The sequence below is a fragment of the Telopea speciosissima genome, chromosome 1, assembly GCF_018873765.1.
Source record: "Telopea speciosissima isolate NSW1024214 ecotype Mountain lineage chromosome 1, Tspe_v1, whole genome shotgun sequence".
NCBI lineage: Eukaryota > Viridiplantae > Streptophyta > Magnoliopsida > Proteales > Proteaceae > Telopea > Telopea speciosissima.
The window spans coordinates 72,782,697-72,854,785 of NC_057916.1; the positions used below are offsets into that span (position 1 = coordinate 72,782,697).

A 72,089-nucleotide genomic window follows, 5' to 3' on the forward strand; every position below is an offset into this window, starting at 1 on the left:
TACCGTACTACCATTATGATATCGGTATTGATGACTGGTAAAACTGATACGTATCGTGAAATATCACCAAGCCGATTCACAATCAATGGAAAATTTGGGAGGATTGTAGGAGAAGGATTAGCAGGATCCATATCGTATATCGTTGAGAAGGAGAGAAGAAAATCAACGGAATTTAAAGAGGGGATTGGGATGGATGGATGATTGGATGGATACATATTACCATCGAAAGAGTAAAAAAAAAACCCTAAAAGCGGGAAGGTTATGATGGATCGTTTTCTGGATCGGCCGATCCGATTCGATATTTAGTATTTTTGGAGGTTTTAAAACCCATATTTTGCTTGATCCTGAGCCTTTGAAGATGTGAATCATACGTTTGGGGTTTCAAATCAGTGAGAAAAAAGGGGAAATCTTACCCTTTTTTACCATAATCGTTTAAGGGAATATTTCATTTCATTTATAGATTGATCTTCTTAAGGTAATTAGGGTATTATTTAGAGATTTAGTATGGGCGATACAATACCGATACGTATTGCCCAATATGGGCGATACGATACCGATACTTAGAACCATGCCTTAGACAGAACCTAAGAAAAGGCTATGACCATGATAAGCTTAAAACTTTTGGCCTATGATTGTACATAAATTCAGCCCAGTTGAACCAGTTGTGACATTAATTAATACGTAGCACGAGCACTTGCAACCCTACTTCTATAACTTGAGTACAAGTGATTTTTGGTTCAACCGGCAGAACTAATTGTGGCATTAATCCATAGTACGAACACTTTCCAAGCTTACTTTCCTTAAGTTGTATGAGGACAAGAGATTTTTGGTTCACCAAGTCCTCTCTCATGGTGGACAGAGGGGTCTTGCTGGGTCATATCTTCTCATGATAGATGGAATCAAATGGTCGCCATCTAGATTTGGGTTTAGGACTCATAAATTTCTCTTTTCTTTTCAAAAAGAGATTGGTTTCAAATGTAATTAGTCAAACCAATGGTTTGAGTAAGTGCCAAATTACTGATAAAACATATCTAGAAATAGTACCTCTCCAAAGTAAGGGTAATGCTGTGTACATTATGATCCTCCACAGACCCCGCAATGGCAGAAGCCTCGTGCATTGGGTATGTCTTTTTTTTTTTTTTTTTTTTTTTTTAAATTACTGATAAAACATACCTAATTGTGAAGTTTAAATAAATTTTAAATAGTTTTAAATAGTTTTATGGGTCAATCTTACTTTGGTTATTTTGATCATTTATCCTAAAACCTTTCATTGAGAGAGAGAGATGGGTCACCTCTCCCACCAAAAATAAAAAGGACCAAGTTTCCCTCCATGAATGTGATCTCATTCACTGCAGGGCAGGAATGGGTATCATGAGGGTACTGTTATTGGTGAAGCCTGATTTTGGTCCAGAATATGCGGCTGAGATCTTCGGAGAGCCATTTCAGCCTCGAAACATTTTTGGATTGTGGAAAAATGAAGTACATCCTTACCAAAGGCAGAGAGTTGTGTTGGGCTCATCGAGATCTTCAAAACGGTATATTGTGGGATACGTTATGTTTTGGTCCGACCCTGTTCGGTTTGGCAATTTTTGGGTCTAGAGATATTTTTGTACTTCTTTAGGTTAGGGCTTCTCTATATAATGTTCTTATCTCTGAGAGGACAGTAAGAGAGGTTTTTGTAACATTTCTAGAGAATAGTGAAATTCGTTCTATTGCTCGACCATGGATGTAGCTTCCATCTTGAGGGTGAACCACGTAAATCTTGTGTGTTTGTGTGTGCTTGTTCTTCTCTGTTTTTTGTATAGTCGGGCTATGTTTCCCTAGCGGCCGGCCAGTGGCGGCAGAAAATGAACTCTGGTGGGCTCCGCACGGTTCACGTTTTCTTGTGTTGAGAGCTTTTCATTCTCTTATAGAACCCTACGTCCATGCCGGGGACGGGTAAAGCCCAGAGAAGCAGCAAGGAGCACTGAGCAATGGGGGGGGGGAGCTGAGGTAATGAAATTCCAATGGGTTGGACCACACCACAGGCGGAAGTCCTCTTCTAAGCAGAAAGAAAGAAGATCCCCTCGCAGACCTACGAAGGGTCTTCGAGATACTTTGAAAGCACAACATGAGGCTCGATAGACCTCAAATTCTTTATGGGGGGTAGTAACTGGAAAGTTCTTGGGGTTTGTTATTACAAAAGATGGAATCTTCTTCTACAAATCACCATTCTGGGCGTTGTTTTCTTAACACATAAAAAACCCTAGGAACGGTTTGTGAATCCTAGGATGGTGAGTGAACCATCCTCGTAGAGGGAAACTTAGTCCAAATAAAAATATCCATTTCAACATTGCTGATAACTTCTCCAAAGTGACAAAATGTGGTGTCTACAACTTGGTATACAATCGAGCAACAGCCTCCTCCAAGCCCAAGCATCTCTCTCCCCATCATACCCACAAACAAATACCGTGAAACATGAGCATAGATCAAAGTGGCTATGAATTGCAAATGGTTTTAACAAATAATTAGCCTGATCTGCTAATGCAATTAATGAACTAAGCTCCTATGCTTTCTCCTTCCTCTTATCAAAGAGTTACTACACTTTACAGGTATGTTGTGGTTCTAAAGCATTTTTATGGCAACTTCTTTGCAGCGAGCTAGGTGTTTTCATTAGACTCTACTCCTTAGCAGCAAAAGCAAGGCAATTAGGAACCTCTGTTGATTGCTAGAAGCTTTAGTGAATGGTTCTTACTACTAAATTAAAGTAATGCCATGAAAACCATGTCATAAAAGAAAATGTACCATAAAACTAGTTTCATCAACTTCACCAAATACAGATCTCTCTTACCATATAAAATGAGCAGAAACATAGTATCAATCTGAAACATTACTGGTCTTAGAGGATCCTATTACTCAAACCCATAAAGAAAAAAAGGTTGGGAAGAACCAGGGGATATATATATTCATACTAAGCCAAGTTTGAGAAGTGTGTGTTTTGATCCCACAAGCAATCCAGCCAAACGAATGCTAATCATTCAGTGCAAAATACAAGAGTTATAAGTGTTAAATTCCTAGATATAGTACATATTAATGGATGAGCACTATGTTGGAACAGGAGTTGGCATGAATCTTCAAGGCGCGTTAGAGAGTTGCTTTCCTTAAGACGAAATTCCTCCCTACTTCCAGATGCAAATAGGTTGCTGACGAATTGTCTCCCAGGATACAATGAAGCTCAAACTTGTTGATTATCTTGGCTGCATATTGCACAAACGACGCCAAGATCGATGCCTGAAAGCCTTTTGAGAAACAGAAAAGCCAATAGCAGAGAGATCTGTTTCCTGCAGTAAAACAGATTCTCTGCAAGATCAACTTTGAGAATGAGAGAGGAGAAGAACATTTTTGGATATCTATCCAAATTTGAAATACCTCTGGATATTAATAAGCAACTTGGCATCTGTTTCCAACAAATGGATCCTTCCATCTTTGAATCTGGTCCGTTAGATCGTAATTGTACGATCTAAACCATCCAAACATATAACAGTCATAACTGTTGATCAACTTTGAATCTGGTCCGTTAGATCGTAACTATACGATCTAAACCGTCCAAAAATATAACAGTCATATCAGATCTCGCTCGAAACGTGCAAAGTGTTAAGTGCATGCGCCACTAACGCCTCTACAGCCCACTGCCCATGCCGCTTGTGCGCGGTCGAACGAAAGTCCCAGCACATAGACCGTAGAATTCACCGTATTTATTAATTTAGAAATTAAGTAGTGCTTTATTAAATATACCCAAGGAAACAACTTTATGTTTCTAATGTGGGACTATTCCCAATGCCATTATGTTGAAAAACCTCCAACACACTAAGTCTGAAAGTTGATCTTACGAAAAAAAAATAGAGAGTATAAAAATTAAAACCATGGAGCCCACTAAAATAATGCTTTATAATGTTACAAGAGCAAAGTTCAACTCAAAGAGAAGAAGACCGAAAAACTAGCCATTAAAGAAAGGGTGTCCATGTACCTATAAGTCCCACATGGGTTACTCACATCCCATATAAGAAGCACAAGTGCAAACTTAAGGGCTTTGTTTGATTGCAAGGGGAATTAATGGGAAGGGAAGTGAAATGTTTAAACTTAAAAAAGAAATTTTTGTAATCATTATCTCATGTGACTGTATCACTATCTCCAAATCATTCCTTATCTGGTTATTAAATTTCACTTTATATCCAATTCCCTTTAGTTTAAAAATCTTAACATGACACTTCATGACCATGTCATCTATATCCCTTAGTTGTAGAATCATATATTATATTGTGATTGTACATACCTTAATTTCTTGTATACACTAAAATAGGAAACCATTATTTTATATATATTACCCCTTTGGGGATTAATTCATTCAAGATAATACAATTGGAATTTACGATTTCTACACTTATCATGGTATTAGTCTAGGATTTGATCCTCTCTTACCTTTCTTATGGCTCTTCCTTCAGATTCCACGGTGGTGTCTCCCCTCCGGCCACCTTACCCGTTTCTTCCCCTCACTTTCTCCATTTGAACGACCAGCCGTGTTCTTCTCTTGTCACCCCTCTCTTTGTGTCTGTGTATCGAACTAAAACCGTATCAAATTCTCAATATTGAACCGATTGACCCCCTTAAAAGAAGCTAAGAAGAAGATGACTCGAAAGAGGAACTTTCCCCTTAATTTATTTATGCAGTACAATTTTTTTTTTAGATATGATTTTTATGGGTCAGCGTGACGCTTGTATCCAAATGCATGGGAGAGCAAAATGACTGTCTTGCCTCCCTTGAAATGCAAAATAACCGCCCCTATTAATGCTTCCGCTTACACTGGCCTTTGCAAGGGTTGGAGGAGCCATGCTCCTCATAGGAAACACTTTCCTTTTTCTTTATTATATTCCCCACTCTATAGCTTTGATCTAATAAGACAAAAATATTTGATGTCAATTAGTTTTAGATTGAAATTGAAATATAAAATTAAAAATATTAATTAGAATATTATAATAATTAAACCTAACGTTATGTTTTTATTGATAGTGATGTTATGGTTGCAATAAATGCATTCTCTTCTTCTTTTTAAAAAATAAAACAATTCTCTCAATCAAACCATCTCTTTATGGGGGATTATATTACAAAATGTGGGTGACATTTAAAGTTTATAATATATATATTATAACAATATACATTTTATAGTATAATTTATAACAGGGTCGGGTTGGATCGGATTGGGTCGGGCCGGGCCAAGCTTAGCCCGAGGCCTCCACCCTAACCCGACCCGACCCTAACTCAAGGCTAAAAATTTTCAACCCTAATCCGCCCTCAGGGTCAAATGTCTCAGTTCAGGCTCTGTTCGGGCTCAGGGCAGATTCGGACTGCCAGGGCCAAACTTGCACTCCTAGAAGACAAACTACTCCAGTGTGATGCTCTAAAGGGTTTGATTTAGCATATTCCATCAGTTCTGGAGCTTTTGGCATATTAACCAAGTATCTAACATTTGATATCAGATCCAATCACCAATTCCCAGGCAAAAACCCTAGAGTAGAGTAGAACCGCTTAGAAATAGATACCTACCGCCAAAGTGAAGCTGCCTAGAGTGAATGCAACCAAGAACAACGACTATGGAAGCATGGTGGTCTGTTATGTGCTTAATAAAGCCCACTCTAGTGTGTGAACGCTAAATTGGACCAACCTAGTACGTGATAGGTTAAAGGGTTTGAACTAACGTATTCCATCAACTCTAGAGCTTTTGACGTATCAATCAAACACCTAACACAATTCCTACACCATCTCAAAAGCTACTGAATTGTGATGTCCTGTTAATCCATCATTTCCATCATTTCTTCTGGGCAATTCTGACGCACAAAGCTTAATTGGTCACCCTGCCATGAAGCTTAAAATTATTATCCAATGGTGTGGAAAATCATTTATTTTGTGCATTCTTCTCTTTTCCTTTTGATACTCATTTTGTGCATTCACGTATCCTAAATGACCAAAGTGCTAACCTTACTGATGCTACAAGGCCACCTCATTTCTATGGTTTTAAATTCAGCACGATTTCCTAATCAATATGGCAGCCCTAGAACCATACTGAGTAAGATATTGAACTCTTAGTTTCCAGGTTTGATTCTTTTACTAACTGGGGATCTCCCCCACATTTTGTGATGTCTACAATAGCAATTCAAAATAACCAATATAGCAGCAGGGATATTAACAAAAGCAAGGCAGCAGAAAAATGTGAGAAACCAGTGACACTGGTGGCCCATGAAATTTCTAGCCCCTTCCCCCACCCCAAAAAAAGAAAAAAAGACTAAGCATACTCTCATTTGCAGCCAGTTCCCATCATATATTACATCATTTTGACCCTTTTACAATTTGAAGCAGCACCTCGCACCCCTTTGCCACAAATGGAATACGGTGCCGAAGCGGACCTTATTGAGGGTGACTTGTCAATGTATGCATATCTTTCATTCCCATTCCAGTACAGAATTATCCGATTGGTACAGGAATGAGACCAACTATCACCTGCACCAAGAAAACCAAGGAAAACATTTTCAGTGTCAAGCTAAGAGCAGTACTCCACTAGAGTGAAACAAGGAAAACAAGAGAGGAAGAATTGCTGGTTATATGAAGTGTACACTTACCTGAAATTGAACAAAGTCTATACAACAGGTAAAGAAACGATACTTTAATGACAGTGCGAGCAATGACTTTGTTCAGTTACTAGTGTACTAGGGATGGTGAGATACTACAACAGCGACATCTCAGAAGGTGTCTGACTTATTGAGGGAAGAAGGTTGGTTAAGCAAACTTTTAAGCTCTGTATTTTTCAAATGATAATAGGTACAAGTCAAAGGATCTGTTCGTTCTCTGCTCATCAAATATAGAAAGTTAGTTGATGAACAAGACTGGAAAGGGTAATGTTAAGTAGCATTTCCCAAAAGTTAGGGATAAAGCAGCAAGGAAAATCTTAGCAAGCTGCTTAGTACTAGTTAATGCATTCCCAAGTAAAATAAAATGTTAAAAAATAATTATTTCAACTGTAACGCAATAATTTATATCATTAGAAATACATTGAGTAAGGAAGTGAGGCACAGGATCATCCATAAACTCGTAAACAACATTAGGCATGATAAGGAATTGCCAAGATATAAGTACACTGAAGAGATATTGTCTTTCAGTACATAAATCAAACTAAATTTCATCTGAATAAAGCTTTTGCAGCAGGTGAAATTCTGATTCTCTGCAAGGTGGCATTAGTTGAAGTTATGAAGCTTCCATATGATAGAAGGTTAAAAAGTTTAAAAGGTCAGATACTACCCTCCGCATTCTGGTGAAACCTAAAAGTAAATGAAAAAAGAAAGCTAAATATGCACCTTCTTTTGACCAAGCCATAAGCAAGGCTACATATTATTACTCATGCAGTTGTATGTGGAAGAGTTTTTGGATTTTGGAGATCCGTAGTCTATTTTTAGGGAGGAATTGAATTCTTCCTTAGAATGAAAAGAACCGAAATGTAAAAAATTTAAAAACACAGAAAAAGAAAGGTGGCACTTGCAGATTTATTTTCCATCTGTTAAGAGATGTTAATAGAGGTGCTTGGAAAGGATGAAAACCCAAAACAGGGGTACTGCAGGTCCAATATGGAAAATAAGTATCCTTCAATCAGGAGCTACGATTGGCTCCAAATCTCAATTGAGTTGAGTACTATACCAGCGGATGAAAACCCCAAAAATTTCACACAAATCTGATGGACAGTTTGTGAGTAATTAAAAAAACAAAACTTCAGAAATCTTACCCTAAAACAGTGTACCACATGGAGTCTAGAGTGATATTGCAGTAACTGATTAGTGAGTCTGATCGACCTCAAATCATGAGTGCTGGGTAGCAGCCAATGAGCAATCGCAATAATCTTCAATAACTCAGAATTCCAGAGAATACCGCAAGCTATAACTTCAAAAATCTTGACTTCAATAGATCTTCACTCCAAGGGAAATCAAAACAGGAAATCGTGACCGTAGTTCTTCATCATTAATATCAACTAGAGTCTAATATAGCCAACCTGCAGCATAGGGTGCTGCAACCTTCAAACCGAGATCCTGAAAGCCTTCAAAACCAGAATCGATGAGCAGTAAATTACTGCCTGTGCTCTGATACCATGTAACTAAATATAACTTAAACCAACCAAATCAGAAACCACAACAGGAGAGAACAGAATAAGGAGAAACTGATCCAGCGATAGAATCAGTATATGGTTGCTGCTGCTGGACTCCAACCAATATATAGATAATGTAAGTTGTTGCAATCTAACAAGGGAACCAAATTAGAATAGGAAACTGCTAACTAGAACCACAAGACACAACAGGAAAGGAAACTAAACAACCTATCACAACTGGGACTCTCCCCCTGTCGTGAATACACCAAGCACTTCTATTAACATCACTTAACACCATCGAATCTCCTTGCTACATTTTAACAGGGATGGTTGGAGTCAACCAAAAAAAAACAAAAACTTTTAGGTTACCTTTCAAGGGAAACAACTCCCTTGCTACAATAGAAATTGCATGGGGATTTCAAATACTGTTGATTGTGCAAAGCTCAGACTCTGAGAGCATATATATTAGTAAAAAGTAGAAAAAGACATATGGTGACAAAGCCCATATGGTGGCAAAGGTAACATGAAAAGTCGAAATGAGGAGTGCATATATGCTACAGCAGTTCTATGACTAGCCAAATATTTATAGCAAGGAAATTATCAAGAAAAATATATTATGGAGTTCAAGAAAAAGTCAAATGCCTACTGAAAATGTAATTACCTAGAGCAAGAGCTAACTGAACTGAACCTTCACTGAACTTTGTGGTGACTTGGTTCAATATCACAACCTGGAGAAAGGGGTGGGGGTAGTAAGAAACTACAGACACAGTAGGTCAATTTCTCAATAAATGGAGATAATTTGAGTCTAAAAACCATTTCACATATATACATACTAGATCATAATAACTTCTGTGAGACTCAAGCAGGTTGTTTTAGGCCCATTAGGATTTTTCAAGTTCAACTTACGGAATTGAAATAAAGATAAAAAAGTAGAAGCAATTAAAATGAAAATAGTGAAATTTAAATTAAAAAATTTCAATATTGAACAATAGCACTACTGAATTAACCAATTTTGGCTTGCATTCTTATATACAAAACATAGACAATATGTTAACTCATACACATTGTCTGGGTCATGTCAAGTTCAGTTGACTGAGTGACCAACCAAAACCAAAACCAAAACCAAACCCAGTAAATGGTTTATCATTACCAACCACACATCAAAGAATACTCGATAAAAAAATAAAAGGAAAAAGAACTCTGTCCAGCAGTGTGGCCTACGCTAGCACTCTCATGAGTCTATCTTTCTCCTCCCCATATGAAAAGACACCTCTATCCCCTTGTTTTAAGGAGGAGAGAGATAGAGACATGGGAGTGCTGGCGTAGGCCACACTCCCGGACAGAAAACTGCTTCCCAAAAAAAAATTAGAGAGGGCCCTGTGTTAAGTGACGGAAGATCTCTTGTTTAGCTGGCTTAAGTTTCAGAATTCCAACAAGTTTTAAAATTGGAGAGAGACAGAAGAAAAGAATATTGGCAATAATAAGTTGTCCAGAAGACCCTTATGCAGCGTTTGTTTGTCTTAACTCCAGGGGTGCACACTAGATGAATCTATTGGGTCAAAGTCCCACCTATGCATGAACTATACAGATTATGTACACAGGCTTTGGAATAATACATGGGTCCAATGCATAGCAAGGTAACGGCAGAAAAACAAGTGCTTGAGATGGCCATGTATTACATAATTAGTGGAAGATAATGTCATATTTTCTATGACCAAAATTCAAAAGATACACAAATGAATTGTATTTTATCGGTCTGCAACAGGGAAAACAGATTCAACTAAACGCATCAAAGGGTTTTTCTAATTGCAGGTTAGACCATGTCCAACAGACACCCATGCAGAGGTTTGAAAAAATGGACGTGAAGTTACAGAGTAAAGAATATAGATGTGTACAATGTATTTCACTATCTTTCCCTCTTGAATTGACATAAAGGGATGCAACCTAGTGCAAGTCCTGATTTGCAGGGTTCCAGGAGAGGTGGACTGTAAACAGTCCTAATCTTAGGCCTTTTTACACAAAGCGACCACTCTCAAGACTTAGAATTGGCATCTTCAAGATGGCAGCCCAAGCTTTATACGATAGCACCAAGTAACATACTCTCTCTCAAATTGACAAGAAAAAGATTATTATGGATAACTAAAAAAAAAAAGAATTAGAAGGAAATAAGAAACGCAGACAAATCCATGAAGTTCAAATAAAAACTCTACATAGTTACAAATTTGGTTTACAATTCAATGTGTTTTATGCTTGTGTATGTGCGTGACTACATCAACATGGACCACATATTAATGCTTACCGCCAAACTAAAATTTTGAGCTAGTTTCATCAATTTCAGTGCCAATCCACCAAGTACTCGAGTCCGAAGAGCCAAGTCATCAAAATCTTGGCAGAAGTGAAAAGTAACACTATCGACAATTACAATTTTAATCTGTAAAAACAATAATTTGTTAAAATAATAGTACAAGAAGTAGCTAGTGAACAGACAGGGAATATACTAATCAAACAGTAAGACAACCATTAAGACTAAAATAGTTTTTGTACATAAAATGCTGCAAAGGAAAAGATGAAAATAATACGTTGGCCAATTGAGGCATTTGATGAGATTGGAATTCCATTTTCAGTTCAGAGACTGATAGCATGCAAAGAAAAGTGTATGCGTATGAACGCTCATTAGAATGCTTGGGAGTTCGAAGAAAGATAACAGCCTCTCTTACAGAACACAAAACACAGTTGGCACAATTTCTTTAATTTGAACAAAACCACAATTGAGGGCCTGTCCATTCAAATGGTGCTACTTTCTTCCCTGCAATTTGGACATCCCCCAAAATGAGCCCAAAAAAGTGCTTGCAGAAACTTGAACACACCGTTTCCAGGTCTATATCATTGAGCATGGCAATTTCACAAGAGATCATGAATATGGGGTTAAAGGTTCTATGGATGATGCAGACCCAAAAATTTCTGAGGTGTGGGAAATATGGAATTTCTGTGATCACAAAATGGAATCAAGAACTTTTATCAACGGAGTGCAAGTCTGTGTCCTGTATATCAATTCTAACAGAAAGAAAATAATTATAATAAAAAATATTAAATCAATAGCTACAAAAGCTCATTAACTTAAAATTCAAGGTCGAATATTGTGTAGTACACCTACTTCTTTATGCTCCAAAATGAACTTGTCTAAGTAGTTTATCAATGCAACTTGCTCAGTATAACTGCATATCCGGAAATAGAATATGTTTCCCAAGAAAGCATTCGGTTGTAATTTGTCTTGGCATGCTTGAAAATTCTTCTGTTGAAAAGGATAGTTTTCCACCATGTCCTTGATGCAGGCATCTGCAATTTGGAAAACGCACTCAGCCAGGAAGCTTCCTTCTGTATCTGATCACCATACAAATCTAGTGTTTGAGCAGACAGTTCCAAAAGGTGCATAAATCACTTACAAAGAAGTTCAGAGGCATGCCTACATAAATTGCTTTTCCTCCTAGGCCACCATAATCAACTGGAATCTGAACATTAACCGCAAGCTGAATGCTGCACATTCTGGATTGAGTTATTATTCAATCAGGTAGGCATTGAAAAACACAGCTTAGTTGAAATGTCGTGAAACCACACCCCAGTTGTGTTTTCCCAATGCCTGGTACTCCACCTGTAAAAGAGTACATACAAAAGGCAAAATGATCAAAAGTATTCTCTATCAAAGGATGTGTTCATTACATAAACAAAAAGAGAAACTGAACCAATTGACGCCCACAGTAGAATCACATCTCTCACAAAGAAACAACAAACCAATTTCAGTAACTTCTTTGCAACTTATTCCACCTCCCAAAATGTTATCTAGCTCTGTGCAGGATGTAGTAATTCGTGTGATGAAGTCTTCCTCATGAAGCATGTCCCAGGCAGTCTGTGCACCTGTGGTAAATAAAAATATAATACTCAATAACAAGTGTGGGTCTTTCTTACTGATCAACACATTATCAATTCCTATATTATTTCCTCAACTTAACACAATATGTTGCTGAGCCAGGCTACCAGAATTAAGTGAAGCACTTACTAGTGATTGAATTGGAATATTGGAGGGCAGTTCATAGAGGAATAATTTGGGCCTCTCAGTAAAAAATCTGGCTCTAAAAGCAGCAGGACACAATTTCACTTCAATGGGCAATAAGACCAAATGCAGCATTGAACTGAACTCACTGTGCCAATGATCTGAGTGACTTCAGATCCACCACAAAGGACAGTGGCTATTAGTAGGCTTTTCAGTCCGTTTAGTCCCTTATCAAACTCTTAAAAGGAAATTGAATCCAAAGGTACCAGAACCTACCCTATGATTCCAACTCCTATAAATTTCAGAAGTTGCAAAAATCAACTGGCCCCTTGTTTTCCATAGTGACTAGGACATAGCTGGGCCTGATAAGGACCTTGCATCCTTTCCATAGCTAATGCATTGTAATTTGACCTAAACTACCAAAAAAGCTACGTAGGATGAAGCATGCAATAGGAATTGATATTTCAATGGAAAACCCTTGAGAGAGAGAGAGAGAGAGAGAGTACCGACTACAATAGCTTTAGTTCCATCGAATGTTCTACTGCTTTGTGAAGCGACCACCTTTAGAATTTCAAGTGCTTCGTACTCAGAAATATTCAAGTCTGAAAACAAACGAGAGATGATGAATACATTTGCTTTCGTTCAAGAAATATAAGAGAAGTGTGAGAGAAAGAAAGGAGTAGTAGTACCGCGAACGAGGTGAGGGGGAGAGAGTGCAGACAGGGATGAAAGAGTAGTGTAGCCTGCCGATATTAGCTTCGCCCTCTGTGTAGGTGAGAGCGGTAGATTCCTTACTTCCGTCTCCGCCATCCCTTCCACCTCTACCTAGCTTGCCCTTTGAAAGGGCTCTCAACTCGGAGCGTTGGGATTTCTCTTTCTCAGTTTAACGAGTTGTGGAACCTTGGAAGCGCCCTTCTTCGCTCGTCTCGCGCGCCCCTAACCCCGATTTCCCGCCAGAGCCCCGAAGAAGTGTTGCATTGCTGAGCGAGTGGGCGTGGTAAACTCTGGCCAAATATCAAGTCCAAGCCCAGCCCATAAATACACGGAATTAGGCCCAAATCTAAACCATTTTATTATAAGCCCAATGTCACGGCTCGCCACCATAAGCCCACTGGTAAACTACAAAGCCTATGGATCTTGGCTTATGGGCTAAACAAGGTTTAGTATCTAGAATTTTCTACTCAATTGTAGGAAGGGCGGTTCGTCCGCCCTTATGTTTAGGCGTAGAGGCAGTGCACCATACGTGCCCAAGTAGCGTTCTCTTTGCATAATAGAAATATGGGAGAGGGTTGGGCATGCCAACAGCTTTCGGTAAGGTAACGACATACATCAATCACATGGCTCAACACAAGAGGGTAAGGGAGTCATTTTCAAAAGAGAAGGAGAAAGGATGACACATGCTAGGCACCCTGGCCCAGCCTTTTCCTTATACATATATATAATGGGTAACTTTTAAGAACGCGGACCTTCATAAGCTTATAAAGGGGCCCAAATTTTGCCTCATGGTGGATCAGATAAGAACCAAATTATGTGGACAGTTACACCCAAGGTCTTCTGTTTGCATATAAATTTCAACCCAAACAAAGTTTGCCTATAACAAAATAGAGGTCTAAACATTCAGGATGATGGGAGAGTGTACGGTAGTATTTAGAGACTCGGAGTACTCCAGGAATACATGAACCAGGTGGGGCACATTGGATATTTCCGGCCTCAAGTATTGGGCCTTTGGGCTTTCGCAAAGTCCATTAAATCTAGTGGTCATCTGATTGCATCATGTTGCCAACCCCATGTGTTGGCTTCTGGAGTCTTGGGCAACTCATGTCCATAAATGCAGGAATATTACAAAACCCTAAAATGTAGAAGCCTGGATGAAGTGGTTTTAGTGGTTTAAGTTATGTTGTTTAATTAAAAGGAAAAAGAACTCTGTCCATAAGTGTAGCCTACACCAGCACTGTCATGAGTTTATCTCTCTCCTCCCCATATGAAAAGACACCTCTGTCCCTTGTTTTGAGGAGGAGAGGCGTAGGCCACACTCTCGGACAGAAAACTGTTTCCCTTAATTAAATAGATGTGTATAATAGTGAGTCATCTACTAGATATTGGTGATGAAGCTGATGAACTTATGTAGATTGTTTAGGTTCTATAATAAATTAATAAGAAAGAGAATGCTACCGGGCACATGCCGTACGTTGCCCTTGCACTCAAATATAGAGTGGGTGAAATGACTATTGTGCCCTCAAGAAATTCTTCCTTTCCATAGGGTGTTATGTTCATTTCACCCACCCCTGTGTTTGATCACAAGGGCAATGTACCACACGTGCCCATGTAGCGTTATTTCTCCTTAAATTAAGAATGATAAAATTATGGTTTCACATATCATTTAATACATTTTTATTGGTAAGCAAATGGAATCAAACTTAACCATATAAATGAGTCAGTTGATACTTAAAATAGTACTATTAAGTTTAGACTGAAAGTTTCATGGTTGTGTATAAGAGGAATCTTTTACACTGGCTTTTAGTAACCGTCAGATTAAAGTGTTTTAATCTGAACCATCCAAGAATAAAGTAATTGTATATAACTTGGTTACCTTTCAATACCTTTTTAAATACTTGTAAAAGACTTTTGTATTTATCAATAATAATTAAAAAATACAACAATTACAAAAAAAAAAAAAATAATAAAACTTTGTTTCTTTCTCTGCAACTATTTTTTCAAATTTGTTCTCTCTTCAAACAACTTCCTTTTGTTTCTTCTGCAACTCAAGGAAACCTGTGGCACGAAGAGGGAGTATCAATGGGAAAGGATAAATCACAGAGAGTTATCTGATTCCGTCCATTAATTCAAAAATTCAAGAGATCTCTGGTTTACATTCTATACCCAGTTTTGTCGTCCATGCCTTTGCCCTTTGCCACAGAGAGTTGTAAAAAATATTATCTACTACAGTCCCATCTCCCCAACCCCCCTCCCGATTCCAACAGTAACAACCTAAGAATATCATCCCCTGCTGTAAACCTGTAACAACGAACAAACAAGTAAGCTAACAAAAACCCTTGACTTCCACAGCAAAACACTTCTCCTTTCGACTCTCATTCCCATCCAATTACTTGACCCCAGACCAGATAATCTGTTTAATTTTCATTGAAAATCACCCCACCCATTTGAGTTTTACAAAAAAAAAAAAGAAACCCACTGTCGATTCCCACCCTTTTTTTTTCCTCTGAAACTTCGATTAACGCCTTCTAGGGTACGACCTAGTGAAAAGAAAAAAAAAAGGAGAAAGAGAAGAGAAAGAGGTCGGATAATTTGCAGAAATCGTACAATGGTAAGACGAAAGGCCTCTTCAATTTTCATTGAAAATCACCCCACCCATTTGAGTTTTACAAAAAAAAAAAAAAAAAAACCACTGTCAATTCCGCACCCCCCACCCCTTTTTTTTCCTCTGAAACTTCGATTAACCCCTTCTAGGGTTCGACCCAGTGAAAAGAAACAAAAAAAAGGAGAAAAAGAAGAGAGAGATCGGATAATTTGCAGAAATCGCACAATGGGAAGACGAAAGGCCGAAGAGAAAGAGGAGAAAAAGAAGAGATCGAATTGTTTTCCCTTTTTTTCTCTAACCGTCCTTGTTTCTCTTTTTTTATTCATTATTCATAAATAAAAAGTCTTGTAGAGACCTATTTGAGAGGGTAATCGGAGAAATATATATCATTACTTTATTCTTGGACGATTCAGATTAAAACAATTCGATCTGATGGTTACTAAAATTCAGTGTAAAAGATTCCTCTTATACACGACAGTGCATAAAAACCGCCCCCAAAAAATAATAATAATAAATTTGCACTCTTTCCTGGGACTCATCCAAGAGCAAATGGGCACTTAGGGTATAAGATGGTACCAATTTTTTTTTTTAATTGATAGATCTCATTATCTCAATATCTTATGCTTATATACTAAATTGTTATGTAAATAGAGTTTGTCATGTGATAAAATAGAGTTTTGGAAAATACAGTATTATAGAAAAAAATGAAAAATAATAGATAAAACAACATAGACAATTAGGCATCCATAGACATATATGGTGGGTGTTTGATTGAATTTGAATCTGAAGTGTGACACATGGTTAATCTGATCCATACCATTTCTATTGTCAATTTGAACATAATTTGTCCATGTGGCAAAATGAGGGCAGGTTGGTTTTATATAAATGAGCTTTTTGTATAAATATGGAATTCATGCTTTTTAATTGGGAAATTGTTTCAATGCCAGCTCAAAAATGAAATTACACACCTCCCTTATATCGTTGTTCATGTGAGGGAGTCATATGTTATTAATGCTCCTGCTCCTTTTGTCAGATACCAATGGGGGTTATTTTATTTGCCCAAAACTGCAGTCAGACGTTGTAGGGAACCCTCCCCCTTTTTAAATTATGGAAAGCTCTACAAATTTTATAGTGTGATCGGGGCCTTGACATGCCCTCGCTCAATAATAAATCAGTAGGCTCTTAAATAATTGGATTGGGCTTCTCTCTTTGGAGGGCATTGCCAATGAGTGCCCAATGAGGTATCCAATGGCTGGACTATGTCGTACACATCTTGATGTTTGACTAGACACACGCCGAAATGTGTGTGGCACAACCCAGCTATCATTGGGCACTCATTGGGCAATGCCTTAGCCATCGGGATGTGTGCGGCACAGCCCAGCCGTTGGATGCCTCATTGGGCGATGCCCTCCAAGGAGGAATTTAGCTTGTCTCCAGGGAGGCATGCGCCCAAGGTGCCGCCAGGGGGCATCCAGCGATTGAGTTGTGCCGCACACATCCTAGCGCATGCCTAGGGATGTGTGCGGCAAAGCCCAATGGCTGGCAGCGCCCTAGGCGTTCCCTGCTGCCTGAAGATGATCCTGATCCTCCAAGGAGAGGAGCCAAAATACTATTTCAGGCTTGATAAGTATGCCTTTAATTTTTTATTATATTGGTAAGTATGGCTTAATAATACTATTTCAGGCTTGATAAGTATGGCTTAATAATAATTAAATTTATTAGTCAATTATTGCAGTTTGTCTGAATAGAATGAACTATTTTACAGCCTAATGCCATTGTGACTGATAATGGTTCAACTGATAAGAGGATATCGCACTCTTCTCATTTGTAAAATTTCGGCCCTAACCGTTAAATCTGTTTGGGCTGCTATTTGGATTCAAGCTCTCTCGGTGCCTTGGTTTTCTGTTGTTTGGGCTCCTTACCTTCAACCACAGCATTCAACATTTTCTTGGAGGATGATGCGGTTTCTAATAAAGGAATTCTGCTGGTTTCAAGATGTGAGTTGTGTTTGCACCGGTATGATAGTTTCAATCATATCATACTTTATTGTTCATTTTCTTTGAAGATATGGAGACTGTTTATGGAGGTTTCTAAACTTCCATGGCCTAATATATATATCAAGCATTGGTGTAAATGAAAAGCTTCAGTGTTGCACCTGAAATACCTTTGGATTGCTGGATTTGTGTTGGTTCCGATGCATATTTGGTATGAAAGGAACCTTCGAATGTTTGATGGGAAATATAGACATTCGAAATTTGTTATAGCAGCGATTTTGAATGACATCCGCGAGGCTGGACGAAATCTGAAATGATCCATCCATACGTTTGAGGACTTAACAATATCAAGGTATTTTGGAGTTCCAATTGAGTCAAATATAAAGAAATCAATCCTGGAAGTTATTTGGAGAAAACCTGGAAGGGGATGGCATAAGCTTATATTGATGGATGTTTGTTGGGAAATCTGAGTCATGCTTGTTTGGGTGGGATTCTTAGTAATTTTGAAGCTATGCAATTTTGTAGCTGAATTCTCCGCTTTGTTGATTGGGCTAAATATGGCAAGAGATAAAGGAATTTAGTATCTCCACATTGAAAGTGATTCTAGCGCACTAGTTTTATGCATGAGGAATCATTCTATTCCATGGATTTTTCAACAGGGTGGTCTAACTTCAATCATTATCTTTCTACAATTTCATGGCAGATATTTTTCATTGCCATAGGAAAGCACATTCAACGGTGGACTAATTAGCAAAGAAAGATGCTTGTGTTCAAACCTCATCTTTGTGGACTATATGTTGATGTAATCTAGTACTCGAAGAATAAGCCTAAATATATATTTGAATCTTGATGCTTTCTAGTTTTTTGATGTGTTTTCTTGCCTTGTAGTTTCATCTGATGGTAATGTCGAAGGTTTGTTTTGCGAGACAAGTAATTTGCTTTATGTTGGTTTGGCCTTAACCGTTTGTAAAGTGTCAAATCATTTTTGTTTGACCACTCACCCTTTCAGTAAAGTATGAAACTAATGTTCTATAGTTTCTCTAATGGCATTTTTATAAATATCTGCTGAAATTCTGAATTGAGTATGGTGGCACTTTCATTACTTCAGGGTAACATTTTAATGATGGGTACATGGTCCTGTAACACATAGACACATCATGAGTTGTTGATATTCATTTGGCATAGCACATGGTAGGATTCGTTTCTGCTATCAGTTTATTTTGTGGATTTGGTTCAATTAAACTGAAGATACCGGATGGAAGGCCATCAAATTTACTTGTGATCCATTTTTAGAACATCATCTTTGTTCTAACTGATGGTATCATTCCCCCATTTGAACAGTTGAAACGGTTTTCATCTCTGTCATATCCTACAAATATAGAGCTTTATCTGGCAATCTCGATGTGGGGATTGCAAGTAATGGGGTTGCTGCCTTTAAGACGATCCCAAACTTTTCAGAAAGATCAACCTCTGCAGCACCTTCCGGCAAACTCCAGTTGAATGAATGCAACAGTGAAGCGAGTGCGTACATCACTGTCCTCTCCGCCATTGCCGTCCCTGCACATATTCTTCTCCCAGACCCAAATGAAAAGTAGTTAAAATCATTGCCACTGTAATCCCATCTATCGTTGAGAAACCTCTCTGGCTCAAATGTGGAAGGGCTCTCCCATGTGGAAGCATCCCTGTGAATCGCCCACACGTTTACGAAGACCCTGGCACCCTTGGGAACAGTGTAACCCCCTATGTTGCAGGATGAGCTTGGGCAGTGAGGAACCAACAGAGGGAGCACTGGATGTAGACGGAGCACCTCTTTCATCACCGCCGCCAGGTAATGCAGTTTGGGAAGATGAGACTCTTCAACTATGCTTTCTCTTCCCACCACTCTGTCCAGCTCTTCTTGGACCTTTCTCATCGTCTCTTGTTTGTTCATCATCCCAGCCATGGCCCACTCCACTGTGTTTGAGGTCATATCGGTCCCACCCACTACCATGTCCTGGTTCATTTGTTAATTAATTAGCTATAGTCATTAATTTTAGGGAAAATTTCATGGACACCCCCTATAAGTATATCGAAGAATATATGAACACTTCAAACATTGTCAAAATATCACAAACACCTCTTACTCTGAATTTATTTCAACTTAGTTCACTCCGTTAGGTCTGTGAAATTGCTGTTAACTCTTTTATAATGGTGAAATTACCCTTATCACAAGGGTGAACATCCCATAATACCCTTAAGGTTAAAACCCCAAATTACCCCTCTCTCTTCATCGTCTTTGTTAGTCTAAGGTGGAAGAAGCAAGAACAGGGAAGGGGACCAAGCCTTCCCTCACAGTTAATCTTCTCGTCGATCTTCTTTTCAATTCACTGATTAGAGGTAATGTGAAAGTAGAATGTACTTATTCTATTTATTTCCTACGAGAGATTTTGCTCTCGTTCCTTAGATTTATCGCTTTCACATGAAGTTTTTCTTTTAGGGTTTCTTTTGTTATAATTTGAATGAATTTTGGTGTTTTAGGAGGGTGGCGAGTGTGTGTTTGTCCTATACGCTGTTTTTTTATTTGCCGTTGATCGATTGTGTTGTTTTATGTTGTGGAATTAGGGTTTTTTTCTAGTATCTCCTCCAGTCATGGATTACTCTGCTCTGTCTCTGCTACCACTTAAACCGATGATGTTTGTTCTTTGTGCTACCAGTGTTGTTTTTACTCAGTTTCTTCTTAGTAAGATCATGTAGTAAAGAATCATGTGGAATCAAAGCATCGAGTTGAGAGTTGGAGGGGAGGTTAACATTCGCTCTTGGCCTGGATTCTGTCGAATCAGAGACTCTGCAGTCTGCAAATGGTAACTGTTTCTCTTATGGTTCAAGGATCTCTCGGAGGAATTCGTTTCATCTTATAACCCAATCTTTGGTTTATGTGTTTGATTTCGTGTTTAAATAGTATGAAGCTCTGCTTTTCTTCAATCAGTGCGTATAATTCTCTGATTTTTTTGTTTTCTTGGGAGGGGAATTGAGGCTGTATGTTTGTTGAGTTCACTTGGGCTCCGTTTGGTTGCAAGGGAAATTAAAGGGAAAGGACCGAAATTTTAGTACTTAAAATTTTTTTTTTTGTAATTATTACTCCATGTGACACCATGTGATATTATCAATAACTCCAAATCATTCCATATATGGTTATTAAATTTTACTTTACTTTGCATTCAATTCCCTTTGGTTTAAAATATAAAATAAATATTATATGTAAAAAGTATCTTTATTATATATGGTAAAAAAATTAAGTAGTTTATGCAATCACATGGGATAATGATTACAAAAGTTTTTATTTTTTTGAAAAATTTCTTTCCCTTCCCTTTAATTCCCCTTGCAACAAAACAGAGCCTTGGTGTGGTTTTTGGTGACTTGCAGGGTATGATGAGGTTTTCTTGTAGTAGTTTTGGATTAATGGAAGTGGAAGACGGGATTTTTGTAGTGGATTTTGTTCTAATTTGAGCGCTAGGGTTTGATCTTGAGTTTGTTCGACTGAGTTCGTTGGTTAGTGAATTAGTGTGTTTCTGCAAACAACCGCTAGCTCGGTTGGTTGGTGGCATTGCAAGTTGGAATATGCCCCCCCAGGAGGTCAAGGGATCGATTCTCCTGGATTGCATATTGTGCAAAAAAAAAGGCACATTTCTCCCCTCCCCCCCCCCCCTTAGTTGTAGATTGTGGGCTTGTCTTAGCCTTCCCCTTAGCTTGTAGTTGGCCTATGGGCCCTTGAGTAGGATAGACCAAAAAATAAATAAATAAATAAATAAATAAAAAATAGTGTGTTTGAAGAGGATTTGTAATTATGAGTGGACTGTGTTGGGGTATTTTGGGGAAGAAATTCAAAGCTCTTGGTATGGTCTCGCTCAGTTTCAGCCTTTTAGGTGGGATCTCCATTGTTTCAAGCTTAAATCATTTGGTTTCATTGTTCGGTTTCTACTCAAATGTTGTTGCAGAGAACAAAAAATAATGGGAAAACTGTAATTTCTAGGTTTAATGTTTTCGTCTGAGTGGTTTGGGTTGATTTGGTCTCTGTAGAATTGGGTTTGCAAGAAAGGAAGAAGATAAACTGAGTCACATTTTTTTGTTATATAGACAATAAGGAAAAGGGAAGAAGATGGAAGATAAGAATAAGGAAAAAGAGGTTATTATTTAAATAACTAATGGGGTTAAAAATGGATATTTCAACTTTGGGTGCTAGTCTTGCTTAACATCAAGGGGAAGATTGATATTTTGACAATGTTTGGGGCGTCCATGATATTTGATATGTTTGTTGGGGGTGTCCATAAAATTTTCCCTTAACTTGATTGAAGGCTAGAGGACAGGATCTTTACCCCCACCAGTCCCTGCTTGACCCAATTCCCCCGTGCCTCCAATTACCACCCTACCCCTTCCTGGGTGGGGTCCACCCCCTTATTATAGGCACTGGAAATTGGCCGAGCAAGACATCCTCAATACTTAAGAGTTCTATTAGCATCATAGTTCTAAGTATCGGTATCGTATTGGGCGATATGTACCAATTTTACTAGTCACTGATACCGTACCGGTAGCATGGTACAAACAAGGGGTAAAGTGATCAAAAAACTCATTTCTTAAAGAAATTCAAGGGTAATTTTGTCTGAAACAGCCGATCTAGGCCGATACCAATATCGGTTTTGCTTGTTGTGGATATCCGTTTCCATGTTAGTGACTAATGGGAGGAAGAATTGAGCTCATGTGGAAGGGGATGGATTTGATCTCATGGTATACGGTAAATAGAGCAGAAATTAAGCTTACCATAAGCAAGGCCTTGAGGTGGAGCCTGGTGAAGGGTGTCTGAGAATCTGATTCGTCCTTGAGCTTCAGAAGAAAGTGCAGAAATCATGGCATTCCTTTATGCTCTGTTCGTCCATCTTCAGCTGATGATCGATGACCGAGTCGAAGATCTGATCCAACCGCAGGAACAGAGCCTTCATGTCTCTCTCCACACCCTGTAGATCAAAGCGGGCCAGACTGGGATAGAAATCCGAGACGTTGGGTTTACCCAGAAGCTCAGTCATCTCGCCGACGACTTGCCAAAACTCAACTCCAAGGCTACGTTGCTTCTCGTCTTTGATTGTGCCACCCCCCAACGAATTCGTGATAAGATTGAGCACAGTAAGGAACATCTGCTCACCCACGTTGACGGAAGATCCAGAATTGCTATAAATATAGCTGATGGTCCGACGGACTTCATGCCGGCGAAGGCTGTAAACTGCTTCGAGGGAGGCGTTGTCGAGCATCTCGCGCACGCACACCTTGCGCAGCAGCCTCCACTGCAGTCCGTACGGACTCCGTACGATGTCGATGCCGCCGCATGTGATGACACGTCCGACGATTGGCGGGTCACGGTTGGCGAAGGTGGTGTCCTTGTCCATGAGGACTTCCTTAGCCAAGGATGGCGAGCTCACTATGACGCCCACCTTGTTACCGAGCTGCAGCTTAAAGATGGGACCGTAGGTCCGAGCCAGTTTAGCAAAGTAGGTATGGAGCTCTGGGTCCAAGAAGGGGAGGTTCCCTACGAGTGGCAGTGGTCGTGGCCCTGGCGGCAATGGAGGGTTTTGGTTTCTTGATTTCCTGAGTGATGAGGCATAAAATACCCCACCTATCAGAGGCTGCCACATGGCCGACCTGACCTTAGTCCGAGAACCGAATTGGGCCGAGCAGGAAACCGGGCCGACCCCATCTCCGATAAGTCACCTGACAGAGCCAGACTCGCGCAAGCTAGCCGGTGGCTGAGGCCGAGCTCTGAGCCGAGCTCATACAGGTCAGCCATAGACTCCTGGCCGAGCTTACTGCCGAGACCAACCTCTCGGGCCGACCTCCCAGGCCGAGGTGAAGGCCAAGGCCGACCTACCATGCTGCCCTCCTAAGCCGACCTCCGAAGCCGAGCCCTCCTCTACTGAAGCTGCCATAGCGCCCCACCGGGGATCTCCGGGCCACGTCAGCGCATCCCGAGAATCACAGGATAAGGATCGAGCCACGATCCCAGCGCAACACGGAATCACACTCTACATGGACTCTTACCTTAATAAGAGCCCGACCCCGAAAATAGCTCTCCACTCCGCTTTACGCGAAAGAACCTTCCAAAAAAAGGACTCCTACCATACTAGGACTCTCCCAACCGCCTCATCTCATCTTCACTCTATAAATACCCAGGTATGGAGCATCATTCCGCATCCTGCTTTTCACTACGCAGTTACAGTGTTGCACTGGTGATCTAACTTTAACATCGGAGAGTCCTAGACCGGAGCCACACCGGCTCTCTTGTGCTCATCACTTGGTCTTCGCAGGCTCATCCGTGGGCGAACCAAGCATCGGAGATTTCCACACGCAACAGATTTAGCGCCGTCTGTGGGAACGACATCAGCAAGTCATCATCGTTTCTACCAACTTCAAGAGCAACAACAATGGTGCACACGAGATCAGGGCAGCATGGCTCAACTTCCCGTACGGACGAGCCATAGTCGTTGGGCAGATGAGGCGATCACTGCCCCCGAAGCCTCTCGACAGGGGATAAACAGAAGACCCCCTCGGGCAGGGGGTGCGCAGCCCATCACGGGCACCATGATCAGTCCCATTCCCCCACCGGAGGGTGGGAATGGGGGAGGTGTGCTAGTCACAGCTGCGGTTGACTGGGTATAGGCCGAGCCCAACTTGGGCGGGCTGGGCCTACCAGCGCCGCCGCCCTTACCAGAGAGTTTGGACCCCAAAGCCCCGGCAAATAATCGACAAGTTATGGACTTGCAGTTGCAGATGCTCCACACCAACGAGATGCTGCGCACCTTCATGAACCAGATGGCCCGAGGCGGGCTGATGGGCTGATGAGCACATTTATGTGTGAAATTTTAGGGCATAAATTATACATTTTACCACATTGGACAGAGTTACTCGGTGCTTTCTTGTGCTTTTCAGGGTTTAGGTGAATTCATGTGAAAATGAAGGAGATGATGCTAAGGAGATGCTTTTAAGCTTTTTATAAGTGTAAATGGATGCATAGCCCATCGAGTCAGCTTCGGAATGGTTCAAACGGCACTTAATTCTGAGTTGAAACGAAGAAGTTATGGCCGTTTCCGTAACGACGCGTGAAAATGGTCTGTAAGGGTTTATTTATAATTATTGACAGTCGGGTGGGGACAAAGTGAAGCGGAAGTTCGGATTTTAGGGGCCTTAATGCAATTATTAGAAGTTACTTTACTGTACCCAAAAGATTCCATTTGGAAGGCTCTGGACAGTCCAACTTCAACTTGAGATATCTTGGGCTCCCCAACTCCGAATTGGATGAAATTTGGGTCTATTTTGTGTGATTTTTCGCAAGGAACACAATGGTGAGACCTATATAAGCACCCCATGTTCCACGTTTTCTGAAGGACAGAATGAGTATTTTATTTATTCTTGAAGGAATCCTAGTCATCACCTTTACTCTCTCTCTCCTCCAACTTCTTAAGGGCACTTCTGGAATTCTACTTGGGATAGATTTATATTTTCTCATCTATGGAAGGTTAAAAAAATCAAAGATGCTTTGATTTTATTGCTTGGAGAAGATATCTACAAAGAAAAGGAAGCACTTGTTAGAATTGGAAGTTTATTTTTCTAGAAATAGAAGGTCTATGTAAACAATCTTCTCTTCTTCTTCTTTCTATTTTTTTCTTTTTTCTTAGGATTCAAGGCATTGTAAAAGAGGAAAGAGAAGAGAATATTCTCTTTTCTTAGGGAATATTTCTCCTACACTTCCATCTTCTCTCTTCTCCTCTCTTCCACCTATAAATACCCCCTACCTCTCTTGTAAAAATTGGCTCATTCACTTAGTGAAATTTCTTCTCTTCTTCTCCTTCTAATTTGTGATTTTTGGCTTTTCTAAGTTCTAGTTTGCTTTTATAATTTTTAGTTAATGGTTATAATAGGTTTAGTTTATGCTTTAATTTTAATTTAAGTCTTCAATTGGGTTGTAATTTCTTAATTCTAGTTTAGGTTTTAAGCCTTCTAGTCTAAGTTCTTAAGTTGATGACAAGACTTGAAGATTTAGAAGAGGAGGTTATGGTAAGTTTATGCAAGTATTCAAGCTTTTCATTTACATTCATGCAAGCACATCCAGGTTTTACTATCTAAACTCTCAATCTCATTCTCCATCTCCTCTATCTCTCTCTATCTTCTTCTTCTTCCCCTTCTATTTCTTTTATTTTAATTGTATATGGTTGTGGTTTATGGATGCATTTTTATTCCCTTATTTCTTTTTATGTGGTTAGTATGTGTGGTTGCATTTTTATTCCTTTCAATTCGCTTTAGTTTGATAGGTTAGATGCTCATGGGTTAGGACGCCGATTTAATCCCTTAATTTTGTTAGATGCTTATGAGTTAGGATGCATTGATTTTCGTTAGTTTAATTAGTTTAATTTAATACTTTAATTTGGTTCATTTTGCATTACTTTTAAGTTAGTTAAATAGAGTGGGGAATATCTCCTTGTGTTCGACCCGTAGCTACGATTGACCCGTACGCTTGCGATTTTATTTTAACTCAAACAAATTTTTGGCGCCGTTGTCGGGAAGATTATTGTCATTTTATTTATCTGATTTTTAAGTAGTGCGAAGTGTTTTAGTTTATTATTTTCTCTTCTTTTTTTTTTTTTTTGAAAAAAAAAAAAAAAAAAAAATCAGTTTTTGAAAACCTCTTCTTGTTTCTCTTCTGTTTCAAATAGTGTGCGCCCAATCTAAAGTCCTTCATATGCTTCAACCCTCCATCTTTTGGTGTCCTTCATAGGATTAAGTTACCTATGACACTACATCTTGACTTGGTTGGGTGGATTGACATGTGACTTATCTTTGGAGGTGACCACTCTTGATAACAGGAAAGCGACATAGTGAGAGTGTTGGAAACATAAACGTATAGTAGACCTCCATTCTACATCAGAATCCATATTGGAGTCGCACGTAGGTGGCTATAGAAGACTATACGGGTTCCCTTGCTGTCAACCTATATGGCATCCTTACAGCTTTTGAACCATTGTTTCGATTTTTGAGGGATAGAGATGCACTATCTACCTTGGGGTCCCTCTTGTTTCTAGTTTTTTTTTTTTAAGTGTTTTATTTTTCTTTAATTTTTCTAAAGGAGACCTCATATCTATTTAGGTGGCTAAGGTGTGGACTCGTGATTCAAGTAATCGTCTTATTAGAAGACCACCTTCTCTACCACCTTTGACCATGGGTGACCAACAACCCAAGACTCTTAAGGATAGGTTTTACCCCACCAAGGCTGCACAGCCCTCATGCATTAGTCTACTTGTTGTTATAGGAAATAACTATGAACTCAAGACCAACTTCATCAGCATGATACCCCATTTTCATGGGATGGCTAATGAGGATGCATATCTCTTCCTTAGGGAATTTGAGGAGGTCTGTGTTCTAATTAAGGTCCAGAATTTGACTGATGATGCAGTTAGGCTTAGGTTTATACCCTTTGCCCTGAAAGATCAGGCCAAGAAGTGGCTCTATGGACTGCCAACAAACTCCATTAATACATGGGATGAGTTCACCATTGTCTTTTTGAGAAAATTCTTCCCTCTTCACAAGACCAATAAGCTTAAAAGTGACATCCTCCAGTTCAGGCAGAAACCACATGAGTCCTTTTCTAAATTCATGGAAAGATTCAAGGACCTCCTCTTAGAATGCCCTCACCATGGTTTTGACTTGTGGCAGCTATGCCAAATTATTTATGAGGGTATTGATTATCAGACCAAGCAACTTGTAGAGTCTATGTGTCCAGCAGGCTTTACTTCTTTTTTTGAGGAGAATGATGCATGGACATTCTTAACCAACTTGGCTGATAAGACTAGGGAATGGAAATCTTCCCAAGAGGCTGAAAGGACCACTAAGGGGTATCTCATTGAGGGTATGCCAGCCAAGGAGGCCAAACTTGATAGCCTCATAAAATGGTTGGAGTCCATAGTTCTTAAAGAGTCTATACCAGTTAATCCGGTCAACCAGGTCAACTATGTGTCGGTATGCAGTTGGTGCCAAACCCCTGGACACCTTTCTGAGGAATGCCCTAACACCTTGGTGGGCAATTCCAGCACTGAGAATGTAAGTGCTCTCTACCAAAATAGCCCATATAGCAATACTTACAATCCAGGATGGAGAAATCACCCCAATTTCTCATGGAATCAAGGGAACCAAGCAGGCCCATCCAACTTTAACCATCAAGGCCAGGTTGGTGCCCAAAGGACCAACTATGCACCACAAAGCCAAGGAATGTCTCCTAACCCCTTTTCCCCTCGTCCTCATCCAGGACCTTCTATTAATTCTGCTAGGCCTCCTCTCCTTGCACCTTATCAGCAACCCCGTGGTTTACCAATATAGGAGAGGCAACAAGACTGAATGAGATGGACAACAAGATAGCTCTTCTCATGACAAGCCACAATAACATGGAAAAATAACTCACCCAGCTTGTCACAATCTTGCATGAGAGGGAAATAGGGAAGTTACCTAGCCAGCCTGAGCCGAATCCTAGGCATCAGGTTCATATTCAGCAAGGTACCCAAGCTCCTCCAACCAATGTTGCATAAGGCCAACAGCACCAAGGGCCCTCTAGACAGGTAAATGTTGTTTATGCTTTAAGGAGTGGCCGTGAGTATCAACAGGCTAGTGTACCTCAGTCTTTATCATCTCATACTCCTGTTGACTCTCCCCCTTCTGAAGAGGCCATTGAAGTGCCTACTGTTTCAGGTTCCTCTGATGAACCTAAAGATATACCAGATGATTTGGTTGAGGAAACCAAAGAGGATTCTGTTGAGGAAGTTAAAAAGACCAACCCTAAAAGAATTTATACCCCACCTACCCCTTTCCCAAATAGGTTGGTTAGCAAGAAGTCTCCTTCTGTGGAGAAGATATTGGATGTGTTCAAACAGGTTCAGGTGAATATCCCCTTGTTGGATGCTATTGCCCAGATCCCCGCTTATGCTAAAGTCCTCAAAGACTTATGCACCCAAAAGCGGACCACCAATGTGACCAAAAATGCATTCTTGGCTACTAACATTGGTTCTCTAATCTCACAGCCAGTAGCAGCCAAGCATAAGAATCAGGGAAGCCCCACCATCTCTTGCACTATAGGCCATACTACTATTGATCATGCCTTATTGGACCTTGGTGCAAGTGTGAACCTCTTACCTTTTCATGTCTACCAACAACTGGGATTGGGAGAACTGAAATCGACCAAAATTACTCTTCAACTTGCAGATCGGTCGGTTAAAGTTCCTAAGGGAATGATTGAGGATGTCCTGTTGAAGGTTGGGGAATTTATTTTTCTTGTAGATTGTATTGTTTTAGATACCCAACCCACTGCCAACTTCAAGGACCAAATCCCAATCATATTGGGTAGACCATTCCTAGCTACCAGTAATGCTTTAATCAATTACAGGAATGGTCTCATGAAATTATCTTTTGGCAATACTTCTGTTGACTTCAATGTGTTTAGGTTGGGCAAGCAGCCTAACATGGATGAAGAGGTGCATATGCTTCAAGGATTTCCCGATGATATTGATACATTCTTTGAGATTGATTTTGATTCGGGATTTCAAGAATGTATGCAAGAATTGGAGGGTGTTGATGATACTCCCTTATCTGAGGTCTGGAGCATCCAACCACCTTTGGAGCCCCTTGGACCCCTATCCACTTCCATTCCCAAATCCTCTATTATTGAGCTCCCCACATTAGAGTTGAAGGCATTGCCCTCCAACCTCAAGTATGTCTTCTTAGGACATGATCATACTCTTCCTGTTATTATTGCTTCTGATTTGACTTCTATTCAGGAAGAAGAGTTGATTAAGCTTCTAAAGGACAATAAGGAAGCCATAGGTTGGACCATGTCTGACATCAAAGGTATTACGCTTCCATTGTTCAACATCATATACATCTGATGGAGAGTTCCAAACCTTCTAGGGAACCCCAAAGGAGGGCTAATCCTGTGATGAAAGAAGCAATCAAGAAAGAGATCCTAAAATGCTTGGATCATGGCATCATTTATCCTATTTCTGATAGCCAATGGGTGAGTCCTGTGCAGGTTGTGCCTAAGAAAGGAGGAGTCACTGTAGTTGAGAATGCTAATAATGAGTTGATTCCAACCCGTATCCAAACGGGATGGAGAATGTGCATTGACTATAGGAAATTGAATGCGACAACTTGGAAGGACCACTTCCCCTTACCTTTTATTGATCAGATGTTAGAGAGACTAGCTGGCCATGAATATTATTGTTTTCTTGATGGTTATGCAGGCTATAACCAAATTCCTATTGCTCTAGAGGACCAACACAAGACCAATTTCACATGCCCTTATGGAACCTTTGCTTACCGACGTATGCCTTTTGGGCTTTGCAATGCCCCTGCTACATTCCAAAGGTGCATGATGAGTATCTTTTCTGATATGGTAGAGCACTTCCTAGAGGTGTTTATGGATGATTTTTTCATTCACGGCTCTACTTTTTCTAATTGCTTGCATCATCTCTCTTTGGTTCTTAAAAGATATATAGAAAAGAACTTGGTCCTGAATTGGGAGAAGTGCCACTTCATGGTAAAGCAAGGTATAGTTCTTGGTCACATTGTGTCCAAAGAAGGGATCAAGGTTGATAGATCTAAGGTGGACCTTATTGCCAATTTACAACCACCCAAGAGTGTGAAGGACATTAGATCTTTTCTTGGCCATGCAGGTTTTTACAGGAGATTCATCAAGGACTTTAGCCAGATAGCTAGACCTCTCACCTCTCTTTTGGCAAAGGACTGCCCATTTGATTTCTCTTCTGAGTGTCATGATAGTTTTGAGCAATTGAAAAGAGCGTTGACTTCAGCCCCCATTATTCAAGCTCCAATTTGGACAGTTTCATTTGAACTTATGTGTGATGCCTCTGATTTTGTTATAGGGGTTGTTCTTAGGCAAAGAATCAATAAATTGCCCCATGTGATTTATTATGCAAGTAGGACTCTTAATGATGCACAGCTTAATTATACCACCACTGAGAAAGAATTTTTAACTGTTGTGTTTGCTTTAGAGAAGTTTAGGCCCTACTTGGTTGGATCACATGTGATTGTTTATACTGACCATGCAGTTATCAAATATCTTGTGCAGAAGAAAGATGCCAAGGCTCTCCTCATTAGGTGGGTCCTTTTATTACAAGAATTTGATCTTGAAATTAGGGATAAGAAAGGGTGTGAAAATTTGGTTGCAGACCATCTATCCTGGCTGCCTAATTCCTTGACTGTTGATTCTCCAGTCAACGAGAATTTTCCTGATGAGTATCTGATGGCAGTGTCTAGTGAACCTTGGTTTGCTGACATTGTTAATTATCTGGTTACGGGTGTGACACCTGCACATTGGTCCACCCAAGATAAGAATCGTTTCTTTTCACAAGTTAAGTATTTCTTTTGGGATGATCCTTATCTTTTTAAGGCCTGTCCGTATCAAGTAATCCGGAGATGTGTCCCTGATCATGAGCAACAATCTGTCTTATCTTTTTGCCATGATCAGGCTTGTGGAGGCCATTTTGGGCCTAATAAGACTGCGGCCAAAGTTTTACAGTGTGGATTTTATTGGTCTAGTCTATTTAAAGACGCTTTTACTTATTGCAGGGCATGTTCTTTATGCCAATCCTTAGGGCGTCTTACTAAGAGAAATATGATGCCCCTTAACCCAATTCTGGTGGTTGAGGTGTTTGATGTATGGGGTATTGATTTCATGGGGCCTTTCCCTAACTCTTTTGGTAACCTGTACATATTACTTGTTGTGGACTATGTGTCCAAATGGATTGAGGCAGTTGCTTGTAAGACCAATGACCACAAGGTGGTTGTAAAATTTTTGAAGGAGAACATCTTCTCCCATTTTGGTACTCCTCGGGCTCTCATTAGTGATCGGGGCAAGCATTTTTGTAATCGGCCTTTTGAGGCCCTCATGAAAAAGTATGGTGTCGTCCATAAGTTGGCCACACCCTACCATCCCCAGACCAGTGGCCAGGTTGAGGTTTCAAATAGGCAGATCAAGTAAATTCTTGAGAAAACCATCAACCCGAACCGCAAGGATTGGTCTAATCGATTGGTAGATGCGTTGTGGGCCCATAGGACAGCCTTCAAGACCGATCTTGATCAATCTCCGTACCGTCTGGTGTATGGAAAGGCATGTCACTTACCTGTAGAGATTGAGCACAAGGCCTTTTGGGCTATCAAGAAGCTTAACTTTGACCTACGCACTGCAGGTGCCCATAGGAAACTCCAACTATCTGAGTTGGAAGAGCTTAGGAATGAGGCATATGAGAATGCCCGAATTTACAAGGAAAAAACCAAGGCTTTCCATGATAGGCACATTTTGAGAAAATCTTTTGAGGTAGGCCAGAATGTTTTGTTATACAATTCTCGTTTGCATATCTTTCCAGGTAAGTTGCGTTCTAGATGGGATGGCCCCTATATTGTTCAAAAAGTTTATCCACATGGGGCTGTTGAAGTCCTCAATCCAAGTACAGGAGCTACTTTCAAGGTCAATGGCCAAAGATTGAAGCCGTACATAGAGATGCCTACTCCAGTTGACGAAGAGGTCATGAATCTCCATGAGCCTCTTTACCTTGACCCCTGATATCCTGGTATGTATCCCCTCCCTTGTCCTTATTCTTTCTTTTCTGCATGCATTGAGGACACTGCATGAATTAAGTGTGGGGGGTGTGTTGGACTTTAATTGTGAATTTTGTGAATTTTGAATTTTGTGAATTTTGATTGTGGCGATAGTTTTTGGGTATGTGCATAAGTCTCTTCGATTTGCAAAGCGAGAGTGAGAGGGAATTAGGTGCCCTCCTAGCATGCGAAATAATAAAAAAATCCCTTTTCAAGGATGGTAGTTGGTTTGTATCCGGTGATGGGGATTGAGTTTGAAAATATGAGTGCTACTTCATGTGATGGTTAGATTCCTCTATGTGTTTATGGACCCCTTTGATCTTTTGGCTAGTAGTTGAGACCAATTTGTTTGTGGCAAGGCAAGGCATGAAAGTGGAAGTGAATGAAAAAAAAAAAAGAAAAAGAAAAAAAACAAGGAACAGAAAAGAAAGTGGAATTCCTTAGGACTAGACAGGGCACTGTGCCTCATGAAGCAGGGTGACTTGATCGAAATTCTTTGGAAGGAAACTCAAAAAAAAAAAACTCTTGCATCAATGTCTCAATGTCTTATGGATATATGCAAAAAGCGAAGCTACCAAGTATTTGGGTGTCTGGTGTATGCTCCACCATGTCATTTAGAGAACAGTAGTGGAGTAGAAATAGAGTTTGTGGTTGAGAAAGAAAAAAAAACTTTTGCCTTAATGCCTGAAAAAAAAAAAAAAAGTATGGTCAACAATACTCAATGCCTAAGTCTTTGGTTCCATCGATGGTATGGGGGGTTTACTTGAAGGTGAGTAGTGTTCAGAAAATATGAGGAGATCCCTTGAACTTGATGCATGCTTGTTACTTGAATTGATGTGGGGTGATAAAATTCAAGTGTGGGGGAACCTTTGGCTCCTTGATCATTAGTTGAACACTTTTTGGGATTATGTGCACTGTCCTACTTATGCCATGATTAAAATTTGTAGCATTTATTTACAATTGAATTTTGGGTGTATATTCACTGCAAACACCCATGAGACACAACTCGTCCACTAGGGGTAACCTAGGGGTTTAAAGGCTTGTTGCACATGCTAAGTGCAACCATGATTCCTACGAAAGTAAGTTAGGATTTTCTGCATTCTAGGTTAGTTTTTGTTTTTGCTTTACTTGAGGACACGTAACATTCAAGTGTGGGGGAATCTGATGAGCACATTTATGTGTGAAATTTTAGGGCATAAATTATACATTTTACCACATTGGACAGAGTTGCTTGGTGCTTTCTTGTGTTTTTCAGGGTTTAGGTGAATTCTTGTGAAAATGAAGGAGATGATGCTAAGGAGATGTTTTTAAGCTTTTTAGAAATGTAAATGGATGCATAGCCCATCGAGTCAGCTTCGCAATGGTTCAAACGACACTTAATTCTGAGTTGAAACGAAGAAGTTATGGCCGTTTCCGTAACGACGCGTGAAAATGGTCTGTAGGGGTTTATTTATAATTATTGACAGTCGGGTGGGGACAAAGTGAAGCAGAAGTTCGGATTTTAGGGGTCTTAATGCAATTATCAGAAGTTACTTTACTGTACCCGAAAGATTCCATTTGGAAGGCTCTGGACAGTCCAACTTCAACTTGAGATATCTTGGGCTCCCCAACTCCGAATTGGATGAAATTTGGGTCTATTTTGTGTGATTTTTCGCAAGGAACACAATGGTGAGACCTATATAAGCACCCCATGTTCCACGTTTTCTGAAGGATAGAATTGGTATTTTATTTATTCTTGAAGGAATCCTAGTCATCACCCTTACTCTCTCTCTCCTCCAACTTCTCAAGGGCACTTCTGGAATTCTACTTGGGATAGATTTATATTTTCTCATCTATGGAAGGTTGAAAAATCAAAGATGCTTTGATTTTATTTGTTAGAATTGGAAGTTTATTTTTCTAGAAATAGAAGGTCTATGTAAACAATCTTCTCTTCTTCTTCTTTCTATTTTTTTCTTTTTTCTTAGGATTCAATGCATTGTAAAAGAGGAAAGAGAAGAGAATATTCTCTTTTCTTAGGGAATATTTCTCCTACACTTCCATCTTCTCTCTTCTCCTCTCTTCCACCTATAAATACCCCCTACCTCTCTTGTAAAAATTGGCTCATTCACTTAGTGAAATTTCTTCTCTTCTTCTCCTTCTAATTTGTGATTTTTGGCTTTTCTAAGTTCTAGTTTGCTTTTATAATTTTTAGTTAATGGTTATAATAGGTTTAGTTTATGCTTTAATTTCAATTTAAGTCTTCAATTGGGTTGTAATTTCTTAATTCTAGTTTAGGTTTTAAGCCTTCTAGTCTAAGTTCTTAAGTTGATGACAAGACTTGAAGATTTAGAAGAGGAGGCCATGGTAAGTTTATGCAAGTATTCAAGCTTTTCATTTACATTCATGCAAGCACATCTAGGTTTTACTATCTAAACTCTCAATCTCATTCTCCATCTCCTCTATCTCTCTCTATCTTCTTCTTCTTCCCCCTCTATTTCTTTTATTTTAATTTTATATGGTTGTAGTTTATGGATGCATTTTTATTCCCTTATTTCTTTTTATGTGGTTAGTATGTGTGGTTGCATTTTTATTCCTTTCAATTCGCTTTAGTTTGATAGGTTAGATGCTCATGGGTTAGGATGCCGATTTAATCCCTTAATTTTGTTAGATGCTTATGAGTTAGGATGCATTGATTTTCGTTAGTTTAATTAGTTTAATTTAACACTTTAATTTGGTTCATTTTGCATTACTTTTAAGTTAGTTAAATAGAGTGGCGTATATCTCCTCGTGTTCGACCCGTAGCTACGATTGACCCGTACGCTTGCGGTTTTATTTTAACTCAAACATGGGCCACCCACTGGTCACGCCCCCTCCAGCCCCGGTCCGCGCAGAGAGAAACTTACAGCAAAATGGTGGCCGGCGTAGGGCCGAGCCTAGCCGAGCCGCGTCCTCACACCCGTCTCGTCAGAAGACTCCACCTCCGCGTCCTAGTAGAGGCGCTCGGTGGGATGAGAAAGAGCATCGTCGAAGCCCGGGAACAGGGCAGGAAATCGAACCAGCCGACTCTGTAGCGAGGAGGTCGGTATTTTCTGGACGGCTCGGAGAGGACGGACAGCCGAGGAGAGTCCGAGAACAAGAGAAAGAGCCGAATGAAAGGCGCGCTGTGAGACAAGGAGAAGGATCTCGTCGTACCCCCCGGCGTCAAAGCTCGCCTCCCCGAGAAGAACAACAGGGGAGCCCCCGTGGGTCCAACTTCCAGGAGGAAAGAAGAACAAGGAAGGATGGTGCGGACCGAGCTGACCAGAATGGCCGACCACAATGGGATTACCGAGCCTACCAACCTCGGGCTGAGGAGCCGGTTGGCCGAGCACCTAAAACCGAGCTGGAGAGGCGGCTACGAGACTTGGCGGAGCAAGTGGAGGGGTTGAAGAAACAAGCGACCCCAGACGCCTATTCGTTGGTCGGGCGTCACCCATATCCTCCTGAGATCATGACCGTGCCGCTACCAACCGGGTTCAAACCTCCCCCGTTCAATCGATATGACTGGACGACCGACCCGACGGATCACATCAACTACTTTAATGCGATGATGACCATGTATGGAGGAACCGAGATCGTTTCTTGTCAAGCCTTCCCTGCATCCCGCAAGGGCGCGGCGACCTCATGGTTCTCCTGGTTGCCGCCGAACTCCATAACAAGCTTCGTTCAACTCTGTCGAGCCTTCGTCACGCGCTTCCAGAGTAGTATGAAACACAAGAAGACAACGGTCAACCTCCTCAGCGTGAAGCAAAGGCCCGACAAGTCGATCCGAGCTTTCGTCTCCCGCTTCAACAAGGAATCATTAGACATCAAGGATTTGAATGAGGTCACGGCCCATACGGCTATGAGCAACGAGCTTGCCGACATGGACCTCATCAAGGACTTGGCCCAGAAGCCGACCAGAAACCTGGCCGAGCTCTTGGAGAGATGCAATGAATTTACAAATATGGCCGAGGTCCTCCAGGCCTGGAAGGGAAACGAAGGACGACCCGACAAGAAAAGGCCGACAACAGACGACCGTAGGGAAGACAAACGGCCCAGGACGGATCACCGAGCCGACAGGTTGGATCGAGTTCGGAACCCCGATTACACCCCACTGAATACCTCGCGCAAGGAGATTTTGATGCAAATACAGGACGGTGGGTACATCCGCCGACCCCGACCGATGCAAGCGGGGACATCTCGAAATCCCAACAAATATTGTCAGTTCCACAAGGACACCGGTCACGACACCGAGGATTGTTATTAGCTGAAAAGAGAAATCGAAGAGCTGATAAAAGTGGGCCATTTGAAGCGATATGTCAAAGGAGGCCGTGAAGAGCGTGGGGGTCGACGGCCTGAAGAACGGGATCAAAGAAGAGCCGAGCCGAGGCCCGAAAATAGGCGAGTCGAACGAGATGAAGATAAAGTCCGAGCTGAGAAGAAAGAGGACGGGTCCGGGCCTAGCAGTGACAAGGGAGCTCCCATATACACTATCCTCGGAGGGCCCGGGCAAGAGACTACTCGAAAGGCTAAGGCAAACGTACGGTTCATCGGAGTTGCCGAGATGCCCACCAAGAAGCTCAAGCCAGTGGCGACGATCTCCTTCACCGAGGTCGACCTCGAAGGTATAAGTTTACCTCATGATGATGTTTTAGTGGTGCAGGTAGAAATTGCGAAGAGCCCCGTCCACCGTGTATCGGTCGATACCGGCACATCCGTGGACCTTATGTCACTAGACGTGTACCGACAATTTGGCTGCGGCGACGAAGCGCTCAAGCCGGAAGGCACCTCACTTCACGGGTTCTCGGGAGCTGCCGTGACCATCAAGGGCTCAATAGACCTGCTGGTCCGATTGGGCAAGCTCCATGCCAGGCGACGATCCAAGTCAAATTCATGGTAGTACGATCGGTAGTGGCTTTCAACGCCATACTCAGCCGTCCTTCATTGACCGCTCTCCAAGCCATCATCTCTCCAACGCACTTGAAAATGAAGTTCCCCACCGAGAACGGTGTCGGCGAGGTCCGAGGCAACCAGAAGAAGGCGCGGGAGTGCTATGCTACTTTTGTCAAGCAAAACAAAGGCAATGTCCAAGGAATGGCAATGTGCGTCGTACACCTCCCCGAGGATCAGCGGGATGAGCTTATCGAGAGGAGAGGATGACCCGTGGAAGACCTGACCCCATTTCATCTCAGGGAAGATGACCCAGCAAAGGTGGTCCAGCTCGGATCATTACTGAATGAAGATCAAAGGAATCAGCTCGGAGCTTTCTTAAGGGCGAACGCCGATGTCTTTGCCTGGTCGGTTGCTGACATGACAGGCATACCCAGGCATATAGCTGAACACCGGCTCCACGTAGATCTGGCTCGAAAACTAATTCGGCAGAAGAGAAGGAACTACGCACTTGATCGACAAACCGCGATCAAAGAAGAGGTGGAGAAGCTTCACCGATCAAGGTTCATCCGAGAAGAAAAATTCCCGACCTGGTTGGCTAACGTCGTCATGGTCCCCAAACCGAACGGGAAGTGGTGAATGTGTGTCGACTACACCGACCTCAACAAGGCTTGTCCAAAAGATGAGTACCCGTTACCTCGAATCGACCTCTTGATTGACGCCACGACAGGTCACGAGATGCTTAGTTTCATGGACACGTATTCCGGCTACAACCAAATCAGGATGCATGAGGAGGACGAGTCATACACGGCATTCTGAACTGACCAAGAAAATTTTTGCTATAAGGTTATGCCGTTCGGACTGAAAAATGCCAGAGCGACATACCAGTGGCTCGTGAACTATATATTCTGCGAGCAGATCGGAAGAAACATGGAAGTCTACGTGGACAACATGTTAGTGAAGAGTTTGAAGGCCGAACACCACTTGGCCGACCTGGAAGAAGCCTTTGGCGTATTGAGGAAGAACCAAATGAAGCTGAACCCCGCCAAGTGTGCATTCGGCGTGACCTCGGGAAAGTTCCTCGGCTTCATGGTCTCTGTCAGAGGCATCGAAGCCAATCCGGCAAAAATCAGGGCCATCCAAGAGATGAGCCCTCCAAGGACGATCCGAGAAGTACAGAGGCTAAACGGACGAGTGGCGGCGTTGGCACGATTCATGTCGAGATTGGACGACAAGTGCCTACCGTTCTTTAAGGCCCTCAAAAATATCCAGAACCCGAAGGACTTTATCTGGTCGGACAAATGCCAGGAAGCTTTTGAAGAGCTGAAGAAATATTTGGAGAACCCATCTCTTCTCAACCGACCCGTGCCAAAAGAGGAGCTTCAAGTTTACTTAGCTGCTATCCCTATAGCGGTCAGTGCGGTGTTGATTAGGGAAGAAAGTCGAACTCAAAGACCCATATACTACATCAGCCACGTTCTGGTCGGCGTCGAGACAAGATACTCCGGGTTCGAGAAAGTAGCATTCGCTCTTGTTACGGCCGCAAGGAAACTAAGGCCGTACTTCCAAGCTCATCCGATCGCGGTACTGACCGACTAGCCACTCAAGAAGATATTGCACAAACCCGACGTTTCGGGATGGCTAATCACCTGGGCGGTTGAGCTGAGTGAATACGATATAAGCTATCATCCGAGGACGGCGATAAAAGGACAAGCCCTTGCCGACTTCATCGACGAATGCACAGGGCCCGACTTTGAAGTCGGGGAAGAAAAGACAGTAGAAGAGGTCGGGGCTACGGCCAGCCCGACTTGGACCATGAATGTCGACGGTTCAAGCAACTCTGGAGGAAGCGGGGCTGGCCTGATACTGGTGAGCCCCGAAGGGTTTCTGATCCAATATGCCCTAAGGTTCAAGTTTCCCGCCTCGAACAACGAGGCCGAGTATGAAGCCCTCCTAGCCGAACTTTGAGTCAGCAAAGCAATGGACGTAAAGCGGTTGAAGGTGCGAGGAGACTCCCAACTCGTGGTCAACCAGGTCAATGGAGACTATGAGGCGAAAGACGAAAGGATGATAGCTTACCTGAGCCGAGCACGAGATCTGATTTCCTAACTCGAGCACTTTGAGATAACTCGAATACCGAGAAAAGAGAATGCCATGGTTGACTCCTTGTCAAAGTTGGTCGAGGCCGACCTCCAATATCTGAGCCGATCAGTGTACATAGAGATCTTGGAGAAGCCCTCCTTACAAGAAGAAAGCGTAAAGCATATTGAAGAGGACGGGCCGACCTGGTTGGACCCCATTGTCAACTACTTGGAGAATGACCTGCTCCCGGAGAATCGAGATGAAGCAAGGAAGGTCAAGATCCGAGCTGCCAAGTACACCATGATCGACGGAGTGCTCTACAAAAGAGCAATCTCGGCCCCTCTTCTCCGATGCCTTGGACCGAAGGAAGCTGAGTATGCCTTGGCCGAGGTACATGAGGGAATATGCGGAAGTCACATGGGTAGCTGAGCTCTCGCATACAAGATACTTCGACAAGGATTCTATTGGCCAAGAATGCAAGAAGAGGCCATGAGGTATGTGAAGACATGCGAGAAGTGCCAGCTATTCACACCAATCCCGAGCCGACCAGCAACAAAGTTGACCTCCATGCTGAGCCCAATCCCTTTCGCTATGTCGGGAATGGATATTCTCGGAGATTTCACCCCGGCAACGGGAAACAGGAAGTACGTGGTAGTGGCGATCGATTACTTCACCAAATGGGTCGAGGCCGAGCCCCTTGCAACCATCAACGAGAAGAACATGGAGAAATTCTTTCGAGATAAGGTCATCTATCGGTTCGGACTATCGAAAGTGCTCATCACAGATAATGGCACGCAATTCAACAACCCGACCTTCCGAGAGTTCTGCGAACACTTCTACATTGACTTCCGGCCCATCTCAGTAGTTCATCCACAAGCAAATGGACAAGTAGAAGTGTCCAACTGAACATTACTCGCCGACATTAAGAGAAGGTTAGATGAGGCCAAAGGAAGATGGGTGGAAGAGCTCCCAAGTGTCCTATGGACATATAGGACGACAGTAAAAACACCAATCGGGGAGAGTCCTTTTCGCCTCGCTTATGGGACCGAAGCCCTCGCCCCGATCAAAATTATGGCATCGTCGTACCAAGTGCTCAATTTCGATGAGAAGACCTATGAAGATGGACTGAGAGCCAACCTTGACTTCCTCGACGAAGTTTGAGAAAATGCCCTACTCCGGAACACGACATACCAACAGAGGATGGCAAAGTACTATGACTCAAGAGTCAAAAAGCAGCACTTCCGTCAAGGGGACCTTGTCCTCAGAAAGCTTAGCGCATCCCAGCCAAGGCAGCAAGGAAAGTTAGCACCAAACTGGGAAGGCCCGTACATAGTCTCCAAGCAAATTCACCCCGGGACATATCACTTGCAGACTCCGGGGGCAAGAAGGTACCGAGACCTTGGAACTCGAAAAATTTGAAGAAATTTTTTCAATAACTGAGCATGCATGTATTCAGCTTGAGCCCCGACGTTTGATTCAATTAAATAAAGTATTTCTCCACCACTTAACGTATTTGCAAGCTCTTAAATCAAAGTCGTAAGACCGGTCCTCATAGACTTGGCCGACCTCGAAGATCGACCCTCATAGGTCGGCAACCAAGTCGTAAGACCGATCCTCATAGACCTGGCCGACCTCAAAGACTGGCCCTCATAGGTCGACAGCAGAGTCGTAAGATCAGTCCTCATAGACCTGGCCGACCTCGAAGACCGACCCTCATAGGTCGGAAACCAAGTCGTAAGACCGGCCTTCATAGACCTGGCCAACCCCGAAGACCGGCCCTCATACGTCGGCAGCAAAGTCGTAAGATCGTTCCTCAGAGACCTGGCCGACCTCAAAGACCAGCCCTCATAGGTCGGCAACCAAGTCGTAAGACCGGTCCTCATAGACCTGGCCGACCTCTCAAGAGCAAACTCCCCCCTTGGCCGAGCCTAACAAAGTTTGAAACTAAGCTAAGGCATTACGCTCGGCCAGGAAGGCTGCTCGGCCACACGTCCGCTCATATGATAGCCTGTCCAATCGGATCGATGGGAATGGTGAGTTAACTAACCAAAGTGAAAATCACATTGACCTCGGGCATGGCATGGCCGAGCCGCAGACCACGTGAAGCATGGGTAAAAAATAGACAAGTCCCTAAGCTCGGCTAGTGGAACGACTCGGCAGTTCGGCCACAACCTCAAATAGAACAACATACACAAGGAAGAGAAGGTTAAGAGTGCTGAGCTAAAACACTTGGACAAATTCTGGCAAAAATAGACTTTTTATTCAGTATAGGCCGACTGCTCGGCATGGTTACAATGAGGGTAGTTTGGCCCAAAAAAAAAAAAAAAACAAATTTTTACATCTCAATCTCCTTGGCGATTGACTTGGGGGCGACCTCGGTGACATCCACGGCGACAGGCTCGGCAAGGGGGTCTTAGGGTTCAGCGTCAAGGGCGAAGAGGTCGGTCTGCGTAGGTTCCTCTAGGGGCAGAGCCTGGGTGACCTCGGCTCCCTCCTCATCTCCTAACTCCCCGGCAAAGGTAGTCGCGTAATCATCAAAACGTGAGAGATTGAGATCGGGGTAGACCGCCTTGATCTCGGCTAAGAGATCAGCCCGACCTGCCTCAAAACCTTCAGCGTAGGGAGGCTTCCTGATCTTATGGCACACATCAGCGTACTCCTTCGATTGGAGATAGTCGCTGATCGCCTCGTCCCGAGCCATGGCCAGGTCTTCCTTGGCCTTCTCCCTTGCCTCGGCAAGCTGAGCCTGCAGAGCCCGGACCTTCTCCTTTTGCCTGATCACCTCGGCCTGAGAGCTCTCCACTTCAGCCTCGACGGCAGTAAGCTTCTCTTGGGTCTCCCGACGCCTCTGAACGGCATCCTGGGCATCCTGGTAGGCCTTCTTGCACTGGACGCCCAAGGAGTGGTTCTCGGTCAAGAGCCGCTCAAAATGAAGCATGGTCTCCACTGCCTTGGCGAAGCCCTGCAAAAAGGCATGAGAACAAAAGTTAGGATAGACTACACAGGTCGGATCTAACCACAAGAGCCGACCAGGATACTCACCATGTTGAAATCCTGAAATAGCGTGGAGAGGAGCTCAGGGTCAGACAGCGCCTCAAGCTTCTCCCTGTCAGCCGGCAGCCGACCTGCGTCCAGCCATTCCTTGGCATGTGCGGCCGACGTCAATGCCGAGTCCCCTGGGAAGAGGCGCCAGGTCGGCCTCACAGGAACGTTGCTGGCCGAGGCCCTCCCCAAGACATATCGGGAGATGTTGGGGGGTGAAGCCACGGGCGGAAGACCACCACTCATCAGATTGACCGAGAGCTTCTGACGCTTGGTGTCTTTCGGCGGGCTCCTCTCGCCTTTTCGGCCTTTCCCTTTCCTCGGAGACCCCACTGGGCCCGTACTCTTCTCAGCCTCAAGGCCGACCACAGCGTCTGACGGGCCCGGCATCACTGCCTTGCCCTTGGGGGCCTTGGAGGACTCGCCCCGAGACTTCTTCTTAGCGTTTTTCTTCCTTCGGTCCGCAAGGGTCTCGGCCCTTAGCCGAGCTGTATCCATAGGGGGAATGTGGCCGACCACTGCAAGAGAAATCGAGAACATAAAAAATAAATCGAAAAAGAAAAGAAGACTAAGTAAAAGGGTCAGCTCGGGCAATAGAGACGGGCTCGGCTCGGGCTCCTACCAGGGGTCATATGCCACCTCTGAAGAAACCCCTCGTCCTGAAGCTGGAGGACATCGAGGGGCAGACGCTGGAGGATTAAGTCAAGCGAGATCATCTCGTTCTCGGTCAAGGGTAGTACCCTGTTGACATAATTCAAATGGATCTCCTTCCACTCGGCTCGGAGAGGGCTGTTTGGGATCGAAGCAAAGAAAAAGCGGGGCTTCCACTGCTTATTGAAGCTCGGCGTGCTGACCAAAAACTTGTGGCCGCCCAGGGACGCACTCTTCCCAGATCGGCGGCTGAAATAATACCACCCCTTTTCTGGAGACTTCTTCAAGAAGAAGAGCCGAGAGAAGAGCGCCACGCTTGCGCCTCGGCCCATCTCACAAAATAAGGCGTAGAAGCCGTACACGGCCAGCCAAGAGTTCGGCACCAGCTGACCGGGGGACAGATGGAAATGGTTCAAGATCTGATCCACTAGGCCGATTACGGGGAGCCTAAACGCATACTTGAAGGGCAGCTTGTACAAAGCCACCTCACCGGGCCTGATGTAGCAGGCCATCTCCCCTGGGTTAGGAGCTCGGAGCCGAATGTCCTCGGGGATGGTATAGGTCGTCCTCAAATAGTAGAGGTCGGCATCCATGATCGTGCTCGGAATGGTGTCGACACTCCCTTCTTCGAGCTCAGGAGTGTCAGCGGATGAGTTGACCGAACCAACCCCCACTTCGGAAGAATCTCCCTCACTTGACTCCTCATCGGATGAGGACGACCCAGAGTTCTCGGCTCGGTCCGTGGCAATTGGCTGGGCCGCGTGGTAGAACTCCAGGAGCAACGGAGGCTCGGCCACCTCGGCCTGACGAGGCTCTACTACATCGGGCTCATCCGAAGTCAAGCCCAACAAGTCTATGGTGGGAGAACGAGCGGGGAGCTCTCAGCTTGGACTAGCGCCCTCTGTCGCCCCGGCGAACAGCTCGCCCATGAGACTACTACCAACTGACATACTAGGAGGAGAAGACTTACTGGTTGAAGAAGAGCTGAGGGTGAGCTGAGTGTGGATGAAGCAAAGGCCGAGCTGATCACGAACCAGTAAACACCGAGAGCTACAGAGCTGAAGAATCCGAGCTTGTCGAGAAGTCAATAACTTAGAGCAGTGAAGAATGAATAGTTAGGAGTCGCCTATTTATAATTCTTGGGTTGTACTGATCCAACGGTCGAGCAGAGCTCAGCATAGTTCAACGGCCCAGATCAAAGGACGTTTCAAATTCCCGAGCCTGCCATAATGACTCTGCTGACGTGGCACTGACACCCAACTGTCAGACCGTGCAACGTCAAATCCACGGCAAAAAATAAGCTCGGCTCGACCGTAAAAATCTTCCAGACAAGCAGACCTGGAAACTTCACTCATCAGTGCCGAGCCGACCCCTGATGAGTGGGGGGGCTTGTGATGAGGCATAAAACACCCCACCTATCAGAGGCTGCCACATGGCCAACCTGACCTCAGTCCGAGAACCGAATTGGGCCGAGCAGGAAACCGGGCCTACCCCATCTCCGATAAGTCACCTGACAGAGCCAGACTCGTGCAAGCTAGCCGGTGGCTGAGGCCGAGCTCATACAGGTTAGCCATAGACTCCTGGCCGAGCTTACTGCCGAGACCAACCTCTCGGGCCGATCTCCCAGGCCGAGGTGACGGCCAAGGCTAACCTACCATGCCACCCTCCTAAGCCGACCTCCGAGGCCGAGCCCTCCTCCACTGAAGCTGCCATAGCGCCCCACCGGGGATCTTCGGGCCACGTCAGCGCATCCCGAGAATCATGGGATAAGGATCGAGTCACGATCCTAGCGCAACACGGAATCACACTCTACATGGACTCTTACCTTAATAAGAGCCCGACCCCGAAAATAGCTCTCCACTCTGCTCTACGCGAGAGAACCTTCTGAAAGAAGGACTCCTACCATACTAGGACTCTCCCAACCGCCTCATCTCATCCTCACTCTATAAATACCCAGGTATGGAGCACCATTCCTCATCTTGCTTTTCACTACGCAGTTACACTGTTGAACTGGTGATCTAACTTTAGCATCGGAGAGTCCTAGGCCGAAGCCACACCGGCTCTCTTGTGCTCATCACTTGGTCTTTGCAGGCTCATCCGTGGGCGAACCAAGCATCGGAGATTTCCACACGCAACACTGAGCAACCATGCGTACCAAAAAATGATAAGGACGACGAGGGCGAGCGTGAGTAGTGTTCGAGTGAACTGGTCCTTCTGATTGCTTGCTTCCCACCACCACTACCACCAAATATTAGAGAGGCTGCTCATGATTACTCGGGATCGAGATCGGAGAGAATTGTTTGGTCTGGTTTGTTTTTGTGAGGGATAGTATTGATTAAAAAGCTAAAACATCAGCTGGCAGTTGGCACCCAATCTTGAATGTCATCTTATTCAAAGACCGGCGAGAGGAGAGGAAATTTTTACTTTCCAAAAGAGAGAGAGAGAGAGATCGAGACAAACATCAACAAAATAGCAGGATTGTTCCTGCTACATGTACGTGGCTGATACTCAGCAAATCACGTTTTCTTTTCATTATTTAATATTAAAATTCAATATAAAACTAACTTAACAGAAACTAAATCTGTTTGTTCAACGTTAATTTAAATTTTATTCCAACTTAGCCCTTTAGTTTGGGGATACAATAGTAAATATAAAATTAGAGATGCAATTAGACTTTATCTCTCTCGCCTCTTCTTCTTCTTCTTCTTCTCGGTTTCTACTTCTTCTCAGTTTCTACTTTTTTTTTTTCTTTTAATTCTTCTCCGTTTACACACAACAACCGTATATAAACAACCGCGACCTCAGGGCCTCCTTCGATAAGGAACTGCTCCTCAAGAGAAATTTCTTCTCCGTTTTTCTTCTGCGTTCATCTCCAACCTCCCTTGCTAATTAGAAAATCTGTATCACAGAGCGAAAATCACTTCTTTGGGCCTCACTCCAATCTCCACTGGGATCTCTGTGTGGTTGTTCTTCACGAGTAAGAGATACTTCACACGCACACTCCTCCATAGTTTTATCTTCATCATCATTCTCTCCAAACTCACAGACTAATCAGAACTTATGCGGATGTTTACAAATTCTAAGGTCAAGGCCAAGGCTTGCGGTTAAATTGCTTCACTCACGGATGATTGAAGACCTCTTACACTGCTATTGCTATTTAAATCTAGCACCTGCAGTGCTGCACGATGAGTACGGCAGCGAATAATGATCCTAACTGACACAAGGATCTGTACCGTTTGAATGATTCAAGGAGGCTCATAAACCTCTTCAAAGATATAGAAGAATATATATAGAATCCCTCTTGTAGGATTGCTGACCACCGAAAGTGAGCCCAAAAATTAAGCAACTTTTCACCTTTTCCTTTTGTGTGTTTGTATTGGGTCTCTGAGGGAGATGATTTATTATATAAAGGGAATAAGCCTCTCTAGCTTTGCCTTGGCCAAGCAAGTCATTAAAACTCTCTCATATGTTTATTTCTTTCATCAGTTCCACTCCTACATTCTATTTCTTACTACTGACAATACAGAAATATCCTTGAAAAGACCAGTGATTAAATAACAGATATTAGCTATAAACTCTAGAACCATGTTAGATTCATTAAAATAATCAATTCTACGAATTCTACATATAACTTTTATAATGGCAAACCACAGTAGTGAGGCATTCACCATCACCAGCACCAGAATTCTCTATTCTCAAAGCTATTCAACTATTTTCTGCCTCTTTGACTTTTTGGGTGGATAATCCTCATTAATTACTCGACTACCATGAGCCCCCATTTCTCTCTTTTTCTTGTTACTCCTGTCTATTTCTGAACGTTCTCTCATATGTTTATCTAACCAACCAACACTTCCCAGTATTAGCAGGAATCAGAGACCCAGAAATGTGAAAAATCTCCTCGTCAAAGCTCTTGATTAAGAAGCGTATCATGCTTCCAACCTTGATCACATGTCGCTTGTTAAGTGTGCTTGCAAGTACTTCCTCACCATGCTTCCAGCCTTGATCGCCGTCGCCATCGCCGTTGCCGTTGAGGAATTGAGCCATATAGCAAGATTCCCCGAAGGCCATTGAAGGGAGATGGGGAATATGAATGGGGATTGGGGGCAGCGATGGCTATGGTTCGAAGATACGGTTGTTGTGTGTAAAGGGAGAAGAATTAAAAAAAGAAGTAGAAACCGAGAAGAAGTGAAAACTGAGAAGAAGAAGAAGAAGAGGCGAGAGAAATCAAACTAAAGGGCTAAGTTGGAATAAAATTTAAATTAGCGTTGAACAAACAGATTTAATTTCTGTTAAGTTTGTTTTATATTGGATTTTAATATTAAATAATGAAAGGAAACGTGGTTTGCTCAGTATCAGCCACGTACATGTAGCAGGAACAATCTTGCTATGGCCATAGCAGCGAAATTTTGTTCGATAGACATTGGGGTCATGGATCCGACTCCTCTACTTTCGTAAATGGTACTTCCATCTTACTTCTGTAAGACCTAAGCACGCCACGTGTATAAGAAGCCATCCAATGGCTGAAAATGAAAATATTCAAAAAATTTCAAAATTTCTTTCAAACCCAACCGGCTCAATAATTACTCCAACCAAACCCCAACCCCAAAACCCATCTTCTCTCAAATCCTTAACCTATATGAGACCCAAACCCATCTGTTTCTTATCTTCTACTTCTTCCTTCCAAAAACGATTTGCAGCCGCTACTCTCTTCTTCTCATTTTTTCGAAAATTTCAGAGAAGCATTGAGAGATCCTCTTGCTACATCTGCTGAAAACGACCCATCTGTTTCTTATCTTCTTCTTCTTTTTCCTCCCAAAAACGATTGGCAGCCGCTACTCTCTTCTGATTTGTTTTTTTGAAAATTTCAGAGAAGCATTGAGAGATCAAGGTTTATATTTCGTCTTCATCTAGAACAACAGGTGACTTGCAAATTACTATGAAATTGGTGGGGTGAATCTTCAGGTGTAGTTGCAAATTTGCAATCAAGGTTTCAATTGTGGGGAGTTGCACACTTGTTTAGTTAGCAACACAATCTGACCTAATTAATTCTTAGCTCTCAATTTCTTATTAAACTAAGCATCACAGATGGATGTAACTTGAATATAAATTTAGATTTGAGTCATCACAAAATGATGCACCCAACAAATGTGCACTATTTAGAGAAAGGAGGTAATAAAACAGATCAATAACTTAAGGGGCCCATCGTTTGCTTTTTTCTGTCTTGATTTGTGTATAAATTTAAAATGTAATCCCTAATCCAAGGTATTCTTCCTCTTGATACATGCCTTAAATGGTAGAACAGAACATGACAACTTTTTTTTTTTTTTTCCTTTCTTCCGTTTTCACTGTGCACAATCACCACCATCCTGTAGACAAACGCAAATATCTTTCCTGGATTTAATCCCATTGAATCTTTGTATGAAAAGTCAATACTGAGAGGTTTATAGTATTCTTGCCATCGGATGCAACGGGATCACATGGGGAATCCTCAGAAAATTCAGTTGGCAAAGACTTCCAGTGTAAACATGGTTCCCACTCGACTTCCTTGAGGACCTTTAGTATCTCTTCTCTTCCACAACTATTTTGCTTCCATCAGAAGAAAGATGAATACCATCTCTGAAAAAGAAAGAAAGAGACACAAGGCAAATGGAAAATATTTTTCAGACCACAAAGAAAAGTTTATCTGAATTAAGGTAGTGTTTTTGACATCTTTACGATGAATAAACTTTCGCAATGAAGGTTCCAAAATATACGACTAGAGAATGCACTAATAACCTGACAAATCATCCAGAAACCCAGAAACTAAAAAGAGATCTTTTTAATTTGAATGGAATCATCACAACAAAATTGATCAATTTCCTGAAGAGCTGATTCCAATAACATATTTGTATGGAAAAATAAGCATATGAAGAACAATTGCAACAGGAGAACTCGTTGAATGCAACAGAGAACCCAGCCCTAGACGATTGTAGGATGCTCTGAAATTTCCGGAAGAGAAGAAGGAGAGAGTAGAGGAGCGGTTGCCAAGCTCATTGCTAGCCGTTGGATGGAAGATGTCTCTGCAACTTCGTTCCTAGCAGATAAAGGGAAATTTTCAGCACCCCCCTCCGTTGGACCCTGGAATTAATGCCAACTCATTAAGTCCCAATATTTCAATTTGGGCCCAAAACCTAACGGAAATAACCAAGAGATAACTGAGTGGGAGTAAAATGTCTAATCTACCCTCAGTTGAACAAAGGGACGAAAAATGGAAATGGAAAATGGGGACTTTCTTCCCAACCCCATCTCATCCAGCTCTGATCGAACCATTCTTCTCAACCCCATCTCATCCAGCCACGATCCCAGCCTTCCCCGAACAATTCAAACTCCATGGCTGCCCTCTCGACCTCCCTAACGAGCTCTTCCACGCCTTCAATAACGCTTGCGGTGCAATGAAAATAACCCAAATGCACACATAGGGCTGAAACGAAGCCGCTGTTGCTCTGTGCAGCTGTGCTTGCCGCTTGGCTCTACTCTGTATACTCTGCATACTTTGCATACTTAGACTTGCGTTCTCGTCTGTTGCTATTGTGGTACAAGGCTCCAACCCTTGAGCTGTCCTGATGCGTTCTCGGTGTCGAAAGAGGAGAAGCTTTTCGGTGGTGAGAATGTGAATCGCCTTGAGAAGGATTGCTTGAGCAGCAACAAGGTGAGTAAGTTCCAGATTAAAGGAGAGGGAACAAGCTTTCTGGTTGTTCCAATTGCTTGAACTCACTCTACCAGACGAGTAAGTTTCAGATTAAAGCTCTCTTTCAATTCTCTCAAATCGATCCATGGTTAGAGATAACTATGTGAAATGAGAATCTGGGGAGTGAAGAGACAAAAGTCCCCCATAATGGAAATTTTCCATTTCCATTTCTTCTCCCAATTCCAAAGTCCCCATCTCCTAATTCCAGGAAAATTATCTATTCCAATTCCATGGTTGGTATTTGGGGGAAAAAACCCTAAAGCGGACACAGGAAAAAAACGAAGAGAGAGAATTCATGATGGTGCAATGACGGCATCAAAGGTGCCCTTGCAGATCCGGAGAAATTCTATTTCTCTTTTTTATCTTCTCATTTTCTCTCTTTCTGAATTTCTGTTTTTTACGTGATTAGGGTTTTAATTTGGGATGAAAAATGAGATTTGTATGGAATGGATGCAAGTGATGATTCTTTCCCCAACTTCTCGACTCTGATGATACTAAGCTATTTTTTCTCTTCTGAGAATCCAAGCCCAGAGTCTGATCCATTCTTTCCCCAACCTTTCTGTTTTTTCCTGTGAATTTTGAACCCTGAAAATTTTCTTACCTACAACCCACTTTTAGAAAGGTAGAATTGCTGAGAATATGGTGGGGGGGGAAGACTGGAGAGGGTAGTAGCGGGGTCGCAGGGAGCAAGAGAAGTAGGGTTGGAGGTGGTGGTGGTGGTGGCAGCGGCAACGGCAACGGCGGCAGTGGAAAAAACAGCAGAAGGAGAAGAAGGAGAAGAAGGGGAAGAAGGAAAGAAAAAGGAATTAAAAAAAAAAAAAAACAAGGGCAAAATTGACTTTACAATATTTCTAACATGGTGACATCACTACTTAACTGTTACAATGTGATTTCCGTTAGTTTTTGAGCCGAAATTGAAATATTGGGACTTAATGAGTTGGCATTAATTCCACGGTCCAACAGAGGGTGGGAGGCGCTGAAAATATCCCGTAGATAAATTGAGAGGAGCTCTCACGGCTTCTTTGAAATTTCCAAAAAAAAAAACAAGAAGAGACTAGCAGAGCTGCTTATAGTCTCTGCAACTTCGTTTCCAACAGATGTACCTAGAGGATCTCTCAATGCTTCTCTGAAATTTTCGAAAACAAAATCAGAAGAGAGTAGCGCCTGCCAATCGTTTTTGGGAGGAAGAAGAAGAAGATAAGAAACAGATGCGTTCGGGTCTCGTATAGGTTAGGGATTTGAGAGAAGATGGGTTTTGGGGTTGGGGTTTGGTTTAAGTAATTATTGAGCCGGTTGGGTTTGAACGAAATTTTGAAATTTTTTGAATATTTTCATTTTCATCCATTGGATGGCTTCTTGTACACGTGGCGTGCTTAGGTCTTACGGAAGTAAGATGGGAGTACCATTTACGGAAGTAGAGGAGTCGGATCCGTCGGGGTCATTGAGGATTACGATAAGTCCTCAAAAACAAGTGGCAACAAGATCGAACACCTAAGCATTCAATTTGGAGGGTGGGGTGGTCATTTCGTCACCCATATATCTGGACGTAGGGGGCGTGAGTCCGTGACCAAACAGTCTTCTGTTTTTCATATATATATATGATCAAATAATAATGGGAGAAAGATTGCTACCTGGGTGCATGCAGTGTGCTGCCTCCTGTGCTCAGATATAGTGGTATGCGAAATGAACGATGTTCCCCCATGGAAAGGCGGAATTCTTTGTGGGTACGTCGATCATTTTGCATGCTATTGTGTTTGGGTGTAGGGGCAGTGCACCACATGCGCCCAAGTAGCATTTTTTTTTCCAATAATAATATAAAGGGAAAATTGCCTAGATCTACTAGATAAAAAAATTAATTACAAAATAAGAAGGCTTAAAAATTGTTTTACATCTACTAGTTTCAATTTTAAAAAGATTTACTTAAACCCCTGAGCTAGTTACTACTCCTGCATTCCAAGAAAAAACATGATGGAACTTTCAAAAATACCCTAACACTTCATATTCTCTCTCCGTTTTTCATTCCTCTTTCTTTTTTTTTTTTTACATTTTTATTTAATTAATTAATTAACATGATGGACCCACCACCCCCTCCTCCTATTCATCCTCTCTTCCTTTTTCTTTCTTTCTTCTCCGCACAAGGCTGCAGCATCGTACCGCTGCAACTTGCAACTCCACCCCCCACCTGTAACACCTCCTCCCTCTCCCGTTCTCACTCTCCCCTCTCACTTCAATGCCGCCCTATTCGGAATTCGATGTTTCTAGTGTTTTATTGTTAATATTACAATAAAATGTTGATTATTATGGTATTAGTCGGGCTGCAAATACAAAACGTCAAAACCCAAAGCTTTTCAAATTCTCTACTAATTGTGCTATTAGAAATAATTCCCTGGCGATACGTTTTTCGCAATTTATGTTAGAGCATTTCAGCGAATTTTGTTCCTTCACTTCGCGCATCATCATCTGGGTTCCTTTCTTCTTCATCTTCAATGATGCTAAAGCGCAGTCTCCAGGGAGCTTCAACTACAACGACAGCATGGTTAATGGGTTCTGGCCAAGCCTCGTTGTTGTCATTGGAATCCTCTCCATAATGTTTTCCTTGACTTTTCTCCTCCTCGTCTACGCCAAGTTCTGTCACAGACCACTCCTTCCGACCTTCTCACTGACACCACAACCAACTCCGCTTTGGTACTGGCCGGGATGGTTAGGTATTGAGGGAAGAAAATTTTATGAGAAATCTTGAGAGCAATGATGAGAATGTTTCAGTAATTTTTGGGAGGATAAAGGGAATTAGAGAGAAGGATTCAGCAGGTCATGGGGTGAGGGACTGGGGGTTGATGTGAGCATGGTGGGGCGGGTTGCAGGTGGGGGTGGAGTTGCAGGGTTGCAACGGTGGGATGCTGCCAGCCTTGCACGGAGAGAAAGAAAGAAGAAGAAAGAGAGGAGGAAGAGGAGGTGGTGGTGGGTCCCACAATTGATAAAAAATGAAAGAATTAAATAAAAATATAAATACAATAAAATAAAAAAGGAGAGAAAAGATGAAGGGTTAGGGTATTTTTAGGCACTTCAATCATGTTTTTTCTTGGAAATCATGATTAGTAATTAACTACGGGGTTTAAGTAAATACTTTTAAAATTGAAACTAGTAGATGTAAAACAAATTTTAAACCTATTTATTTTGTAATTAATTTTTTTATCTAGTAGATCTGAGCAATTTTTCCTAATATAAAACATAATTAATTAAGAATATGGATAATTTAAAATAGGGTTGATGTTCTCTGTGGGGGGAGCGAGAGCCAATGGGAGTGCGTGAGGTGGCATCATGGGGGTGGAATTTCTGCCTTTCATGAGAGATAGGACGGTCATTTCACCTCCCTCTATATGTAGGTGTGGGCGGTACACTCCCTCATAAAGAATTTTTCTCTTTTAAAATAATACGATTAAAAGAATTGGAGAATTGTGTGAAGTCGTTCTAGCGATAGTTGGGAAACCATGTACCCGCTTGATAATCTTACTGTTGTTTCTGTGCTAAAACTATGCTGAGAAACAGTAGAACAGTTTTTTTCAAAACTATGCTGAGAAACCGCTTTTGACCCACTTGGTAAACCTGTTCTAAAAATTTGTTCCCAAGAGACTCCCTCTGTTGCTTCCCTTTGGAGAAATGGATATCAAACAAAAAACTAGGCTTGTGGTTGTGAAAATGAAAAGGCATGTAGACTTGTCGAAAATATCGGGCACAGTTTTTACAATTTGTGCTGAGAAACGATAGAACATGTTCAACATGTTCTGTCAAAAATCTTCCAGAAAGCATAAATTTTGATTTATGTTTCTAAACACACTACAAAAAACACTTCATTATCAAGTGATTTTTGGATGTTTTTTCGTTTATCAAAATAAAAAACATTAGAAACTGTTTCTCGTAAAATCATCAAGCAAGCACCATGTTTTTCCTCGTTCTTTTCAAAACTTGGTGAATTGGGCGAGCCTTGATCATGTTGAGGTATGTCAAATGAGCCGATTTTGGTTTGCTTGTCTTTTACCTGGTTCTGAGTCTTGTTTGGGATGAGATCTTTACACTTGTACGGACAGTCAAAATGTAGATCTCACTCATTGCACGAATCCAACACCCCCTAAATGAGTAGTTGACACCAAAAACTTTCAAAATTTCTTAGACCACCCCAGATGTTATGAATTTATTATTACTATATCTACTCCATACGACCTCACCCCTGCTCGAACATACTGGCCGAAAGGGATGAGGTCCTCATATTCACCCTCCCTATGAGGTCACTAGATCTTTGCCTCCTATACGTCATCTTTGCCTCCTATTCGACGTAGACTCTGTCTTGATCCCCGGAACAAGCTTTACTTCCCCTGTACGTTCGGGCTCTGTTTCATCTTATGTTCGTTGACTTCCGTTCTGTACTTTCCAATTTTTTCTTCGTCGATTTCCACTGATCTGATGGACTTGAAGGACTGGGTTTTGCTCATTTTGCTAGTATTTAATGTCCGTTGTTTTCGTTGTCTGTAGGTGGGTTGTTTTAGTTGGCTTAGGGATTTGGGTTTTGTTTCTATTTCCTTAATTTGTTCAATTTTTAAACGTGGGGTGCTTTTCTTTTCTTTAATTATTTTGACTTGGTTCCTGCAGGCCGGGTACTATGATTATTTTAATTGCTTTGGTTTTCATTTGAATTGGATTTCAACACTTTTGACATTCTGGTGTTTTGGGTTTGAGTTCTTTCACAGTTCCTTGAAGCGTCTGGACACATTGCAGAAAATCCCGTTTTCTTTAAAAAGGGGGGGGGGGGGGGGAAAGTTTCAATTTCTTTCCTATATGGATGGTTTTATTAGTGTTTAAGATTGTTGATTTTTGGTATACCAAAATCTTCTCATTCTCTGTAAATTATTGTTTCTCCATATGGAAGAATCGATGAGATTTGCAGAAGATAAACCAAAGAAGAACTGAAGAGGACCGAAGACGACGAAGAAGAAGAGTTAGATCAGCTGGATCATGTCAGAAGAAGACGCTGATTCGCACTAATGTTTGTTACTATTGTCCTTGTTATTGATCGCAGGTACCAGAATCTTCAAGCTTTCTTCGCTTGATGATTACTGTTTTGTTCGGATACTTTAAATTCTTGAAGATTTCCATGCTCTTCGTCTTAGAATATTTAGAAACTTTCTTGTTTAATTCTCCGGTGCTTCCTCCATGTGTCAGTTTTTGTTTCTATGTTTCTCTGAAGCGTATAGGTTTAGGGTTTCAATCGATTTGGTGAAGGTGAGGGCAATTTGATCATTTTATTTTTTAATTTTTAATAATTTTTATCATAAGGGCATTTTGGTCATTGCATTCTCTCTAAAATTATTGTCTAACGTCCCAGATTAACAGACAAGACCAAAATACTATAATTTATTTAAAATAAAAAGGACTTTAAAATTACAAAAATTGTAAGACGGCATTTAAACAAATGGACATTTTTAAGGGGACATTTGACAAAAACCAAAAAAAAAAAAAACTAAGGCGTGAAACGCATAGGATGGAGGAAGAACAACAATTCCTACTAAGCTCAAAAACTCTACTCTTTGTCGTTGTCACAGACCACAAAAGTAGTCCTACAAGGCTGCAACACTTTTTAACCTAGATGGAATTTCAAATTTTTTTTTTTCTCTTCCAGGTCCAATCGAGTAGGGCTCACATTCAGGTATGAGAACTCCTCTCAGTCATTCAGATGGAATCCACTCTATGTGGGTCTCGGAGGGTGGATTCGATTTGAACGGCTGTGAGCCGTTCTTGTACGTTTACGTACACCTGCCTCGTTCCAATCGCCCAATTCCCATATGAAATGACGACACATGTCCATAAGGCATTTAACGGTCCACTGTGAATTTCAAAGTTAGCTAAGGTTAACCGTGACCAAGCCCAAACCGGAGATCAGGGTATACTCTTTCCCGCTTCCCTCTCACTCTCACTCATCCCTCTCATGACTCATCAGTGTTCCCGGAGAATCAGACGTCCTCCTCACACCTCTGTGTCTTTGTGTTCCAGCTGACGGCGAAAGGAAACACCCTGCACCTGCTCTCACTGAGCAGTCAAGAGAGGGATAAGTGAGAGGGGGAGGCACGTGAGAGGGAGGCGGGAAGGAGTATACCCTGATCTCCGGTTTTGGGTGTTTCCTTCCCTTTCGTTGTCGGCTGGAACAGAGACAAAGTGAGAGAGGACGTTAACAAACACTGAGGAGTCATGAGAGGGATGAGTGAGAGAGAGAGAGAGAGGGAGGCTGGAAAGAGTATACTCTAGATGCCTTTTGGACACATGTCATTTCAAATGGGAATTGGGCGATTGGAACGGAGATAAAAATCCAACTTCAAAACTCATGTATTTGCATTTCATCACCTTAGAGAACATCAGAGCCACTATTGTAGGTCTCGACGGTAAAGAAAGGGAAGAATGGCTTTTATGTATATAAGTAATGGGAGGGTTTTTTTTTTTTTTTTTTTTGCTTTTTGGAGACAGGAGGGGGAACGAAATTTTGCTGCTACACCTTTAGCAGGAATGTTCCTGCTATAAGGCCAGCAGCCAACAAAATAGAATCTTAAAAGGATAATTTAGAAAATACTACAATCTAGGAGGGTATTTATGAACCCGAAGGGAAAGTTAATTATTCCATTTCCTTGGCTGCCAGTGTTGTAGCAGGAACATTCTTGCTATAAGTGTAGCAGCAAAATTTTTTTCCAAGAGGAGTATCCGACTTTAGGCCAACTAATCCCCCCTGGGCTTGTACATGATCCCCGCGCCATGCACGAACCTGGAGTTTCTGGACCCTCGTGAGCCTCAGGCGGGTGGCCCCAAGAAATTATACAGTGGCGAAGGTTTGGTCACGTTAAAAAAAAAAGAAAAAAAGAAAAAGTAATGGGAGGTTATCAATCCCAAGGGACAGCGTAGTTGGTAAGGGATGAGGCCTAAGGAAGCTGAAGGTCCTGAGTTCGACTTTGCCTTCCCCCTTGGGGCCACCCGCCTGAGAGGAAATTTCCTGGTGAACATGGGGGCCCTAGTATCTCCCTGTTCGTGTGTGTTGAGGTCGTGCATGAGCTTTGGGGGAATTAATCAACTAAAGGCGGGACACCTCCAATTCCAAGAAAAAAAAAAAGTAATGGGAGGTTAAAATAGACATTTCAAGTTTTAAGTTAACAGTATTATACTTTAGGGGAAAGGTTTTTTGATGTGACTGTTCTTTTTTTTTTTGGTAAATAGAGTATAAGGAAAATATCATCCCCCTCCCCTCTATGTATCCTTAATATCAACCCAATACCCAAGTTTTCAATAATGATAATGCCCTCCCCTACTTTTTCAAGATTCTATCAACCGTACCCTAACCGTTAAAAAACGTCATTAAGTGATGATGTGGCATGTATAAAATTTTTAAAACCCCAAAATACCCTTAATATAATTCTATTCCTATTTTGCCCTCCCCCACTTTGCCTTTTGCTGTGTTGTTCTCTCGTTTCCTCTTTTTCCTCTGCGTTTATTCTTCTTCTTCTTCCTTCTCCAACACCACCGCCAGCACCACCGCAAGCACCATCACCATTGTTTTGAGGGACGAAGATTGAAGAGGTATTTATAGAGGTGAAAGGACTTCTGGAATCGTAGGAAGGAGCATTCCAAGAGGTGCGATCGGAACTGAGAGACCTGAGACAGTAAGATGGAGCGAACTGAGATTTTGGACGAAGGATCCTCTGCCTTAGGCGACCTAACTCCTAAGATTTCATCCCCCACTACCCTTCTTGGTACAAGATTGAAATCAGAAACCAGAGCTGGTTTCCCAGTCACCGTCCATAGCTGTTTCAGTAATATCTTAATCGAGTAACATTTATAATAGTTTGGAGCTGTGCTTGGATGATCTTCACCCAAGTGTTACGCAGTCTTACCTGAAATTTCAGGTTGAAAGGGGTTCCATGCATTGAAATCTCCCATTTGAAGAAGGTCTAGTCCACCGCAGGAAGCCCCATCGTGAGGTGAAGACAACCTCATATATTCCAAAAGGAGTATTACGCCACAGGCCCACAGTCGCGATTCTAAACTTCCCATCTGTATCAAAAAAAAAAAAATTCGATTCCAATATGTACCTAAAAAAAAAATCGATTCCCATAACTCAGAATTCTCCCATAAGTCAAGAAAAGGACAAGGGCGATGGTTATGGGAGGAAATTGGTGAAATTGGTGCGACTGTCCTGACTGCAAAAACTCAAGAAGACATCATATTTCCACCGACGGGAGGAAGAAGAGGTTCCGTAGGTCATCTCGGTAGCCATGGACAAATCACAAGATCAGATGAACGATGATTTTTTTCTGCCCAGAGAGAGAGAGAGAGAGCCATGGATAAATCACAAGATCAGATGAACGATGATTTTTTACGGCCCAGAGAGAGAGAGAGAGGGTGGGAAACAGAGACACTACAATAAGATAAGTAAACACAGGAAAAGGGGGACTGCTCAGGCTGTATTAAAAGATTTTTTTTTCTTGATCCAATCAAGAAAAAGGGAGAGAGAGAGAGAGAGTGAGAGTGTGTGTGTGTGTGTGTACCTATAAGTCACATCTCTGTGAGAAGATGAACAGAAGGAGGGATGATTGTTGTTATATCTGCTAGCATAATTATCCTGTATAAACATCTGAAATCTCTCACTACCGGAGAAAATGACAGTGAAGAAACCTCTGGAACTTAATAGCAACTTAATGGCTTCTCTCCCGAAAGCCTCTCTCTCTCAAGTCAAGAAGAGAAGGTTTTAGGGCTTTAGAGGACGACAATGGCATCAAAATCGGGAGAGAAACCGCTAAACCGCTCGTGCTTAAATCCAATCAAAGCAAACAGTTTGAATTTTCCTTCACTTGATCTTTCAAATCTTGAAGAGCTCAAGTTCGGTCACTGCGACTCGGCTTTATCGTGTTGATTTTTAATGGAAATAATATGGAAACAAGTTATAAGGTCCAACGTGTGGAAGCAGAATAGGCATCCTAAGCGGGGCTGGTGGTGCTGGCGGTGGTACTGGATCGGAGGCGGCAGTGGTGGCGATGATGGTGGTGTTGGCGGAAGAAGAAGAAGAAATGGGAGAAGAAGATGCAAAAGGGAAAGCAAGAGATGGCAAAAATTGGAATAGAATTATATTAAGGGTATTTTGGGGTTTTAGAAATTTTATAGATGCCATGTCATCACTTAATGATGTTTTTTAACAGTTAGGGTACGGTTGATAGAATCTTAGGAAAGTAGGGGAGGGCATTATCATTATTCAAAACTTGGGTATTGGATTGATATTAAGGATACTTAGAGGGGAGGGGGATGATATTTTCCCTAGAGTATATTATAGATTACGTGAGAGCTAATGGTTCAAGATTACAAAGATCACATAGCCATGGTACGGAAATGGGCCAAACCATCGTACACGTCATCGATAGGACCCTCCTTGCTAAGGAGTCAGCCATGCTATTAATCTCCCTTGGAACAAAGTGAAAAGAACAAGACACAAAGTAACCAGAGAGGTGAAGTATGTCTTTCAAGACAACCCTTAGAACAAGGGGTGATGAAGAAATCCCATTCTGTAAAAAAGAGATAACCTCTCTATTGTCCGATTCAAGAACAACCTTCTCATACCCTTCTGAAATGGCCTCCAACAAAGATGATCTAATGGATAGGGCCTCCCCAATAGCAATCCCAGAAAAAGAAGATGGGATTGAGACAACACGTAGGGGAGAACCATTAGAGTCATGACAAACAATATCCAAACCACCATGCAATGTGTTTGGTAACAAACTAGCATCGCAATTTATCTTAGTCATACCCGGCAAAGGAGTAGATCATATTGGAACAAGAGTTGGCTTGAATCTTCAAGGCGCGTTACAAAGTCGCTCTCCTTAAGATGAAATTTGTCCCTACTTTCATATGCAAATAGGTTGCAGACGAATTGTCTCCCAGGATACAATGAAGCCTCAAACTATGTTGATTATCTTGGTTGCATATTGCACAAACGAAGCCAAGAACGATTCCAGAAAGCCTTTTGAGAAACAGGAAAGCCAGTAGCAAAGAAATTTGTTTCCTGCAGCAAAACAGATTCCCTGCAAGATCACCTTTGAGAATGAGGAGAAGAAGAGACATTTTGGGATGTGTTCAAATTTGAAATACTTTTGAATATTAATAAGCCACTTGGCACCTGTTCCCAATAGATGGATTCTTCCATCTTTGAATCTAGTCCGTTAGATCGTAACTGTACGATCTAAACCATCTAAACATATAACAATAATAACTGTTGATCAATTTTGAATATGGTCCATTAGATCGTAACTATATGATCTAAACCGTCCAAAAATATAATAGTCATAATTGTTTATCAACTGTATACATTGATCTTATCCAGATTCAAATCAGGCCACTAGATCAAAAGGAACGGTCTAGATCAGATCTTGCTCGAAGTGATATAAGTGCTAAGTGCGTGCACCACTAACGCCTCTACTGTCCACGCCGCACGTGCATGTGCGCGCTCTAACGAAAGTCCTCGCACATACACCGTAGCATCCATCTTGTTTATTAACTTAAACAATAGATAAAGCTTTATTAAATATACCCAAGTATTCACCTTTATGTTTCCGATGTGGGACTATTCCCAACATTATTATGTTGAAAAACTCCAACAATCCTCCACCATTTTCAATATAATGAAAGCCATGATCTTTGACAATCCAGGAAGCCCTATGCATAAACGGTAGGTGTCTCTTGACTTGAACCTCTACTTAGTGAGAACACATCAAAGCAAATCAGGATAGCATAGTAGATAAAACTTTGAACTAGCACCCTATAACGATTAGCCGGACATATTTCACACATATGACTTCATCTCAAAAACTTTCCATAAAAGTCGACACGTTAACGGCCTTGTGTCTATATCCTGGTATCATAGTGCTTTTAGAGTTAAGCCCTAAACTCACAAGAAGCGGCCCCACTTCTCACTCACTTAGGTAGATTTATCAAAGATGCCCTGTAAACAACATCTCAACAAAACCTGTTATAAGTCTATTAAGAGTATATAACTCATTCTCCACCATTCATCATTATAGGTACCAAGCACTCCTCATGGGATGGAATCTAAATCCTTTTAGTGCTTGCAGATCACATCATATGAAATACTTTACTTATTGAACTCAAATTTGATATTTCAAGTATTGAGTTGAGGGTCTTTCATTGGTGACCATCAGAAGTGGGCTTGAGACCCATCCCTTTAGATGTTTTATTCACCATTTTCCTTGTAAGGCCTTTGGTTAATGGATCAGCCAAGTTCTGACTCGATCTCACAAAATCAATGGTGATTATTCCATCACTTATCAACTGTCTCACATAGCTATATCTCAAAACAACGTGTGTTTGAGTTTAAAATAATAACCGCAAGCGTACGGGTCAATCGTAGCTACGGGTCGAACACGAGGAGGTCAACCTTGAATAAATTTCCACTTTTAATTAACGCGAAGTGTACAACTTACCAAATATGGAAACAACCTATATATAGAAACTACCAATTATGAAAACTAGCAAATATAGAAGCAACTAAATTACCAAAGATAACAAATTAAAAATAGAAACTAGGGCAACCACTATGGTAATGGATGAATTAAAAATAAGAAAGTCACTTGAGAATGAGTTCCACCATGAGAATTAGGGCAGATCAATGACTAGCATATTAGGGCAAAGCATGCATACGGCCTAAGTCTATAAGATATGCGGCACGGCTCATATACGGCTAACATATCCTATGAAAACAGTGCTCATACAACATACAATGTAAAAAAAAAAAAAAATACATGAACATAATGGTGTCACAATGGATACGGCTAACGAACATGTATATAGTTCCCCTTGGAATGACATATAAGCTGTGGGCGGTCATCCATCGTAAGTCCAATATTGATCATGTCCATTAATCACATAGACAATGCTAGCCATCAATTCTTCCTTCTCTCATGGTTTCACCCACTCCCAAAAGGAGAGGTTTAGCTAGCCATGAAAGCAATGAAGAGGGAAGAAAGGATTGATGGAGAAAAAGACATAGAAATTATTAAAACTAAAATTTATAAGAAGAAGAACTTAGCTGATTCGAATAACTCCAATGAAGATGATTCCGTCACTTGAATCCCATTACTTGAAGCCGCATCCAATATTGAAGAACAAATTACCAAAGTGTATAATGAAGATTACACATATGATCGAAGGGATGGGGAAATAAAATTTATCCTAACAATGATTCTAAAAAAATAAAATTACATATGATAACCTAATTACATAAGATCTAAAAACTAAAAATAAAAAGAAGAGGATGAAAGATCGGGTATAACGAAGAGGAACGGCACTACTGCTGCTATTATCATTCTAGAATAGAAAATTAAAACTGAAAAAGAAAAAACGAAGGACTGAAGGGAGAGAGCGGCTGGAGTGCGGTCAAGATGGGTTTTATATGGGGGAGAGAGCTCGTGAAAGGGAGATGGGAAGGAGATAGGAGAGATGAGGGAATTTAAGAGGAAGTGGGAGAGAGAAGATATAGAAATCGAATTTACCAAAATCAAAGAAATACAATCCGAGAGAATCCGAGAGAGTTAGGAGAAAGATTAGAGAGAAAAGATATTTTTCTCATTTTTTTTTTATTATATTTATTTATCCTAAATTCCAACTTCATTAAGAATCGTTTTTGGGCTATATCTTTTTATCCTAGGTCCAGATGGAACTAACCCGAGAATTAAAGTTACACCATTTAAAATTCCAAACAATATGAGCCCAATATCCGATATCTTTTGAAAGATTCTTGATTCTCCAAAATTACCGTTATGCCCCTATGCTTGATTTTTCTCTCTTCTTCTTCTTCCAAACTCGAATCGGCTCTAATCAAGTGACTTCCGATGTTGCGCATTGGAAAGCTAACCCGACTGAAGTCTTCAACCTCGTAATCTGGCGTTTGGCGGTCCAATTAGACATGTATTCTCCACTTTGACCAAAATGCCCCTAAACCTGAAAAATGACAAAAAGTACCCAAGTAGCACTGCTCAATGTGGTAAAATGAATGCTTTATATCCTAAGATTTCACACATAAATGTGTTCATCAGATTCCCCCACACTTAGACTTTGCTCGTCCTCGAGTAAAGCAAAAAGACAAACTAACCTAGAATACAAAAAGAACCTACCTCACTTTCGTAGGAATCACGGTTGCACTTAGCACGTGCAACAAGCCTTTAAACCCCTAGGTTACCCCTAGTGGACGAGTTGTGTCTCGTGAGTGTTTGCAGTGAATATACACACAAAATTTAATTTGTAAATCCATACTATGGCCAAGATAAAGAATGCAGCCCCAAGATAATTTACTTTGAGATTTTCTAGATGTTCCCCCACACTTGAACTTTATTATCCCACTCTGAGTTGGAGAACTGTCATACATCTAACTTAGAGAGGTTTGGGGTAGGGTGAGTCACACTATTTTTCCTTGAGATTAGATCGAGTAGGTCATCTAGGCTACAAAAGATTTCAGCTCGGAACCTTGGTAGAACCTTTAAACACATGCACAATTTCAATTTCATTTTGATTTTACTTACCATATTTTTCCAAGTATTGAACTCAAATGTCCCTCCACTACAATTGGCTTGAATGACATGCAAGGCTTGCACCAGACACCCAAGTTACTAAGTAGTGTTGGAATAGATTCTTAGTGCATATATCATTTGATTGCCATATTGTGGCTTTAGACATTGATGCAGTATGAGTTCAAACTTCTTTTTTTTTTCTTTCCAGCACACATTACTTCAATCCGTGCAATGTCTTGACTTCTTAAGCTTTCTAGGTGGCTCTTGTAGCGAGCTTTAGGCCAATTACTCTCAAACCAGATAGCTTTAAGGAATTAGGTGTAAAACACCCCTCGGGCTTACTTACTCAAACCAAATAGGCTACAAGCCAAGACTGGATCAAAGAGTAAATAAAATTTTTTTTTCTTGGCAATCAGCTATATCATGCAAGTATATCATGGTTCAACCTTAACACCTAGCCAAAACTCGTGTAAACAGGATGACTAACAAAATCAGTTCTCTCAGTAGACAGTGTACTTTCAAAGAATTTAAAATCCCTTTGATCGGTATATTTCAATTCCCTCCTCAGTGCGAAATTTTTTATTACTTCAAAGTGTAGGGTATTTTGGATGCTCTCAAAGTCTTTCAGAAAAGTAAACTAAAGAGGCTACACACTCGCTCTCAAACCAAAGTAAAGACTACAATTCAATGAAATCCCCCCCATACTTAAATGATGCAGTGTCCTCAATGCATGAAAAAAAAATAAAAATAAGGACAAAGAAGAGGGGGCGTACCGGATATGATCATGGTGGCTCAAAATAAGGAGGTGCATGGAAATCCATGACCTCGTAAGAATGTGGTGAAGAAAGTGGCATGAGAGAGGAATTAAAAGATGTGCTAGAGATTGTAGAGTGTGTACCCTTACCTGGATCAAATATTACAGAGCCTCCATTGTGTTGTTGGGACAACACCTCTTGTTCCTTTTCAGGCGGTTCTACTGGTGGTGACTTGGAAAGAGAAGTAGACAGATTACCATCTGGCTCAATAGGTGGTGGCTTGGTTCACAATTTAGAAGGCTCTCCCCCATACTTGGATTGAGGCAAGTCCTTTAGACATTGATTAATACCTGTAATAAGAGCAGTTGCAACCAAATCAGGTGGTTCAAAAATTAGATGCACGTCTTCATCTAAGCATGGTTGCTTTCCCAATCGAAAGACATTAAAATCACGAGATGCATTCCCAAAAGACAGCCTCATCAGACCATTCCTACAATTGATCAGAGCATTGCTAGTAGCTAAGAAAGGTCTACCAAGGATAATTGGGATTTGACCTTTGATATTGGTCATAGGTTGGGTATCTAGGACTATGAAATCCACGGGAAAAAGAAATTCCCCAACCTTTAATAACACATCCTCAATTACTCCCTTGGGAGTCTTGACTGATCTATCTGCCAATTGTAATGTGACAGATGTAGGCTTAAGGTTCTCCTAACCCTAATTGTTGGTACACTTGAATATGGCAATAAATTGACACTAGCTCCTAGATCTAGAAGGGCATGGTCAATTCTAGTGTTACCAATCATACATGAGATAGTTGGGCAACCAGGATCCTTATACTTAGCCACTATCTGTTGTGACAGAACTGAGCTCACATTGGCAGTCAGGAAGGCTTTCTTAGGTACATTGATTTTTCTTTTCTGAGTACACAAGTCCTTGAGGACCTTTGCATAGGTAGGTACCTGGGAAATAGCATCTAAAAGAGGGATGTTAACTTGCACACTTTTTAAGACATTTAAAACTTTTTCAGTTATTGCATCCTTCTTGTTGCTTTTAAGCCTATTGGGAAATGGAGCCTTAGAGACATAAATCTTCTCAGGTGGCTCTTCATGTTTCTCTTCACTAACCACTATAGGTTCATCAGACGAACTTTGGACAGGGGGCTGGTCATTCAAAACTATGGGAGGGTCATGTGGGGCACTTACAATGGGTGGTGGATGAGGAAGATTCACAATATCAACAGGAGGCTCAGAAGTTATAGGAGTTGGTTGAATTGGAACCTCTTGTTGGTACTCACGTCCACTTCTGAGCATATATGGCATTACATTGAGTAGAGGGTTCGAGTGGTATGGACTCGATGGATAGAGTTCATGAGTGTGAGGTGGATGGGGCAGAGGTCCTAGGGTTCGGATCTAGGCGACTCTGCATCTTATCCTTTTCCCTTTCATGGAGAGTATTGGCCGAGTTGAGAGATTTGCCTCTGTATGTTATGTTGGCTGGTCATGAATATGCTCATGAGAAGCTCCATACTCTTCTCAAGGGAATTTATCCTGGTAGACTCATCACTATTTTTCAGAAATTCAGGTGGTTGCTGATTTATCATTAGGGTTGGTGGTACGGGTTGAAGATGATTGGGAGGGGGGACAAATACAGGGTTAGTCTCCTGGGGAGCAAACTGACATTGGATTGGAGGCTGGAATGTAGATGGACCAACTTGATTGGGGCCTTGGTTCCATGAGAAGTTAGGGTGATTTCTCCACCCAGGATCATAGGTTCCTGTTTGAGTTAAAATAAAACCGCAAGCGTACGGGTCAATCGTAGCTATGGGTCGAACACGAGAAGATATACGCCACTCTATTTAACTAACTTAAAAGTAATGCAAAATGAACCAAATTAAAGTGTTAAATTAAACTAATTAAACTAACAAAAATCAATGCATCCTAACTCATAAGCATCTAACAAAATTAAGGGATTAAATCGGCGTCCTAACACATGAGCATCTAACCTATCGAACTAAAGCGAATTGAAAGGAATAAAAATGCAGCCACACATACTAACCACATAAAAAGAAATAAGGGAATAAAAATGCATCCATAAACCACAACCATATAAAATTAAAATAAAAGAAATAGAGGGGGAAGAAGAAGAAGATAGAGAGAGATAGAGGAGATGGAGAATGAGATTGAGAGTTTAGATAGTAAAACCTGGATGTGCTTGCATGAATGTAAATGAAAAGCTTGAATACTTGCATAAACTTACCATGGCCTCCTCTTCTAAATCTTCAAGTCTTGTCATCAACTTAAGAACTTAGACTAGAAGGCTTAAAACCTAAACTAGAATTAAGAAATTACAACCCAATTGAAGACTTAAATTGAAATTAAAGCATAAACTAAACCTATTATAACCATTAACTAAAAATTATAAAAGCAAACTAGAACTTAGAAAAGCCAAAAATCACAAATTAGAAGGAGAAGAAGAGAAGAAATTTCACTAAGTGAATGAGCAAATTTTTACAAGAGAGGTAGGGGGGTATTTATAGGTGGAAGAGAGGAGAAGAGAGAAGATGGAAGTGTAGGAGAAATATTCCCTAAGAAAAGAAAATATTCTCTTCTCTTTCCTCTTTTACAATGCCTTGAATCCTAAGAAAAAAGAAAAAAAATAGAAAGAAGAAGAAGAGAAGATTGTTTACATAGAGCTTCTATTTCTAGAAAAATAAACTTCCAATTTTAACAAGTGCTTCCTTTTCTTTGTAGATATCTTCTCCAAGCAATAAAATCAAAGCATCTTTGATTTTTCAACCTTCCATAGATGAGAAAATATAAAACTATCCCAAGTAGAATTTCAGAAGTGCCCTTGAGAAGTTGGAGGAGAGAGAGAGTAAGGGTGATGACTAGGATTCCTTCAAAAATAAATAAAATACTCATTCTGTCCTTCAGAAAACGTGGAGCATGGGGTGCTTATATAGGTCTCACCATTGTGTTCCTTGCGAAAAATCACACAAAATAGACCCAAATTTCATCCAATTCGAAGTTGGGGAGCCCAAGATATCTCAAGTTGAAGTTGGACTGTCCAGAGCCTTCCAAATGGAATCTTTCGGGTACAGTAAAGTAACTTCTGATAATTTCATTAAGGCCCCTAAAATCCGAACTTCCGTTTCACTTTGTTCCCACCCGACTGTCAATAATTATAAATAAACCCCTGCAGACCATTTTCACGCATCGTTACGGAAACGGCCATAACTTCTTCGTTTCAACTCGGAATTAAGCGCCGTTTGAACCATTGCGAGGCTGACTCGATGGGCTATGCATCCATTTACACTTATAAAAAGCTTAAAAACATCTCCTTCATTTTCACAAGAATTCACCTAAACCCTGAAAAGCACAAGAAAGCACCGAGTAACTCTGTCCAATGTGGTAAAATGTATAATTTATGCCCTAAAATTTCACACATAAATGTGCTCATCAGATTCCCCCACACTTGAACGCTACTTGTCCTCAAGTAAAGCAAAAACAAAAACTAACCTAGAATGCAGAAAATCCTAACTCACTTTCGTAGGAATCACGGTTGCACTTAGCATGTGCAACAAGCCTTTAAACCCCTAGGTTACCCCTAGTGGACGAGTTGTGTCTCGTGGGTGTTTGCAGTGAATATACACCCAAAATTCAATTGTAAATAAATGCTGCAAATTTTAATCATGGCATAAGTAGGACAGTGCACATAATCCCAAAAAGTGTTCAACTAATGATCAAGGAGCCAAAGGTTCCCCCACACTTGAATTTTATCACCCCACATCAATTCATGTAACAAGCATGCATCAAGTTCAAGGGATCTCCTCATATTTTCTGAACACTACTCATCTTCAAGTAAACCCCCCATAGCATCGATGGAACCAAAGACTTAGGCATTGAGTATTGTTGACCATATTTTTTTTTTTTTTCAGGCATTAAGGCAAAAGTTTTTTTCTTTCTCAACCACAAACTCTATTTCTACTCCACTACTGTTCTCTGAATGACATGGTGGAGCATACACCAGACACCCAAATACTTGGTAGCTTCGCTTTTTGCATATATCCATAAGACATTGAGACATTGATGCAAGAGTTTTTTTTTTTTTTTTGAGTTTCCTTCCAAGGAATTTCGATCAAGTCACCCTGCTTCATGAGGCACAGTGCCCTGTCTAGTCCTAAGGAATTCCACTTTCTTTTTTGTTCCTTGTTTTTTTTTCTTTTTCTTTTTTTTTTCATTCACTTCCACTTTCATGCCTTGCCTTGCCACAAACAAATTGGTCTCAACTACTAGCCAAAAGATCAAAGGGGTCCATAAACACATAGAGGAATCTAACCATCACATGAAGTAGCACTCATATTTTCAAACTCAATCCCCATCACCGAATACAAACCAACTACCATCCTTGAAAAGGGATTTTTTTATTATTTCGCATGCTAGGAGGGCACCTAATTCCCTCTCACTCTCGCTTTGCAAATCGAAGAGACTTATGCACATACCCAAAAACTATCGCCACAATCAAAATTCACAAAATTCAAAATTCACAATTAAAGTCCAACACACCCCCCCCACACTTAATTCATGCAGTGTCCTCAATGCATGCAGAAAAGAAAGAATAAGGACAAGGGAGGGGATACATACCAGGATATCAGGGGTCAAGGTAAAGAGGCTCATGGAGATTCATGACCTCTTCGTCAACTGGAGTAGGCATCTCTATGTACGACTTCAATCTTTGGCCATTGACCTTGAAAGTAGCTCCTGTACTTGGATTGAGGACTTCAACAGCCCCATGAGGATAAACTTTTTGAACAATATAGGGCCCATCCCATCTAGAACGCAGCTTACCTGGAAAGATATGCAAACGAGAATTGTACAACAAAACATTCTGGCCTACCTCAAAAGATTTTCTCAAAATGTGCCTATCATGGAAAGCCTTGGTTTTTTCCTTGTAAATTCGGGCATTCTCATATGCTTCATTCCTAAGCTCTTCCAACTCAGATAGTTGGAGTTTCCTATGGGCACCTGCAGTGTGTAGGTCAAAGTTAAGCTTCTTGATAGCACAAAAGGCCTTGTGCTCAATCTCTATAGGTAAGTGACATGCCTTTCCATACACCAGACGGTACGGAGATTGACCAAGATCGGTCTTGAAGGCTGTCCTATGGGCCCACAACGCATCTATCAATCGGTTAGACCAATCCTTGCGGTTCGGGTTGATGGTTTTCTCAAGAATTTGCTTGATCTGCCTATTTGAAACCTCAACCTGGCCACTGGTCTGGGGATGGTAGGGTGTGGCCAACTTATGGACGACACCATATTTTTTCATGAGGGCCTCAAAAGGCCGATTACAAAAATACTTGCCCCGATCACTAATGAGAGCCCGGGGAGTACCAAAACGGGAGAAGATGTTCTCCTTCAGAAATTTCACAATCACCTTGTAGTCATTGGTCTTACAAGCAACTGCCTCAATCCATTTGGACACATAGTCCACAGCAAGTAATATGTACAGGTTACCAAAAGAGTTAGGGAAAGGCCCCATGAAATCAATACCCCATACATCAAACACCTCAACCACCAGAATTGGGTTGAGGGGCATCATATTTCTCTTAGTAAGATGCCCTAAGGATTGGCATGAAGAACATGCCCCTGCAATAAGTAAAAGCGTCTTTAAACAGACTAGGCCAATAAAATCCACATTGTAAAACTTTGGCGCAGTCTTATTAGGCCCAAAATGACCTCCACAAGCCTGATCATGGCAAAAAGATAAGACAGATTGTTGCTCATGATTAGGGACACATCTCCGGATTACTTGATCCGGGCAGGTCTTAAAAAGATAAGGATCATCCCAAAAGAAATACTTAACTTGTGAAAAGAAACGATTCTTATCTTGGGTGGACCAATGTGCAGGTGTCACACCCGTAACTAGATAATTAACAATGTCAGCAAATCAAGGTTCACTAGACACTGCCATCAGATACTCATTAGGAAAATTCTCGTTGACTGGAGAATCAACAGTCAAGGAATTAGGCAGCCGGGATAGATGGTCGCAACCAAATTTTCACACCCTTTCTTATCCCTAATTTGAGATCAAATTCTTGTAACAAAAGGACCCACCTAATGAGGCGAGCCTTGGCATCTTTCTTCTGCACAAGATATTTGATAGCTGCATGGTCGTATAAACAATCACATGTGATCCAACCAAGTAGGGCCTAAACTTCTCTAAAGCAAACACAACAGACTAAAAATTCTTTCTCGGTGGTGGTATAATTAAGCTGTGCATCATTAAGAGTCCTACTTGCATAATAAATCACATGGGCCAATTTATTGATTCTTTGCCCAAGAACAGCCCCTATAGCAAAATCAGAGGCATCACACATAAGTTCAAATGAAACTGTCCAAATTGGAGCTTGAATAATGGGGGCTGAAGTCAACGCTCTTTTCAATTGCTCAAAACTATCATGACACTCAGAAGAGAAATAAAATGGGCAGTCCTTTGCCAAAAGAGAGGTGAGAGGTCTAGCTATCTAGCTAAAGTCCTTGATGAATCTTCTATAAAAACCTGCATGGCCAAGAAAAGATCAAATGTCCTTCACACTCTTGGGTGGTGGTAAATTGGCTATAAGGTCTACCTTAGATCTATCAACCTTGATCGATTCTTTGGACACAATGTGACCAAGAACTATACCTTGCTTTACCATGAAGTGGCACTTCTCCCAATTCAGGACCAAGTTATTTTCTCTGCATCTTTTAAGAACCAAAGAGAGATGATGCAAGCAACTAGAAAAAGTAGAGCCGTGAATAGAAAAATCATCCATAAACACCTCTAGGAAGTGCTCTACCATATCAGAAAAGATACTCATCATGCACCTTTGGAATGTAGCAGGGGCATTGCAAAGCCCAAAAGGCATACGCCGGTAAGCAAAGGTTCCATAAGGGCATGTGAAAGTGGTCTTGTGTTGGTCCTCTAGAGCAATAGGAATTTGGTTATAGCCTGCATAACCATCAAGAAAACAATAATATTCATGGCCAGCTAGTCTCTCTAACATCTGATCAATAAAAGGTAAGGGAAAGTGGTCCTTCCAAGTTGCCGCATTCAATTTCCTATAGTCAATGCACACTCTCCATCCCGTTTGGATACGGGTTGGAATCAACTCATTATTAGCATTCTCAACTACAGTGACTCCTCCTTTCTTAGGCACAACCTGCACAGGACTCACCCATTGGCTATCAGAAATAGGATAAATGATGCCATGATCCAAGCATTTTAGGATCTCTTTCTTGATTGCCTCTTTCATCACAGGATTAGCCCTCCTTTGGGGTTGCCTAGAAGGTTTGGAACTCTCCATCAGATGTATATGATGTTGAACAATGGATGGGCTAATACCTTTGATGTCAGACATGGTCCAACCTATGGCTTCCTTATTGTCCTTTAGAAGCTTAATCAACTCTTTTTCTTGAATAGAAGTCAAATCAGAAGCAATAATAACAGGAAGAGTATGATCATGTCCTAAGAAGAAATACTTGAGGTTGGAGGGCAATGCCTTCAACTCTAATGTGGGGGGCTCAATAATAGAGGATTTGGGAATGGAAGTGGATAGGCGTCCAAGGGGCTCCACAGGTGGTTGGATGCTCCAGACCTCAGATAAGGGAGTATCATCAACACCCTCCAATTCTTGCATACATTCTTGAAATCCCGAATCAAAATCAATCTCAAAGAACATATCAATATCATCGGGAAATCCTTGAAGCATATGCACCTCTTCATCCATGTCAGGCTGCTTGCCCAACCTAAACACATTGAAGTCAACAGAAGTATTGCCAAAAGATAATTTCATGAGACCATTCCTGCAATTGATTAAAGCATTACTAGTAGCTAGGAATGGTCTACCCAATATGATTGGGATTTGGTCCTTGAAGTTGGCAGTGGGTTGGGTATCTAAAACAATAAAATTTACAGGAAAAATAAATTCTCCAACCTTCAACAGGACATCCTCAATCATTCCCTTAGGAACTTTAACCGATCGATCTACAAGTTGAAGAGTAATTTTGGTCGGTTTCAGTTCTCCCAATCCCAGTTGTTGGTAGACATGAAAGGGTAAGAGGTTCACACTTGCACCAAGGTCCAATAAGGCATGATCAATAGT

The 72,089-nt window shown here is 41.6% G+C and overlaps 1 protein-coding gene, 1 non-coding gene and 1 pseudogene across 2 annotated transcripts; 1 reads left to right on the plus strand and 2 right to left on the minus strand.

Moving 5' to 3' along the window:
• Positions 1–6,335: 6,335 nt before the first annotated feature.
• On the minus strand, positions 6,336–13,020 carry LOC122657767 (DNA repair protein RAD51 homolog 3-like). Its single transcript, XM_043852564.1, has 9 exons — positions 12,899–13,020; positions 12,716–12,811; positions 11,951–12,073; positions 11,777–11,810; positions 11,625–11,695; positions 11,316–11,542; positions 10,461–10,592; positions 8,823–8,889; positions 6,336–6,531 (listed from the first exon to the last, which is right to left on the minus strand). The coding sequence occupies exons 1-9, from the start codon at positions 13,017–13,019 to the stop codon at positions 6,356–6,358; spliced, it is 1,047 nt and encodes a 348-aa protein (XP_043708499.1). The 5' UTR covers position 13,020; the 3' UTR covers positions 6,336–6,355.
• Positions 13,021–18,835: 5,815 nt separating this feature from the next.
• Positions 18,836–45,163, minus strand: LOC122659997 (annotated as a pseudogene).
• Positions 45,164–50,040: 4,877 nt separating this feature from the next.
• On the plus strand, positions 50,041–50,133 carry LOC122649226. The gene has a single exon (XR_006331200.1). It is a non-coding gene; the product is annotated as a small nucleolar RNA Z103 (small nucleolar RNA).
• The last annotated feature ends 21,956 nt before the right edge of the window (positions 50,134–72,089 follow it).

What these genes read in the sequence shown, in the direction of transcription:
- LOC122657767 (XM_043852564.1), bottom strand. Translation starts at nt 13,019, where the DNA reads ATGGCGGAGACGGAAGTAAGGAATCTACCGCTCTCACCTACACAGAGG. An exon ending in AACTAAAGCTATTGTAGTCG is followed by an intron (nt 12,074 to 12,715) that starts GTACTCTCTCTC and finishes TATTTACCACAG; the next exon opens with GTGCACAGACTGCCTGGGAC. An exon ending in TCATTTTGGAGCATAAAGAA is followed by an intron (nt 10,593 to 11,315) that starts GTAGGTGTACTA and finishes TTGTTTTTACAG; the next exon opens with ATTAAAATTGTAATTGTCGA.